The 70,377-nt window shown below is 47.1% G+C and overlaps 18 non-coding genes and 1 pseudogene across 18 annotated transcripts; 16 read left to right on the top strand and 3 right to left on the bottom strand.

Annotated features, from left to right (window-relative positions):
• The first annotated feature begins 30,958 nt into the window (after positions 1-30,958).
• On the top strand, positions 30,959-31,122 carry LOC134898782 (U1 spliceosomal RNA). Its single transcript, XR_010172472.1, has one exon. It is a non-coding gene; the product is annotated as a U1 spliceosomal RNA (small nuclear RNA).
• A 152-nt stretch (positions 31,123-31,274) lies between these two features.
• Positions 31,275-31,416, top strand: LOC134899554 (U1 spliceosomal RNA; annotated as a pseudogene).
• Positions 31,417-32,109: 693 nt separating this feature from the next.
• On the top strand, positions 32,110-32,273 carry LOC134898720 (U1 spliceosomal RNA). Its single transcript, XR_010172411.1, has one exon. It is a non-coding gene; the product is annotated as a U1 spliceosomal RNA (small nuclear RNA).
• Positions 32,274-32,425: 152 nt separating this feature from the next.
• Positions 32,426-32,588, top strand: LOC134899452 (U1 spliceosomal RNA). The gene has a single exon (XR_010173130.1). It is a non-coding gene; the product is annotated as a U1 spliceosomal RNA (small nuclear RNA).
• Positions 32,589-33,259: 671 nt separating this feature from the next.
• LOC134898719 (U1 spliceosomal RNA) lies at positions 33,260-33,423 on the top strand. The gene has a single exon (XR_010172410.1). It is a non-coding gene; the product is annotated as a U1 spliceosomal RNA (small nuclear RNA).
• Positions 33,424-33,575: 152 nt separating this feature from the next.
• Positions 33,576-33,738, top strand: LOC134899639 (U1 spliceosomal RNA). The gene has a single exon (XR_010173290.1). It is a non-coding gene; the product is annotated as a U1 spliceosomal RNA (small nuclear RNA).
• Positions 33,739-34,409: 671 nt separating this feature from the next.
• Positions 34,410-34,573, top strand: LOC134898717 (U1 spliceosomal RNA). The gene has a single exon (XR_010172408.1). It is a non-coding gene; the product is annotated as a U1 spliceosomal RNA (small nuclear RNA).
• Positions 34,574-34,725: 152 nt separating this feature from the next.
• Positions 34,726-34,888, top strand: LOC134899231 (U1 spliceosomal RNA). Its single transcript, XR_010172912.1, has one exon. It is a non-coding gene; the product is annotated as a U1 spliceosomal RNA (small nuclear RNA).
• Positions 34,889-35,559: 671 nt separating this feature from the next.
• On the top strand, positions 35,560-35,723 carry LOC134899061 (U1 spliceosomal RNA). The gene has a single exon (XR_010172747.1). It is a non-coding gene; the product is annotated as a U1 spliceosomal RNA (small nuclear RNA).
• A 152-nt stretch (positions 35,724-35,875) lies between these two features.
• On the top strand, positions 35,876-36,038 carry LOC134899494 (U1 spliceosomal RNA). Its single transcript, XR_010173166.1, has one exon. It is a non-coding gene; the product is annotated as a U1 spliceosomal RNA (small nuclear RNA).
• Positions 36,039-36,709: 671 nt separating this feature from the next.
• On the top strand, positions 36,710-36,873 carry LOC134898873 (U1 spliceosomal RNA). Its single transcript, XR_010172561.1, has one exon. It is a non-coding gene; the product is annotated as a U1 spliceosomal RNA (small nuclear RNA).
• A 152-nt stretch (positions 36,874-37,025) lies between these two features.
• Positions 37,026-37,188, top strand: LOC134899211 (U1 spliceosomal RNA). The gene has a single exon (XR_010172891.1). It is a non-coding gene; the product is annotated as a U1 spliceosomal RNA (small nuclear RNA).
• A 671-nt stretch (positions 37,189-37,859) lies between these two features.
• Positions 37,860-38,023, top strand: LOC134898997 (U1 spliceosomal RNA). The gene has a single exon (XR_010172685.1). It is a non-coding gene; the product is annotated as a U1 spliceosomal RNA (small nuclear RNA).
• Positions 38,024-38,175: 152 nt separating this feature from the next.
• Positions 38,176-38,338, top strand: LOC134899360 (U1 spliceosomal RNA). The gene has a single exon (XR_010173039.1). It is a non-coding gene; the product is annotated as a U1 spliceosomal RNA (small nuclear RNA).
• A 671-nt stretch (positions 38,339-39,009) lies between these two features.
• On the top strand, positions 39,010-39,173 carry LOC134898826 (U1 spliceosomal RNA). The gene has a single exon (XR_010172517.1). It is a non-coding gene; the product is annotated as a U1 spliceosomal RNA (small nuclear RNA).
• A 152-nt stretch (positions 39,174-39,325) lies between these two features.
• On the top strand, positions 39,326-39,488 carry LOC134899530 (U1 spliceosomal RNA). Its single transcript, XR_010173202.1, has one exon. It is a non-coding gene; the product is annotated as a U1 spliceosomal RNA (small nuclear RNA).
• Positions 39,489-62,272: 22,784 nt separating this feature from the next.
• Positions 62,273-62,435, bottom strand: LOC134899621 (U1 spliceosomal RNA). Its single transcript, XR_010173274.1, has one exon. It is a non-coding gene; the product is annotated as a U1 spliceosomal RNA (small nuclear RNA).
• Positions 62,436-62,587: 152 nt separating this feature from the next.
• Positions 62,588-62,751, bottom strand: LOC134899018 (U1 spliceosomal RNA). The gene has a single exon (XR_010172705.1). It is a non-coding gene; the product is annotated as a U1 spliceosomal RNA (small nuclear RNA).
• A 670-nt stretch (positions 62,752-63,421) lies between these two features.
• Positions 63,422-63,584, bottom strand: LOC134899474 (U1 spliceosomal RNA). The gene has a single exon (XR_010173147.1). It is a non-coding gene; the product is annotated as a U1 spliceosomal RNA (small nuclear RNA).
• Positions 63,585-70,377: the final 6,793 nt, after the last annotated feature.

Genomic DNA, 70,377 nt, shown 5'->3' with positions numbered 1-70,377 from the left:
ATGTAACCACGGGTACATTACTTAGACCTGCCATTACATGCGCATGGGTGAGTAGTAGTATTCAAGAATTGGTCGAATACCTTGTCATCCGATATAGATATCCTGGAGACATGGGATGCTCCTTACGTTGGATCATATCAAGGACACTGCAGCATACTTACGACTGCAAGGGATATAGGACTCTTGAGTTCACGGGCCAATTTCATGGCAGTCTCGGATAGGAGGGCATTGTGGATTCACCAAGGGAATGCTGATGCTGACTCCAAGAAGAAAGGGAGTCTCTTCCCTATGAAGGTGAAGCCTTGTTTGGCGACGGCCTAGTTAATTTGATCTCGGCAGCTCCCGCAGGTAAGTCAACCTTCTTGCCCTATGTTCCCTCTCAACGGATGAAGACGCATCATTATCTAACGCAGTCATTTTGGCCCAATAGATATGCAAGAAGTTAAGATTCCCCTTTCTTTGCAGGTAGAGGAAGGAGAAGAGGGAAGAGGTCTGTAGCCTCTTCAAGATCGCAGGAGCAGAGATCGTCCTCTGCTTCTGCCAAATCCACTGCATGACGCTGGGGCTCTCTTGCAGGAGCCCACACCAGTGGGGACACGTCTAAAACACTTCAGTCAGTTCTGGATTAATTTGGACCTGGACTCGTGGGTTTTACAAATAGTGTCCCAAGGGTACAAACTGGGGTTTCAAGACGTTCCCCCTCACCGATTGTTCAAATCGGCCTTAGTCAGCAGGGAGAAGGCTTTTATTCAAGCCTCTTCGTGGTCCCGAAGCCGGAAGGCTCAGTCAGACCAATCTGAAATCTGAAATCCCTCAATTTCTACCTAAAGAAATTAAATTTCAAGATGGAATCTCTCAGGGTAGGAATCTCCAGTCCGGAGGAAGGAGATTTCATGGTTTTGGTAGACATAAGGATGCCTACTTACATGTTCCGTTTAGCCACTGCATCAAGCTACCTGAGGTTTGCAATTCAGGATTGTCATTACCAATTTCAGACGTTGCCGTTTGGTCTGTCCACGGCTCCGAGGATTTTCACCAGGGTGATGGCGGAAATGATGGTTCTCCTTCGCAAGCAAGGAGTCACAATTATCCCGTACTTGGATGATCTCTTGATAAAGGCGAGATCCAGGGACCAGTTGGTGCAAAACATTGCACTCTCCCTGACAGTTCTTCAACAACATGGTTGGCTCCTAAACTTGCCAAAATCGCAGTTGGTCCCAATGACGCGGTTGTTGTTTTTGGGAGTGATACTGGACACAGAAGAGGTTTTCTTCCAGTGGAAAGGCTATGGAGATCCAGAGTCTGGTCAAACAAATTCTGAAACCAGCAAGAGTGTTAATCCATCAATGCATTCGGTTGCTGGGGAAGATGGTTGCGGCCTACGAGGCCATTCAGTTTGGCAGGTTCCATGCTAGAGTGTTCCAGTGGGACCTGTTGGACAAGTGGTCCGGATCCCACCTACACATGCACCGGAGGATAATCCTGTCTTCCAAGACCAGAATATCACTCCATTGGCGGCTGCACAGTTCTCACCTCCTAGAGGGGCGATGGTTCGGGATCCAGGACTGGATCCTAGGGACCACGGATGCAACCCTCCGAGGCTGGGGAGCAGTCACACAGGGGGAAAACATCCAAGGAAGATGGTCAAGTCGGGAAAGTTGTCTCCACATAAATGTTCTGGATTTAAGGGCCATTTAATAACTGCAGACACAGTACGCACTGGGACGGGTGCCCAGCATCCTCTACGGACTAAGAGAAAAGGATTTACCGGTAGGTATTAAAATCCTAGTTTCTCTAACGTCCTAGAGGATGCTGGGGACTCCGTAAGGACCATGGGGATAGACGGGCTCCGCAGGAGACATGGGCACTTTAAGAAAGACTTTAGTTCTGGGTGTGCAGTGGCTCCTCCCTCTATGCCCCTCCTCCATACCTCAGTTTGATACTGTGCCCAGTGGAAACTGTGTGCTTTTCAGGAGCTCTCCTGAGCTTTCTGACAGAAAGTATTTTGTTTGGTTTTTAATTTTCAGGGAGCACTGCTGGCAACAGACTCCCTGCATCGAGGGACTGAGGGGAGAGAAGCAGCCCTACTCTCTGAGTTGCAAGGTCCTGCTTCTTAGGTTACTGGACACCATTAGCTCCAGCGGGATTGGTACGCAGGATCTCACCCTCGCCGTCCGTCCCAGAGCCGCGCCGCCATCCCCCTCGCAGAGCCAGAAGATAGAAGCCGGGTGAGTATGAGAAAAGAGACTTCAGCGGTGGCAGAAGACTTCATGATCTTCACTGAAGTAACGCACAGCACTGCAGCTGTGCGCCATTGCTCCCATACACCTCACATACTCCGGTCACTGTAAGGGTGCAGGGCGCAGGGGGGGCACCCTGGGCAGCAATATAAACCTCTTTTTGGAAAAAATATAACATATATACAATACAGCTGGGCACTGTATATATGTATGAGCCCCCGCCAATTTTACAGTTTAAGCGGGACAGAAGCCCGCCGCCGAGGGGGCGGGGCTTCTCCCTCAGCACTCACCAGCGCCATTTTTTCTCCACAGCACCGCTGAGGCAGCTCCCCAGACTCTCCCCTGCTGAAACCACGGTAGACAAGAGGGTTGAAAAGAGGGGGGGGGGGGGGCACATAATTCGGCGCAAATTACATACAGCAGCACTACTGGGCAAACATTAAGTTACTGTGTTATTCCTGGGTTATATAGCGCTGGGGTGTGTGCTGGCATACTCTCTCTCTGTCTCTCCAAAGGGCCTTGTGGGGAAACTGTTTTCAGAAAAAGCATTCCCTGTGTGTGTGGTGTGTCGGTACATGTGTGTCGACATGTCTGAGGAAGAAGGCTATATTAGAGAGGAGCGGGAGCAAATTAATGTGGTGTCTCTGCGACAGCTGATTGGATGGATATGTGGAATGTTTTAAATGCTAGTGTAAACTCAGTGCACAAAAGATTAGACAAGGCTGAAGCTTCGGGACAGTCAGGGTCTGAACCCATGCCTGATCCTATGTCGCAGGGACTGTCAGGGTCTCATAAGCGCCCACTATCCCAGATTGTTGACACAGATACTGACACGGATTCTGACTCCAGTGTCGATTACGATGATGCAAAGTTACAGCCAAAATTGGCAAAATCCATTCGATATAGGATTATGGCAATAAAAGATGTTTTGCACATCACAGAGGAACCCCCTGTCCCTGACAAGAGGGTACATATGTACAAGGGAAAGAAGCCTGAGGTAACCTTTTCCCCTCACACGAGTTATGTGAAAAAGCCTGGGAATCTCCAGATAAAAGACTACAGATTTCCAAAAGGATTCTTATGGCGTATCCTTTCCCATCAATGGATAGGTTAAGATGGGAATCCTCCCCTAGGGTGGACAAAGCATTAACACGCTTATCCAAGAAGGTAGCCCTCCCGTCCCAGGATACGGCTACCCTCAAAGAGTCTGCTGACCGCAAACAGGAGATAACCCTGAAGTCCATTTATACACATTCGGCTACCTTACTCAGACCGGCAATTGCGTCGGCCTGGGTGTGTAGTGCTGTAGCAGCATGGACGGATACCTTATCTGAGGGGATGGATACCCTAGATAAGGATACTATTTTATTGACCCTGGGGCATATAAGAGATGCTGTCCTATATGTGTGTATGCAAAGTACAGGTGGTGCTGCAGGGCTCACACCCTTTTACTTGTCTTGTAGAGCAACTCTGGAGCTGTTATTGGATCCATCTGCTGCAGGCCTTCCCCCAGGAATGCTTGCACTAGTTGTTGCATTTGGTTTGTTGTTTGGGGGTGCTTCAGTATTAGGCAGCCTTCTGCCCTCCCACATTCATCTGAAAATGTGTTCTCCCTGCAGTTGTTGTCCCCAGATGAGAGTTCCCTTGTGCTTCCTCAGTTGAATCTCCTTAACTTGACGGGCGTGTGCCCGAGCAGCCGCCCTCCACAGCCAGGGCCGGATTAAGCCTTCAGGGGGCCTGGGGTACTTTAGATAGGGGGGCCCTCTTATCAGAACTACCCCCCTGGTAATGTCCATTATGTGTGTGCCTGCTCCTCCCACTACAGCAATTCGCTGTACCCACATCCAGAGCCAGATTTAGACCATCAGTGTAGGTCCCCCCTCCCTCGATTGAATGCAGTTTCACACACACACACACACACACACACACACACACACACACACACATACTGCCCCCATAGCTGAACACATACATACTGCCCCCATAGCTGCACACACACACTGCCTTACTGACATGGACACCTCTTACTGACAGATACCACTTACTGACATGTCACAGACGCATCTTACTGATACAAACACTGACACACATACACTTAATGACACAGACACCGCTTACTGACAGACACCCTTACTGACACAGACAAACACACCTTACTTACACACCACTTACTGGCATATGCATACTTAGAGCCACCCCTTAGTGATACAGATACAAGTTACTGATACAAACATTTACTGACAACCCTTACTGACACAAACACTTACTGAAACACACACTTATTGACACAGAGTCCACTTACTGACAGATATCCCCTACTGACACTATTTACTGACACATTATCATACATATCTACAGGCACACCTTACTGACAGAGAAAACTTACTAACACAGATACCCCTTACTGACACACACAACACACTTATTCACACAGATACGACTGACTGACTGACTGACTGTCTGACATAGACACCACTTATTGGCTGATACCTCTTACTGACACACAAACCTACTGACATGCACACACTAACACACTTACTGACACAAAAACACACACTGACACACTTACTGACATACACACTTCATGGCATACATTCAGTAGCGGATCTTGCCACGGGCAAGCAGGACTTTTGCCCGGGGCGCCGCCTTCCTCTGGGAAGGGAAACTAGACGCGTACGCGTCTAGTTTCCCTTCGTGGAGAGGTCCTTTACTGTGCGGTGCGCGATGATGTCATCGCGCACCGCGCATCATTCCAGTCTGTACAGGGGGCGTAAATGCACGCCCCCTGTATGAAGCCACACACCCCCAATGCCGCCCGGGGCGCCAGAAGCCCTGGAACCGGCCCTGCATACATTCACACAGAAGATGACACTGTGTGGGATTGGCACTCGCCTTTTCAAAATCCAGATTTCTTTACTTGTTTGACCTTTGCCACTTTTTATCAGCTGCAGTCAGAGGTCTGTTCATTCTCTGCTTCAATCCGCTTGGTCTGTCTCTCCTCAGAGAGACGCTGGGAGGAGGTGTGGTCTGCTACTGCTGTACACTGTACAGTAGCTGCGTAACCCTTCGTGCTGCCACTCAGCGATGCAGAATGACTTCAGTGTGCAAGACAGCAGGGGGCGGTTGTGTCAGAGGCAGGACAGCTCTAGCTGGGGCAGTGGCAAACGCAGGATTTTTGTTGGGGGTTTCCGTACATGTATGTACTGTAGGATATAGATATATATATATATATATATATATATATATATATATATAGTTACATACATATACAGATGCAGCAGTGCCCGGCACTCTCAACAATATTTACAATGGCCCATAAGGATTTAATAGCAGACATAGTGGAGGCGGCACTCAACGGACATCATGAGGCAAACAAAAATCACTGTACCAACCACATGTACAGCACTAACGTTTCGGAACATTAAGCCTTCATCAGTGAACTCTGATGAAGGAATAAAGTTCTAATACGTTAGTATTTGCGTTATGAAGTCCATTGAGTGCCGCCCCCACTATATGATAGATAGATTTTACTTTTTTTTCCCCCTGGTAAAAAAAAAGGCAGGGGCAATCAGATTTTATTTAAAAAAAAAAAAACTATATACAAGGTCACGGTATACCAATGTGTCGAAGCTACGGGCTCCTGACTTTTTAAACGAATGAAATGAAAAAAAAAAAAAAAAACATCTTTCAGCAGCGCTGATGATCGTCGGTCAGGGGGGCCCCCTAAGATTAGAGGGCCTGGGGTACTGACCCCCTGTGACCCCCCCTTAATCCGGCTCTGTCCACAGCCTTATCCCAACACATACTTATCTTGCATATGAGATCTCTTGATCATGAAGATAGTTCTCACAGGGTGAGGTTCATCCATTACATTTTAAAGTAGGAAGGTACAAATTACATATTCGAATTACATATATGTGCTGGATTCAAATGTTTTCCCCCCTTCCTTTCTCAATTGTGCCCATCAGCAGCTATTCTTATGTTGCTGCCAATGGTTGTGACACATTTTTTTCTTCTGTGGGGTACACTGGACTCCACAAGGATTCACATTGGGGTGTAGAGTAGGATCTTGATCTGAGGCACCAACAAGCTCAAAGCTTTTGACTGTTCCCAAGATACTCAGCGCCCCCTCCTCTATAACCTCGCTTCCATGAACAGGGAGCTCAGTTTGTAGTTGGTGCCTTCAGTAGCAGGCCACTTAACAGGGGGCTGCCTCAGGCATCCTATTCTTAGCTATTAATTTTGACAAGAAAAGAAGAACTTTTTTAATAAGAATCTACAAGGGCTGCAGCAGGCTAGGTCTAATAGACATATTTACTGCAGCTCCATCACTCCCAGCGGCACAGTATACTCCAGTGCCCCGGTTGCTGGGTCACTGCAGCGGAGGCTCCGGTTTCTTCCTAAGGTCAGTCACACACACACCGCCCTCCGGGATCACGAGGCCGCTGATGAAAGGGTGGTAAGGGGCTTCTGTGCCCACTTTATACCGTGATCCAGCGTGGCTGTAGGGGGCGGGCCGTGTGCGCACTGGCGTGGACACTGATTACTGGGCAGCTGCTCCACTAGCCACCAGGGACAGTTAAGGAGCACAGCTCTGGGGGTTTTTCTCCTATATTAACCCCATTTTGTACTACCCGCAGTGCATTGTGATAGGTAATAGGGCCTGATTCAGGTTGGACTGCAATCGCAATAAGCAATCCAACTGCAAAAATTGCTAAGAGCATACGCATCCGCCTGCAGATAATGCGATCGATTCTGCCTGTCAATCGGTGCAGGGGGGGGGGGGGGGTCAACAACACTCCATTTCCAAGTCGGAGATGGAGCGGTGCGGGGGCAGGGTTTCAATATTGGGTCGGCAATGGAGAAACAGGAGGCGTGGTCAGAGCGGCTGCATGACATCACATGGGCCGGACTCCGCCAGTGGAGCCCCAGCGTCATGCAGTAGATTTTGTAGAGGCCGGGGAGGACTTCTGTTCCTGGGAGCTAGCTGTGTTGTGCATCTTTTTTCCTCTGCCCCTACCTCTGGCAAGAAAGGACGCACCTCGCACTTTCTTGTTTCTTTGTGACCGAAAGGACTGCATTTGATAATGCAGAGCTTTCTTATGCTGTGAGGGAACATAAGGTAAAAAATTTGATTTTCCAGCTGTAGCTGTGCGTGTTAATGCTTTGTCCATCCTAGGGGAGGATTCCCATCGTAACCTATCCGTTGATGGGAAAGGATACGCCATAAGAATCCTTTTGGAAATCTGCAGTCTTTTATCTGGAGATTCCCAAGCTTTTTCACATAACTCGTTCAGCTCGTGTGAGGGGGGAAAGGTTACCTCAGGCTTCTTTCCCTTGTACATATGTACCCTCTTGTCAGGGACAGGGGGTTCCCCTGTGATGTGCAAAACATCTTTTATTGCCATAATCCTATATCGAATGGATTTTGCCAATTTTGGCTGTAACTTTGCATCAACGTAATCGACACTGGAGTCAGAATCCGTGTCGGTATCTGTGTCAACAATCTGGGATAGTGGGCACTTATGAGACCCTGACAGTCCCTGCGACATAGGATCAGGCATGGGTTGAGACCCTGACTGTCCCAAAGCTTCAGCCTTGTCTAATCTTTTGTGCAATGAGTTTACACTAGCATTTAAAACATTCCACATATCCATCCAATGAGGTGTCGGTGGAGACACCACATTCATTTGCTCCCGCTCCTCTCTAATATAGCCTTCTTCCTCAGACATGTCGACACACGTGTACCGACACACCACACACACAGGGAATGCTTTTTCTGAAGACAGTTTCCCCACAAGGCCCATTGGAGAGACAGAGAGAGAGAGTATGCCAGCACACACCCCAGCGCTATATAACCCAGGAATAACACAGTAACTTAATGTTTGTCCAGTAGCGCTGCTGTATGTCATTTGCGCCGAATTATGTGCCCCCCCTCTCTTTTCAACCCTCTTGTCTACCATGGTATAAGCAGGGGAGAGTCCGGGCAGCTTCCTCTCAGCGGTGCTGTGGAGAAAAAATGGCGCTGCTGAGTGCTGAGGGAGAAGCCCCGCCCCCTCGGCGGCGGGCTTCTGTCCCGCTTAAACTGTAAAATTGGCAGGGGCTCATACATATACAGTGCCCAGCTGTATATATGTTATATTTTTGCCAAAAAGAGGTTTATATTGCTGCCCAGGGCGCCCCCCCTGCGCCCTGCACCCTTACAGTGACCGGAGTATGTGAGGTGTATGGGAGCAATGGTGCACAGCTGCAGTGCTGTGCGTTACCTCAGTGAAGATCATGAACTCTTCTGCCGCCTCTGAAGTCTTCTTTTCTTCTCATACTCACCCGGCTTCTATCTTCTGAATCAGCGAGGGGAACGGCGGCGCGGCTCTGGGACGGACGGCGAGGGTGAGATCCTGCGTAGCAATCCCTCTGGAGCTAATGGTGTCCAGTAGCCTAAGAAGCAGGACCTTGCAACTCAGAGAGTAGGGCTGCTTCTCTCCCCTCGGTCCCTCGATGCAGGGAGTCTGTTGCCAGCAGTGCTCCCTGAAAATTAAAAACCTAACAAAATACTTTCTGTCAGAAAGCTCAGGAGAGCTCCTGAAAAGCACCCAGTCTCAACTGGGCACAGTATCAAACTGAGGTATGGAGGAGGGGCATAGAGGGAGGAGCCAGTGCACACCCAGAACTAAAGTCTTTCTTAAAGTGCCCATGTCTCCTGCGGAACCCGTCTATCCCCATGGTCCTTACGGAGTCCCCAGCATTCTCTAGGACATTAGAGAAACTAGAATTTTAATACCTACCGGTAAATCCTTTTTTTCTTAGTCCGTAGAGGATGCTGGGCACCCGTCCCAGTGTGTACTGTGTCTGCTGTTATTAAATGGCCCTTAACTCCAGAACATCTATGTGGAGACAACTTTCCCGACTTGACCATCTTCCTTGGACGTTTTCCCCCTGTGTGACTGCTCCCCACCTCGAAAGGGTTGCATCCGTGGTCCCTAGGATCCAGTCCTGGATCCCGAACCATCGCCCCTCTAGGAGGTGAGAACTGTGCAGCCACCAATGGAGTGAGATTCTGGTCTTGGAAGACAGGATTATCCTCCGGTGCATGTGTAAGTGGGATCCGGACCACTTGTCCAACAGGTCCCACTGGAACACTCTGGCATGAAACCTGCCAAACTGAATGGCCTCGTAGGCCAAAACCATTTTCCCCAGCAACCGAATGCATTGATGGATTAACACTCTTGCTGGTTTCAGAATTTGTTTGACCAGACTCTGGATCTCCATAGCCTTTCCACTGGAGGAAAACCTCTTCTGTGTCCAGTATCACTCCCAAAAACAACAACCGCGTCATTGGGACCAACTGCGATTTTGGCAAGTTTAGGAGCCAACCATGTTGTTGAAGAACTGTCAGGGAGAGTGCAATGTTTTGCACCAACTGGTCCCTGGATCTCGCCTTTATCAGGAGAACATCCAAGTACGGGATAATTGTGACTCCTTGCTTGCGAAGGAGAACCATCATTTCCGCCATCACCCTGGTGAAAATCCTCGGAGCCGTGGACAGACCAAATGGCAACGTCTGAAATTAGTAATGACAATCCTGAATTGCAAACCTCAGGTAGCTTGATGCAGTGGCTAAATGGGAACATGTAAGTAGGCATCCTTTAAGTTTACCAAAACCATGAAATCTCCTTCCTCCGGACTGGAGATCACTACCGTGAGAGATTCCATCTTGAAATTGAATTTCTTTAGGTAGAAATTGAGGGATTTCAGATTTCAGATTGGTCTGACTGAGCAGTCCGGCTTCGGGACCACGAAGCGGCTTGAATAAAAACCTTCTCCCTGCTGACTAAGGCTGATTTGAACAATCGGTGAGGGGGAACGTCTTGAAACCCCAGTTTGTACCCTTGGGACACTATTTATAAAACCCATGAGTCCAGGTCCGAATGAATCCAGAACTGACTGAAGAGTTTTAGACGTGCCCCCACTGGTGCGGGCTCCTGCAAGAAAGCCCTAGCGTCATGCAGTGGATTTGGCAGAAGCAGAGGACAATCTCTGCTCCTGCAATCTTGAAGAGGCTACAGACCTCTTCCCTCTTCTCCTTCCTCTACCTGCAAAGAAAGGGGAATCTTAACTTCTTGCATATCTATTGGGCCGAAATGACTGCATCAGATAATGATGCGTCTTTATCCGTTGAGAGGGAACATAGTGCAAGAAGGTTGACTTACCTGCGGGAGCTGCCGAGATCAAATTAACTAGGCCGTCGCCAAACAAGGCTTCACCTTCATAGGGAAGAGACTCCCTTTCTTCTTGGAGTCAGTATCAGCATTTCCTTGGTGAATCCAGATATACAGGGAATGGGGGGAAGGGGATGTGTTCTGCACCAGCTATTAAATTCTAAATATTTGTATGAAGAGGCCCCAATAAATGTCCATCAGTTATATTAAATATTAATTGTAGGACGTTCGGGGGTGCTACCAGAGACAAGTAATGTTATGCAGGAAAGGAGAAGAGAAAAGAATGTCTCTTTTGCTGGCGCACAAATGATGATTTAAAAATTAACTTTTAATAAATTTGTTAAAATTGTCTAAACACGAAATAAAGTACAATAAGTTTGTATAATGTAATTACCATATATAATAAATGGAAATACATTTATTAATATCAAGGTTCGCTACCTGTGTTGTGTCTTTATTATTGATCCAAATTGACTATATCAATTAGTCTGATATTGAATTACTGGACACTATGTAATATTAGTTGAATGTATATTAGTAATTCACTTGACAAATGTCAGAACCTGGCAATAGTTCTACATATCATACACTTACAGCACTCTTTCCACAATATTTTCCCTTTATTCCAGATCAAATGGTATAATCCCCCACAGTAATTATTCCTGTTGTAGTATAGTACAGTATGGTTGCTGGGGACGTCTTTAATGAAAAGAGAGGGAACATCTAATGTGTCTCCTTATGGGTAAAATACTTGCAAGCTAAGTGCTATGAATAGCATCAGCATGTAGATAAATGCTGAGTGTTAGGTGAGTAATGCAGATAAATAGGGATATCTAATAATTCTACAGAATAGTGGGTGAATTATTAGATATCCCTATTTATCTGCACCTCTAAGCACACTATTTGACTGTTCACACCCTGCTGTGCCTATTACCCATCTCCTCCACCACCCTCAACACTGACCCACACATCATTCACCCACAAAGATACAATAAAGGTAGTTTGGATAAATTAGCTAAATGAAATGGATTTAACCAATTTATCTAAATGACCATTTTTGGATGTTTTCCAGTGTTTGGGAGCAAATGGTCAATTGTCATTTGCTGCCACATATTAGCATAATTTTGTTTCAACTAGAAAAAAAAATTGGACAGATAATCTAAGTGTGGATCCAGTTTAATGCTGATTTCAGAGCCAACTATAGACTTGATTGAGGTACTGTGTCCCCGGTACCAAATACCAATTAAAATAATATTGTGAGGTGTGAGGTGTTCAAAAAAGACTGAAAATGAGTGGAAATTATGGTTATTGAGGTTAATAATACTATGGGATCAAAATTACCCCCAAATTCTATGATTTAAGCTGTTTTTTAGGGTTTTTTGAAAAAAACACCCGAATCCAAAACACACCCGAATCCGACAAAAAAATTTCGGTGAGGTTTTGCCAAAACGCGTCCGAACCCAAAACACGGCCGCGGAACCGAACCCAAAACCAAAACCCGAAAAATTTCCGGTGCACATCACTACTTAATTAGAACTTCGGTCAATGTGAATTAACCATTGGACTCAACCATGGTTATCCTTAAAACCCAGGGGTCTATTTAAGATCGATCTTAATCGATGTTGGGCTTCCAGGTTGAAAAAAACACACATTTACTAACATTTTAAAATTTATATAAAAAATCATCTGTTCGTAAATGCAGTGCACATGGTTTTGCCCAACTGCTAACAAAATTCCTGCTGCGATCAACTTGGAATTACCCCCATCGATTGATGTTTTCACACTGCTCGTTCCAACCCCAAAAACTATGAAGAGGATGGGGGCATATACGCAGGGTCCATCCTGTGCATGTGCCTACATTTTCTCCGGGTGCCCCGCAGAAAATGCGAATGCCTCTGCCTGTCAATCAGTAGAGGGCGTACCTTCGCAGGTATATCGCGATCATGAGCCATGTCTCCCATTTTTGTCATTATAGGTGCTCTGTGAGCTGCTGACCATGCCCCAGCCCCTCTGTCTCCCGTGAATAGACATTGGGGCTTATTCAGACCAGATCGCTTCAATTTATTTTCACCCAGCGGGCAATCAGGTCTGCACTGCACATGCGTATGCGCCACAATGCGTAGGTGCGACGGTCCGGAGATCACAAGAAGATTGACAAGAATAGGGTGTTTGTGTGGGTGGCAACTGAATGTTTCTAGGGAGTGTCCGGAATAACACTGGAGGGACCCGGCGTTTTGTGGGAGGATTTGTGACGTCACCTCAATGGCTGAGTAAGTGCTGAGCTGTGCAGCTCTTGTGCACATGTGATCACACACCTGCACAGCAAATTTTCCCTTCCGCTGTAGGCGGCAACCACCTGATCACAGGGATGCAAAAAACACACCCTAGCGATCAGGTCTGAATTACCCACAATGTGCAAGCTACAGGGAGCCTTCCACCCCCCCCCCCTTCCCCATGACTATGGGACACTGGGGGGGGGGGGGGGGGGTTGTTTGGGTTAGCTGGACATTCCCAAAAACAGTGACTGTCCTGCAAAAATTGGGTTAGTTGGGAGGTATGTGCAAATACATTTATTGTTTTGCATGCAGGGTAAATACTGGCTTCTTTGACATTTAGCCACAAATGCTGCACAGTTGAATTACAGTATTACACTGCAATTAACAGTTATGCTAGGACATTCCTTCTCCCAAAGTCTACCTCTCTCTGCATGTTACATCTGTCCCACAGTGGCGTGCGGTGAGGTCAGTGGCTAGTGAGGCACTACAGCCATAATGTCCGCCGAATCCTGCCGATGACCCTTAGCCAATGCCCGCTACTGCCTCTGAGCCGATACCCACTGCCACCGCCAATGGCTTACAAACTCTCCCACAATCAACTGACCCAGCCCTCCACCACTAATTTCTATCTCAGTCCGATGCCGCCAATGCCCGCTGCCTGCCTGCTCATGTGATATATTATAAATTTTTAAAGAAAAAAAATGAGTGTTTGGGACTGGGAAGGGTGAGGGAGGAGGACATGAATGCAATTTTGTTGTCCAGGGCTTCCATTAACTTAAAGGAGAAGGGTCTGAATGGGTTAAAAAAAATGTGTGAGGTCCCCCCTCCTTAGTATAACCAGCCTCTTTGAGCCGGTCCTGGTTATTTAAATACTGGGGGAAAAATTGGACAGAGGTTCCCCGTATTTAGACAACCAGCACCGGGCTCTTAGACGGGTCCTGGTTCCAAAAATACGTGGGACAAAAGATGTAGGGGTCCCCCATATTTTTAAAACCAGCACCGGGCTCCACTAGCCAGAGAGATAATGCCACAGCCAGGGGACACTTTTATGTAGGTCCCTGCGGCCCTGGCATTACCCCTCCAACTAGTCACCCCTGGCCGGGGTTCCCTGGAGGAGTGGGGACCCCTTAAATCAAGAGGTTCCTCCCCTCGAGGCACCCAAGGGCCAGGGGTGAAGCCCGAGGCTGTCCCCAGCACCCCTGGGTGGTGGGCGACGGGCTGATAGCCATATGTGTAAAAAAAGAATATTGTTTTTTTGTTGTGGAACTACAAGGCCCAGCAAGCCTCCCCCGCTTGCTGGTACTTGGAGAACCTCAAGTACCAGCAGGCGGGGAAATAACGGGCTCGCTGGTACCTGTAGTTCTACAACAACAAAAAATACCCAAATAAAAACACAAACACACACACCGTGACAGTAAAATTATTGAGACAGGCTGTAGCATGTGGATGCATGTAACCCTATAAAAGTGATGGATTGGGTGACTATTACAATACCCACTGTTGCTGTCTGAAAAATGATGGATTTATAGATTGCTCTGCCGAGATATGTTTTTTTTCTAAAATGCACCACAGGTATGGATGGATAGTATACTTGACGACACAGAGGTAGGTAGAGCAGTGGCCTACTGTACCGTACTGCTATATATTATATTATTTATTATTATTATCCTTTATTTATATGGCGCCACAAGGGTTCCGCAGCACCAAATTACAGAGTACATAAACAAATAATCAAACAGGAAAACAGCAACTTACAGTTGATGACAATATAGGTCAAGTACAGGGTAAATAAACATAGCTACATCAGCAGATGACACTGGAATAAGTATCAGGTGGCAGAAGACTGCTGGATTTGGTGCTGCTGAAGATTATTAAAGTAAGAAAAGAGTAAGCACATGAGGGAAGAGGGCCCTGCTCATGAGAGCTTACATTCTAAAGGGGAGGGGTAGAAAGACAGGGGTGAGACAGATGGGGTACATAGAGAGTGTGGAACAGAGGTTTAGGATGAGATTTGGCTGGGTTTGGTGAAGAAGTGGGTCTTGAGAGCCCATTTGAAGTTTTGTAGAGAGGTGGAGAGTCTGAGGGGGAGAGGTAGGGAATTCCAGAGAAGTGGTGCAGCGCATGAAAAATCTTGGAGGTAGGAGTGGGAGGAAGTAATCCGTAGGCAGGAGAGTCGGCGTGCATTAGCAGAGCGAAGAGGACGGGTGGGAGTGTAAAGCGAGATAAGATCAGAGATGTAGATGGGAGAGGAGTGGGTGAGGGTTTTGTAAGCAAGTGTGAGAAGCTTGAAATGGATTCTGAATGGGAAGGGGAGCCAGTGAAGGACTAGTAAGAGAGGAGAGGTGGACGTAGTGCATTTGGTGAGGAAAATGAGCCGGGCAGCAGCATTGAGGATAGATTGGAGTGGAGAGAGGTATTTGTCAGAAATGCCAGTCAGGAGGAGATTACAGTAGTCCAGTCTGGAGATGACCAGTGAGTGGATAAGAGTCTTAGTAGCATCCTGGGTCAGAAAGGGTCTGATCCTGGAAATATTTTTTAGATGAAAACGGCAGGTTTGTGAGAGGTGCTGAATGTGTGGTTTGAAGGAGAGGGAGGAGTCAAGGATTACTCCAAGACAGCGCACTTGGGGGGTAGAGGAGATAGTAGTGCCATCAATAGATAATGAGATTGTAGGAGGTGAGGTTATGCGGGAGGGAGGGAAGATGATCAGCTCGGTCTTAGACATGTTAAGTTTAAGAAAGCGCTGGGACATCCAGGAAGAGATAGCAGAGAGACAGTTGGAGATACGAGTGAGGAGAGTAGGGGAGAGGTCTGGAGAGGAAAGATAGATTTGAGTGTCATCAGCATAGAGATGATATTGGAAACCAAAAGAACTAATGAGCTTACCTAGTGAGGACGTATAGAGAGAGAAGAGGACCAAGGACAGAACCTTGGGGTACCCCTACAGTTAGTGGAAGTGAGGGGGAGGTGGAGTCATGAGAGGAGACAGAGAATGACGGTCAGAAAGGTAGGACGACAACCAAGAGAGGGCAGTGTTACGCAGACCAATGGAGTGAAGGATTTGCAGTAGGAGAGGATGGTCCACAGTGTCAAAAGCAGCAGAGAGATCAAGTAGAATAAGTAGAGAGTAGTGTCCCTTAGATTTAGCAGCATGGAGGTCATTGCATACTTTTGTAAGGGCAGTTTCAGTGGAGTGGAGAGGACGGAAGCCAGACTGGAATGGGTCAAGCAGTGAGTGTGAGGAAAGAAAGGAAGTAAGGCGGTTGTAGACAATACGCTCAAGGAGTTTGGAGGCAAAAGGGAGAAGAGAGATGGGTCGGTAGTTGGAGAGAGTGTTTGGATCAAGGTTAGGTTTTTTAAGAATAGGAGAGATGAGAGCGTGCTTGAAGGCAGAGGGGACAGTGCCTGATGAGAGGGAGAGATTGAGAAGGTGGGAAAGATGGGAACAAGCAGAAGAAGAGATGTGGCAGAGGAGGCGGGAGGGGATAGGGTCAAGTGGGGAGGTGGTGAGGGGACAGGAACGAATGAGGGCCATGACTTCCTCTCCAGATGCATGGGAGAAAGATGACAGAGTTGGTGCGAGGGATGGGGAGGGTTGGTAAGGGATGGGAGAAGGCTGGTTACTGATAGTCTGGTGTGATGTGATGTCCTGACGTATGGAGTCAATTTTGGATGTGAAGTAAGTGGCAAAGTCAAGAGCAGAGAGTGAGGAAGGGAGACGAGGTGGAGGTGGGCAGAGGAGTGAGTTGAGAGTGGCAAAGAGGCGCCGGGGGTTGGAAGACTGGGAGGAGATGAGGTTCTTGAAGTATGACTGTTTAGCAAGAGAAAGGGCAGCACTGAAGGATGAGAGCATAAGTTTGAAATGGAGGAAGTCTGCCTTAGAGCGTGATTTCCTCCAGTGTCGCTCAGCAGTACGTGAGCATTTTTGCAGATATCTGGTGCATTTGGTGTGCCAGGGTTGAGGTGTTAATTTGCGAGGGTGAACAGTGGTTGGTGGAGCAACAGAGTCAAGAGCAGAAGTAAGGGAAGCATTGTATGAGGAAGTGGCTTGTTCAGGGCATGAGAGAGAGAGAGAATAGGAGAGAGAAGTGAGTCAAACAGGGAGGAAAGGAATGTGGTGTCAATAGCTTCAATGTTACGCTTAGTGATGGTAGCCTTAGGAGGTTGAGATGGGGAAGTCGAGAGAGATAGGTTGAAGGAGAGCAGGTGGTGGTCAGAGAGGGGAAATGGGGAGTTGGAAAAATCAGAAATATCACAGCGGTGAGTGAAGACCAGATCCAGTGAGCTCCCATTCACATGGGAGGGTGAGGAGGTCCACTGGGAGAGACCAAGTGAAGAGGTGAGGTTAAGGAGTTTAGAGGCAGGGGATTGTGTGGGGATGTCAATAGGGATGTTGAAATCGCCTAGGATAATGGTGGGAATGTCAGAAGAGAGGAAGTGAGGAAGCCAGGAAGCAAAGTTGTCGATGAATTTGGAAGCAGTGCCAGGGGGGCGGTAAATGACAGCTACTCTAAGATGGACTGGTTGGAAGAGACATATGGAGTGGACCTCAAATGTAGATAATATAAGGGATGGTTCTGGTGGTATGAGTTGGTAGGAGTAACTAGAAGGTATAAGGACTCCAACACCACCCCCATGGCGACCCCCAGGTCGGGGGGTGTGTGTGTGAATGTAAGGCCCCCAGCAGAGAGAGCAGCAGCAGAAGTAGTGTCAGAGGGCGTAATCCAAGTTTCAGTAATGGCTAGTAGGTGTAGGGAGTTGGAAATGAAAAGGTCATGAGTGGGGACCAGTTTGTTACAAACGGATCTGGCATTCCAGAGGGCACAGGATAGGGGGTATGAGTTTGTGGGAGAGATGTGAATTAGATTTTCAGGGTTGCTGTAGCGATGAGGTGGGATTAACTTTGAGGGCAGGGATGAGAGAGTAGTGATGGTACGGGTGCCTGAGATAGGAGGGGAAACTGCAGGAGGTGGGCAGGGAGGGAGGTCAGTGTGATGTGGATGGGGGTGTGGGGAGGTGACAGGGAAGGGAGAGAGGGAGCAGGGCTGAGTTGTGGGGTAGCAGGACCATGGGGCAGAGGTGAATGAAAGTGGGGTAACAGGAAAGGTGGGGGAAGGAAACAGAGGGATGGAGGGGAGACAGAGGAGGAGGTGGAGGAGACTAGGGGGGAAGGATAAAGATACATTATTAGGTAGACACTGAGTGATGTGGGGAGTATAAGAAAGCATTGACATAGTGTTAAGTAGGTAAATAGGTTGAGGGAAAGTGGAAGTAGGAGAGGAGACTGTAAGGGAATCCGAGCAGAAGAATTGTAGAAATGCAGGTGAGAAAAGCAGTGTAGGCTCAAGGGGTGTAGATTTAGTATGAAATGAGTCAAAAGCGTAGATAAAGTGGGTGCAGAAATGTATTTGGAGTGTAAGAAATGAAAGGATTGTGTGAGGTTTAAGAAGCAATGGTAATTATGTTAGATGTTTTAAGTGTTTGCAGGTAAAATTGCATTGGTGCAGCTGTGCTTAAAAAACAAAATTACAATAATACAGATACAGGCATTTGTAGGTGAAATGGATGGTTTATGAAATGTCCAAGTAAGGTAGTTCTGTGCTATGTAATCAGATGCAACAATCAGGAGGTGAGTGATCTGAGGAGTAAGTGACTCACATTTGTTATTAGTTCTTCAGTTTTCTTTGTTTTGTTAGATTGGTGTGCTTCTGTTTTCCTTCTTTTTCACTTCGATTGAACGCTAATTGAACACTGCTGTTATGTGTCAATTTTATCACGCTTTTATAAAAATGCACGCTTAGATCAATAAATGCACAGCCAAATGGCTTTGCACAGCCTACACCATTGGACTTTAGTAGAAGACTATTACAAGTGAAACCAATAATTGAAATCTGTAACCACACCCCACCCCCTCAAATGCCAGGCAATAAATTACCTTAAAAACAACAACCAGGCATTCCACAAAGATTAAACTGGGTCTATATCATTCAAAACTTTAAAAAAGTACTTCAAAATCACATACTATGCAATAATGTTTCAATTTGCATTACCCAGCAGAATTAGCTTTGCATATATAGATATAGTGCAGCAGAATAGATTGGTGGTTGTAGTCAATTGTAATTACCCAGCAGAATTAGCTTTGCATATATAGATATAGTGCAGCAGAATAGATTGGTGGTTGTAGTCAATTGTAATTACCTGTAGGTGACAAGAAGAGAAGAAACGTCAATTCACAATCGATATCAGCTGAAGATAAGTTAACGCTGATTGAACGCTGCGTTATGTGTCAATTTTATCACGCTTTGATAAAAATGCATGCTTAGATCAATAAATGCACAGCCAAACAGCTTTGCACATCCTACACCATTGGACTTAAGTAGAAGTCTGGTGGTCAGCAAAATTTTGCACTGTCCTCCTACTATATATAGTGCGCACAACTACTAAAATACACCACAGGTATGGATGGATAGTATACTTGACGACACAGAGGTAGGTAGAGCAGTGGCCTACTGTACCGTATTGCTATATATTATATACTGGTGGTCAGCAAAATTCTGCCCTGTCCTCCTACTATATATACTGCGCACAACTACTAAAATACACCACAGGTATGGATGGATAGTATACTTGACGACACAGAGGTAGGTAGAGCAGTGGCCTACTGTACCGTACTGCTAATTATTATATACTGGTGGTCAGCAAAATTCTGCCCTGTCCTCATACTATATAATACAATGCAGCACAGATATGGAGCATTTTTCAGGCAGAGAACGTAGATATTTTCAGCACACTGAGCACAGATATTTGCAAGCACACTGAGCACAGATATTTGCAAGCACACTGAGCACAGATATTTGCAGCACACTGAACACAGAAACTGAGAAAACGCTGCACGTCCTCTCCCTATCATCTCCAATGCACAAGTGAAAATGGCGGCGACGCGTGGCTCCTTATATAGAATAGAATAGCTGCTGACGGGCACGATTGAGGGAGGAAAGGGACATTTGAATCCAGCCCATAGATGCAATGTGAATATGTAATTTGTACCTTCCTATCTTAAAATGTATATACAGTGTATATGTCACAACTGAGGGCCTGAGCTGACTGGAGGCAGCCTCAGTTGTAGGGGCTGAGGTGTAGTGGAACCTGGGAGGTTGTATCAGACCCCTGGACATGTAAGTTAAATGTAGAAGAATTGCCCGAAGGCGTGCCCACGACAACCAGGATAAAAGTCAATGATGTTTATTTTGACAAACTCCATGCATCACAGCAGTAATAAAAGAGAAACATAAAATCAGCAGAGAAATAATACAGTTCCTGGGTACTACAGGAGGGCAAGGACCACAGGGCTCTGGTAGTATGAGACAGTTCTTATTATCTTCTAGTTGGAAAGTCCTTACTAGGCCCGACTGTAGCAATGGAGATAGCCCAGGATCATACTAGCTGGTGTTCCAGGAAAAGCTGGGCTGCTGTGGATAAAATGGCTGCTGTGGGTACTGGCTGAAACCAGACTGATGTAAGCACGGAGTGGATTGCTGGATGGAACCAGCCAAATAATAAATGAAGCTTGAGAGCGATGAAATATGATTGATATATGGAGTTTGAGAGCGGTGAAATAATAGTGCCGGTGGTGAGTGGTAATCTGCGGAAATGATACCGGCACTTTAAGAAGAGCTGATCTCTGCTGGAAGCTAGGCTGGAAGCAGGTAAATCTGTAACTGGAAACAGATGAGTCCCAGAGGACTGGAGAGTCAGGCTGCACCGCAGGTGGTAGACTAGAGCGGGTCTCTTTAGTGGAGGTTTGGAGATGGTAACTGGAACCTGGAAAACAACCACGGGAGAGAGACAAACTGGAACTAGGTTTGACAACCAAATCACTGACGCCTTCCTTGCTCAGGCACAGAATACTTATACCTGCAGCAAGGAAGGGATTGGCTAGGCAATTATGCAGATTACAATGGAAACATCGGATAGGTGGAAATGAACAGGTGACAGAATCCAACATGGCTGCGCCCATGCAGACACTTGGAGGGAAGATTGGTTTGATAATCCATGTGGGAACTTTAACAGCAATGGCGGCGCCGGCCACAGTAAACAGGAGACGCCAGACTGATGAGTGCACATTTGAACCACGCGGGCAACAGCGGAGGCCGCGGCTGACATAAGCGCCACTCTGACATCCTGCATGCAGAAACTCAGGGACGGCGGCGGAGGCCGCGGGAGATGCCATTCAAGATGTAACATGGCGCCGCTGTGACAGCGTCTCAGAGTGACAGGAGAGGAGGCAGGAATGGGGACATCAGAATAACAGATGGGATCCGGTCCTGGAGCGCTGAGCCAGCCTTAGGAGGCATCTGAAAGGTAAGTTATGGCGTCCAGATACCCGGATCGTGACAGTATACACTAGAGGTCTTTCCGAACCCCCTAATCCTAACATTGTAATTTGCTTTAGGGCGCACCTCCAATTAGTCTAGTGTTTCTTGCTGCCTTTCCAATGAAGCAAGTTTAATTTAGTAATAGGTGAAAAACCATCCCTACAAAGGTGTTAATCAGAGACTTGGCTTTGTGGACACTTTTCAGAGAACAACTTTGTTAGCATAAAAGTAAAGCCAGAAAATGAAGAGCTGTTTAATCACTAGAGATGAGCGCCGGAAATTTTTCGGGTTTTGTGTTTTGGTTTTGGGTTCGGTTCCGCGGCCGTGTTTTGGGTTCGACCGCGTTTTGGCAAAACCTCACCGAATTTTTTTTGTCGGATTCGGGTGTGTTTTGGATTCGGGTGTTTTTTTCAAAAAACCCTACAAAACAGCTTAAATCATAGAATTTGGGGGTCATTTTGATCCCAAAGTATTATTAACCTCAAAAACCATAATTTCCACTCATTTTCAGTCTATTCTGAATACCTCACACCTCACAATATTATTTTTAGTCCTAAAATTTGCACCGAGGTCGCTGTGTGAGTAAGATAAGCGACCCTAGTGGCCGACACAAACACCGGGCCCATCTAGGAGTGGCACTGCAGTGTCACGCAGGATGTCCCTTCCAAAAAACCCTCCCCAAACAGCACATGACGCAAAGAAAAAAAGAGGCGCAATGAGGTAGCTGTGTGAGTAAGATAAGCGACCCTAGTGGCCGACACAAACACCGGGCCCATCTAGGAGTGTCACTGCAGTGTCACGCAGGATGTCCCTTCCAAAAAACCCTCCCCAAACAGCACATGACGCAAAGAAAAAAAGAGGCGCAATGAGGTAGCTGTGTGAGTAAGATAAGCGACCCTAGTGGCCGACACAAACACCGGGCCCATCTAGGAGTGGCACTGCAGTGTCACGCAGGATGTCCCTTCCAAAAAACCCTCCCCAAACAGCACATGACGCAAAGAAAAAAAGAGGCGCAATGAGGTAGCTGACTGTGTGAGTAAGATAAGCGACCCTAGTGGCCGACACAAACACCGGGCCCATCTAGGAGTGGCACTGCAGTGTCACGCAGGATGTTCCTTCCAAAAAACCCTCCCCAAACAGCACATGACGCAAAGAAAAAAAGAGGCGCAATGAGGTAGCTGACTGTGTGAGTAAGATAAGCGACCCTAGTGGCCGACACAAACACCGGGCCCATCTAGGAGTGGCACTGCAGTGTCACGCAGGATGTCCCTTCCAAAAAACCCTCCCCAAACAGCACATGACGCAAAGAAAAAAAGAGGCGCAATGAGGTAGCTGACTGTGTGAGTAAGATAAGCGACCCTAGTGGCCGACACAAACACCGGGCCAATCTAGGAGTGGCACTGCAGTGTCACGCAGGATGTCCCTTCCAAAAAACCCTCCCCAAACAGCACATGACGCAAAGAAAAAAAGAGGCGCAATGAGGTAGCTGACTGTGTGAGTAAGATAAGCGACCCTAGTGGCCGACACAAACACCGGGCCCATCTAGGAGTGGCACTGCAGTGTCACGCAGGATGTCCCTTCCAAAAAACCCTCCCCAAACAGCACATGACGCAAAGAAAAAAAGAGGCGCAATGAGGTAGCTGACTGTGTGAGTAAGATAAGCGACCCTAGTGGCCGACACAAACACCGGGCCCATCTAGGAGTGGCACTGCAGTGTCACGCAGGATGTCCCTTCCAAAAAACCCTCCCCAAACAGCACATGACGCAAAGAAAAATAAAAGAAAAAAGAGGTGCAAGATGGAATTGTCCTTGTGCCCTCCCACCCACCCTTATGTTGTATAAACAAAACAGGACATGCACACTTTAACCAACCCATCATTTCAGTGACAGGGTCTGCCACACGACTGTGACTGATATGACGGGTTGGTTTGGACCCCCCCCAAAAAAGAAGCAATTAATCTCTCCTTGCACAAACTGGCTCTACAGAGGCAAGATGTCCACCTCATCATCATCCTCCGATATATCACCGTGTACATCCCCCTCCTCACAGATTATCAATTCGTCCCCACTGGAATCCACCATCTCAGCTCCCTGTGTACTTTGTGGAGGCAATTGCTGCTGGTCAATGTCTCCCCGGAGGAATTGATTATAATTCATTTTAATGAACATCATCTTCTCCACATTTTCTGGATGTAACCTCGTACGCCGATTGCTGACAAGGTGAGCGGCGGCACTAAACACTCTTTCGGAGTACACACTTGTGGGAGGGCAACTTAGGTAGAATAAAGCCAGTTTGTGCAAGGGCCTCCAAATTGCCTCTTTTTCCTGCCAGTATAAGTACGGACTGTGTGACGTGCCTACTTGGATGCGGTCACTCATATAATCCTCCACCATTCTTTCAATGTTGAGAGAATCATATGCAGTGACAGTAGACAACATGTCCGTAATCGTTGTCAGGTCCTTCAGTCCGGACCAGATGTCAGCATCAGCAGTCGCTCCAGACTGCCCTGCATCACCGCCAGCGGGTGGGCTCGGAATTCTGAGCCTTTTCCTCGCACCCCCAGTTGCGGGAGAATGTGAAGGAGGAGATGTTGACAGGTCGCGTTCCGCTTGACTTGACAATTTTCTCACCAGCAGGTCTTTCAACCCCAGCAGACTTGTGTCTGCCGGAAAGAGAGATCCAAGGTAGGTTTTAAATCTAGGATCGAGCACGGTGGCCAAAATGTAGTGCTCTGATTTCAACAGATTGACCACCCGTGAATCCTTGTTAAGCGAATTAAGGGCTCCATCCACAAGTCCCACATGCCTAGCGGAATCGCTCCGTGTTAGCTCCTCCTTCAATGTCTCCAGCTTCTTCTGCAAAAGCCTGATGAGGGGAATGACCTGACTCAGGCTGGCAGTGTCTGAACTGACTTCACGTGTGGCAAGTTCAAAGGGCATCAGAACCTTGCACAACGTTGAAATCATTCTCCACTGCACTTGAGACAGGTGCATTCCACCTCCTATATCGTGCTCAATTGTATAGGCTTGAATGGCCTTTTGCTGCTCCTCCAACCTCTGAAGCATATAGAGGGTTGAATTCCACCTCGTTACCACTTCTTGCTTCAGATGATGGCAGGGCAGGTTCAGTAGTTTTTGGTGGTGCTCCAGTCTTCTGTACGTGGTGCCTGTACGCCGAAAGTGTCCCGCAATTCTTCTGGCCACCGACAGCATCTCTTGCACGCCCCTGTCGTTTTTTAAAAAATTCTGCACCACCAAATTCAAGGTATGTGCAAAACATGGGACGTGCTGGAATTTGCCCATATTTAATGCACACACAATATTGCTGGCGTTGTCCGATGCCACAAATCCACAGGAGAGTCCAATTGGGGTAAGCCATTCCGCGATGATCTTCCTCAGTTGCCGTAAGAGGTTTTCAGCTGTGTGCGTATTCTGGAAAGCGGTGATACAAAGCGTAGCCTGCCTAGGAAAGAGTTGGCGTTTGCGAGATGCTGCTACTGGTGCCGCCGCTGCTGTTCTTGCGGCGGGAGTCCATACATCTACCCAGTGGGCTGTCACAGTCATATAGTCCTGACCCTGCCCTGCTCCACTTGTCCACATGTCCGTGGTTAAGTGGACATTGGGTACAACTGCATTTTTTAGGACACTGGTGAGTCTTTTTCTGACGTCCGTGTACATTCTCGGTATCGCCTGCCTAGAGAAGTGGAACCTAGATGGTATTTGGTAACGGGGGCACACTGCCTCAATAAATTGTCTAGTTCCCTGTGAACTAACGGCGGATACCGGACGCACGTCTAACACCAACATAGTTGTCAAGGCCTCAGTTATCCGCTTTGCAGCAGGATGACTGCTGTGATATTTCATCTTCCTCGCAAAGAACTGTTGGACAGTCAATTGCTTACTGGAAGTAGTACAAGTGGGCTTACGACTTCCCCTCTGGGATGACCATCGACTCCCAGCAGCAACAACAGCAGCGCCAGCAGCAGTAGGCGTTACACGCAAGGATGCATCGGAGGAATCCCAGGCAGGAGAGGACTCGTCAGAATTGCCAGTGACATGGCCTGCAGGACTATTGGCATTCCTGGGGAAGGAGGAAATTGACACTGAGGGAGTTGGTGGGGTGGTTTGCGTGAGCTTGGTTACAAGAGGAAGGGATTTACTGGTCAGTGGACTGCTTCCGCTGTCGGCCAAAGTTTTTGAACTTGTCACTGACTTATTATGAATGCGCTGCAGGTGACGTATAAGGGAGGATGTTCCGAGGTGGTTAACGTCCTTACCCCTACTTATTACAGCTTGACAAAGGGAACACACGGCTTGACAAATGTTGTCCGCATTTCTGGTGAAATACTTCCACACCGAAGAGCTGATTTTTTGGGTATTTTCACCAGGCATGTCAACGGCCATATTCCTCCCACGGACAACAGGTGTCTCCCCGGGTGCCTGACTTAAACAAACCACCTCACCATCAGAATCCTCCTTGTCAATTTCCTCCCCAGCGCCAGCAACACCCATATCCTCCTCATCCTGGTGTACTTCAACACTGACATCTTCAATCTGACTATCAGGAACTGGACTGCGGGTGCTCCTTCCAGCACTTGCAGGGGGCGTGCAAATGGTGGAAGGCGCATGATCTTCACGTCCAGTGTTGGGAAGGTCAGGCATCGCAACCGACACAATTGGACTCTCCTTGTGGATTTGGGATTTCGAAGAACGCACAGTTCTTTGCGGTGCTTTTGCCAGCTTGAGTCTTTTCAGTTTTCTAGCGAGAGGCTGAGTGCTTCCATCCTCATGTGAAGCTGAACCACTAGCCATGAACATAGGCCAGGGCCTCAGCCGTTCCTTGCCACTCCGTGTGGTAAATGGCATATTGGCAAGTTTACGCTTCTCCTCCGACAATTTTATTTTAGGTTTTGGAGTCCTTTTTTTACTGATATTTGGTGTTTTGGATTTGACATGCTCTGTACTATGACATTGGGCATCGGCCTTGGCAGACGACGTTGCTGGCATTTCATCTTCTCGGCCATGACTAGTGGCAGCAGCTTCAGCACGAGGTGGAAGTGGATCTTGATCTTTCCCTAATTTTGGAACCTCAACATTTTTGTTCTCCATATTTTAATAGGCACAACTAAAAGGCACCTCAGGTAAACAATGGAGATGGATGGATACTAGTATACAATTATGGATGGACTGCCGAGTGCCGACACAGAGGTAGCTACAGCCGTGGACTACCGTACTGTACTGTGTCTGCTGCTAATATAGACTGGTTGATAATGAGATGTAGTATGTATAAAGAAGAAAGAAAAAAAAACCACGGGTAGGTGGTATACAATTATGGATGGACTGCCGAGTGCCGACACAGAGGTAGCTACAGCCGTGGACTACCGTACTGTACTGTGTCTGCTGCTAATATAGACTGGTTGATAATGAGATGTAGTATGTATAAAGAAGAAAGAAAAAAAAACCACGGGTAGGTGGTATACAATTATGGATGGACTGCCGAGTGCCGACACAGAGGTAGCTACAGCCGTGGACTACCGTACTGTACTGTGTCTGCTGCTAATATAGACTGGTTGATAATGAGATGTAGTATGTATAAAGAAGAAAGAAAAAAAAACCACGGGTAGGTGGTATACAATTATGGACGGACTGCCGAGTTCCGACACAGAGGTAGCTACAGCCGTGGACTACCGTACTGTACTGTGTCTGCTGCTAATATAGACTGGATGATAATGAGATGTAGTATGTATAAAGAAGAAAGAAAAAAAAACCACGGGTAGGTGGTATACAATTATGGACGGACTGCCGAGTGCCGACACAGAGGTAGCTACAGCCGTGGACTACCGTACTGTACTGTGTCTGCTGCTAATATAGACTGGTTGATAATGAGATGTAGTATGTATAAAGAAGAAAGAAAAAAAAACCACGGGTAGGTGGTATACAATTATGGATGGACTGCCGAGTGCCGACACAGAGGTAGCTACAGCCGTGGAATACCGTACTGTACTGTGTCTGCTGCTAATATAGACTGGATGATAATGAGATGTAGTATGTATAAAGAAGAAAAAAAAAAACCACGGGTAGGTGGTATACAATTATGGATGGACTGCCGAGTGCCGACACAGAGGTAGCTACAGCCGTGGACTACCGTACTGTACTGTGTCTGCTGCTAATATAGACTGGATGATAATGAGATGTAGTATGTATAAAGAAGAAAGAAAAAAAAACCATGGGTAGGTGGTATACAATTATGGATGGACTGCCGAGTGCCGACACAGAGGTAGCTACAGCCGTGGACTACCGTACTGTACTGTGTCTGCTGCTAATATAGACTGGTTGATAATGAGATGTAGTATGTATAAAGAAGAAAGAAAAAAAAACCACGGGTAGGTGGTATACAATTATGGATGGACTGCCGAGTGCCGACACAGAGGTAGCTACAGCCGTGGACTACCGTACTGTACTGTGTCTGCTGCTAATATAGACTGGTTGATAATGAGATGTAGTATGTATAAAGAAGAAAGAAAAAAAAACCACGGGTAGGTGGTATACAATTATGGACGGACTGCCGAGTGCCGACACAGAGGTAGCTACAGCCGTGGACTACCGTACTGTACTGTGTCTGCTGCTAATATAGACTGGATGATAATGAGATGTAGTATGTATAAAGAAGAAAGAAAAAAAAACCACGGGTAGGTGGTATACAATTATGGACGGACTGCCGAGTGCCGACACAGAGGTAGCTACAGCCGTGGACTACCGTACTGTACTGTGTCTGCTGCTAATAAAGACTGGTTGATAATGAGATGTAGTATGTATAAAGAAGAAAGAAAAAAAAACCACGGGTAGGTGGTATACAATTATGGATGGACTGCCGAGTGCCGACACAGAGGTAGCTACAGCCGTGGACTACCGTACTGTACTGTGTCTGCTGCTAATATAGACTGGATGATAATGAGATGTAGTATGTATAAAGAAGAAAAAAAAAAACACGGGTAGGTGGTATACAATTATGGATGGACTGCCGAGTGCCGACACAGAGGTAGCTACAGCCGTGAACTACCGTACTGTGTCTGCTGCGACTGGATGATAAATAATGATATAAAAAATATATATATATCACTACTGCAGCCGGACAGGTATATATTATATAATGACGGACCTGCTGGACACTGTCTGCCAGCAGAATGAGTTTTTTATAGAATAAAAAAACACCACACAAGTCACACGACGAGTGTTTAACTTTTTCAGGCAATCACAATATAGTATACTATACTGGTGGTCAGTGTGGTCAGGTCACTGGTCAGTCACACTGGCAGTGGCACTCCTGCCTGCAGCAAAAGTGTGCACTGTTTAATTTTAATAATATGTATGTACTCCTGGCTCCTGCTATAACCTATAACTGCTCCCCAGTCTCCCCCACAATTAAGCTGTGTGAGCACAGTCAGATATTATACATAGATGATGCAGCACACTGGGCTGAGCACAGATATGGTATGTGACTGAGTCACTGTGTATCGTTTTTTTTCAGGCAGAGAACGGATTATATTAAATAAAACTGCACTGGTGGTCACTGGTCAGTGGTCAGTCACTAGTAAACTCTGCACTCTCTAGTACTCCTAAGCTCCAGTAAATCAAGTGTCTCTGTCTCAATCTCACTCTCTCTCTTCTAATCTAAATGGAGAGGACGCCAGCCACGTCCTCTCCCTATCAATCTAAATGCACGTGTGAAAATGGCGGCGACGCGCGGCTCCTTATATAGAATCCGAGTCTCGCGATAGAATCCGAGCCTCGCGAGAATCCGACAGCGTCATGATGACGTTCGGGCGCGCTCGGGTTAACCGAGCAAGGCGGGAAGATCCGAGTCGCTCGGATCCGTGTAAAAAAAGCTGAAGTTCGGGCGGGTTCGGATTCCGAGGAACCGAACCCGCTCATCTCTATTAATCACTCAATTGGATTTTTTTGCCAGCATATTTCTTTTTCTCTGCAACCCACTGCTAAATTGTGCTTCCTAGCTGTTTTTATAAAATCACTGAATCAAATCTAACTCTGATTACATCAGAGAAGGCCAGGTACCCTACACCATAACAGGGGGTTTGAAATTTTGACTTGTCTACTTAAAGATCACCAAAATCTGATCAAAAGGTCAATTACGTCCCTGGGTGGGATTGAACCACCAACCTTTTGGTTAATAGCCGAACACACTAACCGATTGCGCCACAGAGACACTTTGCAAAAAGTACATACTGACAAAGGCTAATAAGCATTTATCTAGAACGTTTCCTAGAAAAACTTTAAAAAGTCAATAATCTGGAGAGTTTTTGTAAGATGTTTCTTCCACCAACCAACGAAGAAACACATTGGTACTTTTCCATGATGAGTGAGTGCTTCAGGTTCTCTTGCACTTACATGTGCAGCAGAGGACTGCAATGGAAGCATGCTGGGCCCATAACCCAGAGGTAGGCAGATTGAAACTATCCTTTGCTATATGCATTTTTTTTTTGTTAATTAAAGTAATCCAAAACTGGGATTGATATTTTGGTTCTTTTATTTTTACTTAAAGTACAATAACTTTTACCATTTTAATTTGTTTTAATAGTATATTGACAGTATTGTTTTCTTTCAAAAATCCACTTAATTTTCTTTACCCTATTATTAAAATGGTAATTGACAAAAACAAACTACATTGTCACCAGAAGAGCAATACAAAATGTACAAGTGATATATTAAAATCATCTTTTCAGCTTGAATTTCAATGATGCATTGGGGCAACGATTTTGTTAGCAACATCTTCACCCTTAAATAAAGATTTTCTTAATTCCTTACCTGTGTGCTAATTAGATATCACCTTGTTTTCACATTAAACAGACTTCCACATGAGAAAGCAGCAAGGATGCAGTGGCGTTAATGTTTCCTGGTGTCAACCCGTATTATTTCAGTCGACATTGAAATGAGGATGCATCTTGCTGCCTTTCCAATGAAGCAAGTTTAATTTAGTAATAGGTGAAAAAACATCCTTACAAAGGTGTTAATCAGAGACTTGGCTTTGTGGACACTTTTCAGGAGAACAAATTTGTTAGCATAAAAATAAAGCCAGAAAATGAAGAGCTGTTTAATCACTCAATTGGATTTTTTTGCCAGCATATTTCTTTTTCTCTGCAACCCACTGCTAAATTGTGCTTCCTAGCTGTTTTTATAAAATCACTGAATCAAATCTAACTCTGATTACATCAGAGAAGGCCAGGTACCCTACACCATAAGAGGGGGTTTGAAATTTTGACTTGTCTACTTAAAGATCACCAAAATCTGATAACAAGGTCAATTACGTTCCTGGGTGGGATTGAACTTGGTCGGCTCTCGTATAATTCAGATCTCTTTGTCTCAGGTCTCTCTCCAGCCTAGTTTGCTGTCTGTTTCCACTTCTCTTTTCTTGAGCCGCTCCCTTCTATGCCCTTGCGCACTATCCTGACTTCTCTCGTCTGCTTACTTTGTGCATTCCAACGCACAATGCAAAAGGCCGCCATGCCCTGCATACCCCTTTTCTCTTTTCATGTGCAGATGAGGGTTCCAGCCAACTTTGGCCCACTGCTTGGATGACATCACCATATGCAAATCCATCTGCTGCAGGCCTTCCCCCAGGAATGCTTGTACTAGTTGTTGCATTTGGTTTGTTGTTTGGGGGTGCTTCAGTATTAGGCAGCCTTCTGCCCTCCCATGTTCATCTGAAAATATGTGTTCTCCCTGCAGTTGTTGTCCCCAGATGAGAGTTCCCTTGTGCTGCCTCAGTTGAATCTCCTTTACTTGACAGAGATGTGCCTGAGCAGCGGCCCTCCCCAGCCCTATCCCAAATCATACTTATTTTGCATAGGAGATACCATGGTCATGAAGATTGTTCTCCCAGGGTGAGGTTCATTCATTGCATTCTGGGTATGCTGACCCCTGTGATTTCCCCAAATGTGGGAAACTCGACTGCATTATTTGTGGTAGTGGGGGACTGTGTTTGTGCTTTTCTCTGGTCAGCTCTGGTAAAAGTCAGATTTCTTTGCCTCAGATCTTCCTCTAGCCTTGTTCTTCTTTTGAGAGTTCTCTTGTGCTGTCTCAGTTGGATCTCCTTCACTTGACAGGGGGGTGCCCGAGCAGCGACCCTCCCCAGCTCTAGCCCAACTCCTACTTACCTGCCAAGTGAGATACTATGATCATGAAGGTGCTTCTCCCAGGGCAAGGCTTACCCATTGCACTCTGGGTGTGTTGCTCCTGCGATTTCCCCAAATGTGGGACACTTGACTGCATAATTTGTGTTTCCCCTGGTCGGCTCTGAGATAATTCAGATCTCTTTGTCTCAGGTCTCTCTCCAGCCTAGTTTGCTGTCTGTTTCCACTTCTCTTTTCTTGAGCCGCTCCCTTCTATGCCCTTGCGCACTATCCTGACTTCTCCCGTCTGCTTACTTTGTGCATTCCAACGCACAATGCGAACTACAGGTAGTGCTGCAGGGCCCACACCCTTTTACTTGCCTTACAGAGGAGCTCTGGAGCTGTTACAGTGCCCAAGCTGCTGCAAGAAATCAGCTTGAATGCTTAAGGGGCTGGGGCATAGCACTCATGAGCCCCACACCGAAGGAGGGTGGAGGTGTTTAATGCGAACTAGGGGTCATCCAAGCGCCGCAAAAGGCCGCCATGCCCTGCACACCCCTTTTCTCTTTTCATATGCAGACGAGGGTTGAAGCCAACTTTGACCCACTGCTTGGATGACATCACCATATGCAAATCCATCTGCTGCAGGCCTTCCCCCAGGAATGCTTGTACTAGTTGTTGCATTTGGTTTGTTGTTTGGGGGTGCTTCAGTATTAGGCAGCCTTCTGCCCTCCCATGTTCATCTGAAAATATGTGTTCTCCCTGCAGTTGTTGTCCCCAGATGAGAGTTCCCTTGTGCTGCCTCAGTTGAATCTCCTTTACTTGACAGAGATGTTCCTGAGCAGCGGCCCTCCCCAGCCCTATCCCAAATCATACTTATTTTGCATAGGAGATACCATGGTCATGAAGATTGTTCTCCCAGGGTGAGGTTCATTCATTGCATTCTGGGTATGCTGACCCCTGTGATTTCCCCAAATGTGGGAAACTCGACTGCATTATTTGTGGTAGTGGGGGACTGTGTTTGTGCTTTCCTCTGGTCAGCTCTGGTAAAAGTCAGATTTCTTTGTCTCAGATCTTCCTCTAGCCTTGTTCTTCTTTCGAGAGTTCCCTTGCGCTGCCTCAGTTGGATCTCCTTCACTTGACATGGGGGTGCCCGAGCAGCGACCCTCCCCAGCTCTAGCCCAACTCCTACTTACATGCCAGGTGAGATACTATGATCATGAAGGTGCTTCTCCCAGGGCAAGGCTCACCCATTGCACTCTGGGTGTGCTGCTCCTGCGATTTCCCCAAATGTGGGAAACATGACTGCATAATTTTTGTTTCCCTTGGTCGACTCTTGTATAATTCAGATCTCTTTGTCTCAGGTCTCTCTCCAGCCTAGTTTGCTGTCTGTTTCCACTTCTCTTTTCTTGAGCCGCTCCCTTCTATGCCCTTGCGCATTATCCTGACTTTTCCCGTCTGCTTACTTTGTGCCTTCCAATGCACAATGCAAACTACAGGTAGTGCTGCAGGGCCCACACCCTTTTACTTGCCTTACAAAGCAGCTCTGGAGCTGTTACAGTGCCCAGCTGCTGCAAGAAATCAGCTTGAATGCTTAAGGGGCTGGGGCATAGCCAACATGAGCCCCACACCGAAGGAGGGTGGGGGTGTTTAATGCGAACTAAGGGTCATCCAAGCGCCGCAAAAGGCCGCCATGCCCTGCATACCCCTTTTCTCTTTTCATATGCAGATGAGGGTTCCAGCCAACTTTGGCCCACTGCTTGGATGACATCACTGTATGCAAATGCGTCTTCTGCAGACCTTCCCCCAGGAATGCTTGTACTAGTTGTTGCATTTGGTTTGTTGTTTGGGGGTGCTTCAGTATTAGGCAGCCTTCTGCCCTCCCATGTTCATCTGAAAATATGTGTTCTCCCTGCAGTTGTTGTCCCCAGATGAGAGTTCCCTTGTGCTGCCTCAGTTGAATCTCCTTTACTTGACAGAGATGTGCCTGAGCAGCGGCCCTCCCCAGCCCTATCCCAAATCATACTTATTTTGCATAGGAGATACCATGGTCATGAAGATTGTTCTCCCAGGGTGAGGTTCATTCATTGCATTCTGGGTATGCTGACCCCTGTGATTTCCCCAAATGTGGGAAACTCGACTGCATTATTTGTGGTAGTGGGGGACTGTGTTTGTGCTTTCCTCTGGTCAGCTCTGGTAAAAGTCAGATTTCTTTGTCTCAGATATTCCTCTAGCCTTGTTCTTCTTTTGAGAGTTCTCTTGTGCTGTCTCAGTTGGATCTCCTTCACTTGACAGGGGGGTGCCCGAGCAGCGACCCTCCCCAGTTCTAGCCCAACTCCTACTTACCTGCCAGGTTAAATACTATGATCATGAAGGTGCTTCTCCCAGGGCAAGGCTCACCCATTGCTCTCTGGGTGTGTTGCTCCTGCGATTTCCCCAAATGTGGGACACTTGACTGCATAATTTGTGTTTCCCCTGGTCGGCTCTCGTATAATTCAGATCTCTTTGTCTCAGGTCTCTCTCCAGCCTAGTTTGCTGTCTGTTTCCACTTCTCTTTTCTTGAGCCGCTCCCTTCTATGCCCTTGCGCACTATCCTGACTTCTCCCGTCTGCTTACTTTGTGCATTCCAACGCACAATGCGAACTACAGGTAGTGCTGCAGGGCCCACACCCTTTTACTTGCCTTACAGAGCAGCTCTGGAGCTGTTACAGTGCCCAGCTGCTGCAAGAAATCAGCTTGAATGCTTAAGGGGCTGGGGCATAGCCAACATGAGCCCCACACCGAAGGAGGGTGGAGGTGTTTAATGCGAACTAGGGGTCATCCAAGCGCCGCAAAAGGCCGCCATGCCCTGCACGCCCCTTTTCTCTTTTCATATGCAGACGAGGGTTGAAGCCAACTTTGACCCACTGCTTGGATGACAGAACCATATGCAAATCCATCTGCTGCAGGCCTTCCCCCAGGAATGCTTGCACTAGTTGTTGCATTTGGTTTGTTGTTTGGGGGTGCTTCAGTATTAGGCAGCCTTCTGCCCTCCCATGTTCATCTGAAAATATGTGTTCTCCCTGCAGTTGTTGTCCCCAGATGAGAGTTCCCTTGTGCTGCCTCAGTTGAATCTCCTTTACTTGACAGAGATGTGCCTGAGCAGCGGCCCTCCCCAGCCCTATCCCAAATCATACTTATTTTGCATAGGAGATACCATGGTCATGAAGATTGTTCTCCCAGGGTGAGGTTCATTCATTGCATTCTGGGTATGCTGACCCCTGTGATTTCCCCAAATGTGGGAAACTCGACTGCATTATTTGTGGTAGTGGGGGACTGTGTTTGTGCTTTCCTCTGGTCAGCTCTGGTAAAAGTCAGATTTCTTTGTCTCAGATCTTCCTCTAGCCTTGTTCTTCTTTCGAGAGTTCCCTTGCGCTGCCTCAGTTGGATCTCCTTCACTTGACAGGGGGGTGCCCGAGCAGTGACCCTCCCCAGCTCTAGCCCAACTCCTACTTACCTGCCAGGTGAGATACTATGATCATGAAGGTGCTTCTCCCAGGGCAAAGCTCACCCATTGCACTCTGGGTGTGCTGCTCCTGCGATTTCCCCAAATGTGGGAAACTTGACTGCATAATTTTTGTTTCCCTTGGTCGGCTCTCGTATAATTCAGATCTCTTTGTCTCAGGTCTCTCTCCAGCCTAGTTTGCTGTCTGTTTCCACTTCTCTTTTCTTGAGCCGCTCCCTTCTATGCCCTTGCGCACTATCCTGACGTCTCCCGTCTGCTTACTTTGTGCCTTCCAATGCACAATGCAAACTACAGGTAGTGCTGCAGGGCCCACACCCTTTTACTTGCCTTACAAAGCAGCTCTGGAGCTGTTACAGTGCCCAGCTGCTGCAAGAAATCAGCTTGAATGCTTAAGGGGCTGGGGCATAGCCAACATGAGCCCCACACCGAAGGAGGGTGGAGGTGTTTAATGTGAACTAGGGGTCATCCAAGCGCCGCAAAAGGCCGCCATGCCCTGCACGCCCCTTTTCTCTTTTCATATGCAGACGAGGGTTGAAGCCAACTTTGACCCACTGCTTGGATGACATCACCATATGCAAATCCATCTGCTGCAGGCCCTCCCCCAGGAATGCTTGCACTAGTTGTTGCATTTGGTTTGTTGTTTGGGGGTGCTTCAGTATTACGCAGCCTTCTGCCCTCCCATGTTCATCTGAAAATATGTGTTCTCCCTGCAGTTGTTGTCCCCAGATGAGAGTTCCCTTGTGCTGCCTCAGTTGAATCTCCTTTACTTGACAGAGATATGCCTGAGCAGCGGCCCTCCCCAGCCCTATCCCAAATCATACTTATTTTGCATAATAGATACCATGGTCATGAAGATTGTTCTCCCAGGGTGAGGTTCATTCATTGCATTCTGGGTATGCTGACCCCTGTGATTTCCCCAAATGTGGGAAACTCGACTGCATTATTTGTGGTAGTGGGGGACTGTGTTTGTGCTTTTCTCTGGTCAGCTCTGGTAAAAGTCAGATTTCTTTGCCTCAGATCTTCCTCTAGCCTTGTTCTTCTTTTGAGAGTTCTCTTGTGCTGTCTCAGTTGGATCTCCTTCACTTGACAGGGGGGTGCCCGAGCAGCGACCCTCCCCAGCTCTAGCCCAACTCCTACTTACCTGCCAAGTGAGATACTATGATCATGAAGGTGCTTCTCCCAGGGCAAGGCTTACCCATTGCACTCTGGGTGTGTTGCTCCTGCGATTTCCCCAAATGTGGGACACTTGACTGCATAATTTGTGTTTCCCCTGGTCGGCTCTCGTATAATTCAGATCTCTTTGTCTCAGGTCTCTCTCCAGCCTAGTTTGCTGTCTGTTTCCACTTCTCTTTTCTTGAGCCGCTCCCTTCTATGCCCTTGCGCACTATCCTGACTTTTCCCGTCTGCTTACTTTGTGCATTCCAACGCACAATGCGAACTACAGGTAGTGCTGCAGGGCCCACACCCTTTTACTTGCCTTACAGAGGAGCTCTGGAGCTGTTACAGTGCCCAGCTGCTGCAAGAAATCAGCTTGAATGCTTAAGGGGCTGGGGCATAGCACTCATGAGCCCCACACCGAAGGAGGGTGGAGGTGTTTAATGCGAACTAGGGGTCATCCAAGCGCCGCAAAAGGCCGCCATGCCCTGCACACCCCTTTTCTCTTTTCATATGCAGACGAGGGTTGAAGCCAACTTTGACCCACTGCTTGGATGACATCACCATATGCAAATCCATCTGCTGCAGGCCTTCCCCCAGGAATGCTTGTACTAGTTGTTGCATTTGGTTTGTTGTTTGGGGGTGCTTCAGTATTAGGCAGCCTTCTGCCCTCCCATGTTCATCTGAAAATATGTGTTCTCCCTGCAGTTGTTGTCCCCAGATGAGAGTTCCCTTGTGCTGCCTCAGTTGAATCTCCTTTACTTGACAGAGATGTGCCTGAGCAGCGGCCCTCCCCAGCCCTATCCCAAATCATACTTATTTTGCATAGGAGATACCATGGTCATGAAGATTGTTCTCCCAGGGTGAGGTTCATTCATTGCATTCTATGTATGCTGACCCCTGTGATTTCCCCAAATGTGGGAAACTCGACTGCATTATTTGTGGTAGTGGGGGACTGTGTTTGTGCTTTCCTCTGGTCAGCTCTGGTAAAAGTCAGATTTCTTTGTCTCAGATCTTCCTCTAGCCTTGTTCTTCTTTCGAGCGTTCCCTTGCGCTGCCTCAGTTGGATCTCCTTCACTTGACAGGGGGGTGCCCGAGCAGCGACCCTCCCCAGCACTAGCCCAACTCCTACTTACCTGCCAGGTGAGATACTATGATCATGAAGGTGCTTCTCCCAGGGCAAGGCTCACCCATTGCACTCTGGGTGTGCTGCTCCTGCGATTTACCCAAATGTGGGAAACTTGACTGCATAATTTTTGTTTCCCTTGGTCGGCTCTCGTATAATTCAGATCTCTTTGTCTCAGGTCTCTCACCAGCCTAGTTTGCTGTCTGTTTCCACTTCTCTTTTCTTGAGCCGCTCCCTTCTATGCCCTTGCGCACTATCCTGACTTCTCCCGTCTGCTTACTTTGTGCCTTCCAATGCACAATGCAAACTACAGGTAGTCCTGCAGGGCCCACACCCTTTTACTTGCCTTACAAAGCAGCTCTGGAGCTGTTACAGTGCCCAGCTGCTGCAAGAAATCAGCTTGAATGCTTAAGGGGCTGGGGCATAGCCAACATGAGCCCCACACCGAAGTAGGGTGGAGGTGTTTAATACGAACTAGGGGTCATCCAAGCGCCGCAAAAGGCCGCCATGCCCTGCACGCCCCTTTTCTCTTTTCATATGCAGACGAGGGTTGAAGCCAACTTTGACCCACTGCTTGGATGACATAACCATATGCAAATCAATCTGCTGCAGGCCTTCCCCCAGGAATGCTTGCACTAGTTGTTGCATTTGGTTTGTTGTTTGGGGGTGCTTCAGTATTAGGCAGCCTTCTGCCCTCCCATGTTCATCTGAAAATATGTGTTCTCCCTGCAGTTGTTGTCCCCAGATGAGAGTTCCCTTGTGCTGCCTCAGTTGAATCTCCTTTACTTGACAGAGATGTGCCTGAGCAGCGGCCCTCCCCAGCCCTATCCCAAATCATACTTATTTTGCATAGGAGATACCATGGTCATGAAGATTGTTCTCCCAGGGTGAGGTTCATTCATTGCATTCTAGGTATGCTGACCCCTGTGATTTCCCCAAATGTGGGAAACTTGACTGCATTATTTGTGGTAGTGGGGAACTGTGTTTGTGCTTTCCTCTGGTCAGCTCTGGTAAAAGTCAGATTTCTTTGTCTCATTTCTTCCTCTAGCCTTATTCTTCTTTCGAGAGTTCCTTTGTGCTGCCTCAGTTGGATCTCCTTCACTTGACAGGGGGGTGCTTGAGCAGCGACCCTCCCCAGCTCTAGCCCAACTCCTACTTACCTGCCAGGTGAGATACTATGATCATGAATGTGCTTCTCCCAGGGCAAGGCTCACCCATTGCACTCTGGGTGTGCTGCTCCTGCGATTTCCCCAAATGTGGGACACTTGACTGCATAATTTGTGTTTCCCCTGGTCGGCTCTCGTATAATTCAGATCTCTTTTTCTCAGGTTTCTCTCCAGCCTAGTTTGCTGTCTGTTTCCACTTCTCTTTTCTTGAGCCGCTCCCTTCTATGCCCTTGCGCACTATCCTGACTTCTCCCGTCTGCTTACTTTGTGCCTTCCAACACACAATGCGAACTACAGGTAGTGCTGCAGGGCCCACACCCTTTTACTTGCCTTACAGAGCAGCTCTGGAGCTGTTACAGTGCCAAGCTGCTGCAAGAAATCAGCTTGAATGCTTCAGGGGCAGGGGCATTGCCAACATGAGCCCCACACCAAAGGAGGGTGGGGGTATTTAATGCGAACTAAGGGTCATCCAAGCGCCGCAAAAGGCCGCCATGCCCTGCATACCCCTTTTCTCTTTTCATATGCAGATGAGGGTTCCAGCCAACTTTGTCCCACTGCTTGGATGACATCACTGTATGCAAATGCGTCTTCTGCAAACCTTCCCCCAGGAATGCTTGTACTAGTTGTTGCATTTGGTTTGTTGTTTGGGGGTGCTTTAGTATTAGGCAGCCTTCTGCCCTCCCATGTTCATCTGAAAATATGTGTTCTCCCAGCAGTTGTTGTCCCCAGATGAGAGTTCCCTTGTGCTGCCTCAGTTGAATCTCCTTTACTTGACAGAGATATGCCTGAGCAGCGGCCCTCCCCAGCCCTATCCCAAATCATACTTATTTTGCATAGGAGATACCATGGTCATGAAGATTCTTCTCCCAGGGTGAGGTTCATTCATTGCATTCTGGGTATGCTGACCCCTGTGATTTCCCCAAATGTGGGAAACTCGACTGCATTATTTGTGGTAGTGGGGGACTGTGTTTGTGCTTTCCTCTGGTCAGCTCTGGTAAAAGTCAGATTTCTTTGTCTCAGATCTTCCTCTAGCCTTGTTCTTCTTTCGAGAGTTCCCTTGTGCTGCCTCAGTTGGATCTCCTTCACTTGACAGGGGGGTGCCCGAGCAGCGACCCTCCCCAGCTCTAGCCCAACTCCTACTTACCTGCCAGGTGAGATACTATGATCAGGAAGGTGCTTCTCCCAGGGCAAGGCTCACCCATTGCACTCTGGGTGTGCTGCTACTGCGATTTCCCCAAATGTGGGACACTTGACTGCATAATTTGTTTTTCCACTGGTCGGCTTTCATATAATTCAGATCTCTTTGTCTCAGGTCTCTCTCCAGCCTAGTTTGCTGTCTGTTTCCACTTCTTTTTTTTTGAGCCCCTCCCTTCTATACCCTTGTGCACTATCCTGACTTCTCCTCCTGTCTGCTTACTTTGTGCCTTCCAACGCACAATGCGAACTACAGGTAGTGCTGCAGGGCCCACACCCTTTTACTTGCCTTACAGAGCAGCTCTGGAGCTGTTACAGTGCCAAGCTGCTGCAAGAAATCAGCTTGAATGCTTCAGGGGCTGGGGCATTGCCAACATGAGCCCCACACCGAAGGAGGGTGGGGGTGTTTAATGTGAACTAGGGGTCATCCAAGCGCCGCAAAAGGCCGCCATGCCCTGCACGCCCCTTTTCTCTTTTCATATGCAGACGAGGGTTGAAGCCAACTTTGACCCACTACTTGGATGACACAACCATATGCAAATCCATCTGCTGCAGGCCTTCCCCCAGGAATGCTTGCACTAGTTGTTGCATTTGGTTTGTTGTTTGGGGGTGCTTCAGTATTAGGCAGCCTTCTGCCCTCCCATGTTCATCTGAAAATATGTGTTCTCCCTGCAGTTGTTGTCCCCAGATGTGAGTTCCCTTGTGCTGCCTCAGTTGAATCTCCTTTACTTGACAGAGATGTGCCTGAGCAGCGGCCCTCCCCAGCCCTATCCCAAATCATACTTATTTTGCATAGGAGATACCATGGTCATGAAGATTGTTCTCCCAGGGTGAGGTTCTATTCAAAATCGCAGTTGGTCCCAATGACGCGGTTGTTGTTTTTGGGAGTCATACTGGACACAGAAGAGGCTTTCTTCCAGTGGAAAGGCTATGGAGATCCAGAGTCTGGTCAAACAAATTCTAAAACCAGCAAGAGTGTTAATCCATCAATGCATTCTGTTGCTTGGAAAGATGGTTGCGGCCTACGAGGCCATTCAGTTTGGCAGGTTCCATGCCAGAGTGTTCCAGTGGGACCTGTTGGACAAGTGGTCCGGATCCCACCTACACATGCACCGGAGGATAATCCTGTCTTCCAAGACCAGAATCTCACTCCATTGGTGGCTGCACAGTTCTCACCTCCTAGAGGGGCGATGGTTCGGGATCCAGGACTGGATCCTAGGGACCACGGATGCAACCCTCCGAGGCTGGGGAGCAGTCACACAGGGGAAAACATCCAAGGAAGATGGTCAAGTCAGGAAAGTTGTCTCCACATAAATATTCTGGAGTTAAGGGCCATTTAATAACTGCAGACACAGTACGCACTGGGACGGGTGCCCAGCATCCTCTACGGACTAAGAGAAAAGGATTTACCGGTAGGTATTAAAATCCTATTTTCTCTAACGTCCTAGAGGATGCTGGGGACTCCGTAAGGACCATGGGGATAGACAGGCTCCGCAGGAGACATGGGTACTTTAAGAAAGACTTTAGTTCTTGGTGTACACTGGCTCCTCCCTCTATGCCCCTCCTCCAGACCTCAGTTTGATACTGTGCCCAGTGGAGACTGGATGCTTTCAGGAGCTCTCCTGAGCTTTCTGACAGAAAGTATTTTGTTAGGTTTTTAATTTTCAGGGAGCACTGCTGGCAACAGATTCCCTCATCGAGGGACTGAGGGGAGAGAAGCAGCCCTACTCTGAGTTGCAAGGTCCTGCTTCTTAGGCTACTGGACACCATTAGCTCCAGAGGGATTGGTACGCAGGATCTCACCATCGCCGTCCGTCCCAGAGCCGCGCCTCCGTCCCCCTTGCAGAGCCGGAGGATAGAAGCCGGGTGAGTATGAGAAGAAAAGAAGACTTCAGAGGTGGCAGAAGACTTCATGATCTTCACTGAAGTAACGCACAGCACTGCAGCTGTGCGCCATTGCTCCCATACAGCTCACACACTCCAGTCACTGCAGGGTGCAGGGCGCAGGGGGGGGGGGGGGGCACCTGGGCAGCAATATAACCTCTTTTTGGCAAAAATATAACACATATACAGCTGGGCACTATATATATGTATGAGCCCCCACCAATTTTACAGTTTAAGCGGGACAGAAGCCCGCCGCCGAGGGTGCGGGGCTTCTCCCTCAGCACTCACCAGCGCCATTTTTTCTTCACAGCACCGCTGAGAGGAAGCTCCCCGGACTCTCCCCTGCTTATACCATAGTAGACAAGAGAGTTGAAAAGAGGGGGGGGGGGCACATAATTCGGCGCAAATTACATACAGCAGTACTACTGGGCAAACATTAAGTTACTGTGTATTCCTGGGTTATATAGCGCTGGGGTGTGTGCTGGCATACTCTCTCTCTGTCTCTCCAAAGGGCCTTGTGGGGAAACTGTCTTCAGAAAAAGCATTCCCTGTGTGTGTGGTGTGTCGGTACACGTGTGTCGACATGTCTGAGGAAGAAGGCTATATTAGAGAGGAGCAGGAGCAAATGAATGTGGTGTCTCCACCGACAGCTGATTGGATGGATATGTGGAATGTTTTAAATGCTAGTGTAAACTCATTGCACAAAAGATTAGACAAGGCTGAAGCTTTGGGACAGTCAGGGTCTCAACCCATGCCTGATCCTATGTTGCAGGGACTGTCAGGGTCTCATAAGCGCCCACTATCCCAGATTGTTGACACAGATACCGACACGGATTCTGACTCCAGTGTCGATTACGATGATGCAAAGTTACAGCCAAAATTGGCAAAATCCATTCGATATGTGATTATGGCAATAAAAGATGTTTTGCACATCAGAGAGGAATCCCCTGTCCCTGACAAGAGGGTACATATGTACAAGGGAAAAAAGCCTGAGGTAACCTTTGAGGGGGTCACACGAGCTGAACGAGTTATGTGAAAAAGCTTGGGAATCTCCAGATAAAAGACTGCAGATTTCCAAAAGGATTCTTATGGCGTATCCTTTCCTATCAATGGATAGGTTACGATGGGAATCCTCCCCTAGGGTGGACAAAGCATTAACACGCTTATCCAAGAAGGTAGCCCTCCCGTCCCAGTATACGGCTACCCTCAAAGAGTCTGCTGACCGCAAACAGGAGATTACCCTGAAGTCCATTTATACACATTCAGGTACCTTACTCAGACCGGCAATTGCGTCGGCCTGGGTGTGTAGTGCTGTAGCGGCATGGACGGATACCTTATCTGAGGGGATGGATACCCTAGATAAGGATACTATTTTATTGACCCTGGGGCATATAAGAGATGCTGTCCTATATATGTGTGTATGCAAACTACAGGTGGTGCTTCAGGGCTCACACCCTTTTACTTGTCTTGTAGAGCAACTCTGGAGCTGTTACTGGGTCCAGCTGCTGCAAGAAATCAGCTTGAATGCTTCAGGGGCTGGGGCATGGCCAACATGAGCCCACACTGATGGGGGGTGGGGGTGTATAAAGCGATTTAGGCGTCATCCAAGCGCAACCCCACAAAGGCCGCCATGCCCTGCGTGACCCTTTTCTCTTTTCATATGCAGACGAGGGTTGCAGCCAACTATGCCCACTGCTTGGATGACATCACCATATTCAAATCCATCTGCTGCAGGCCTTCCCCCAGGAATGCTTGCACTAGTTGCTGCATTTGGTTTGTTGTTTGGGGGTGCTTCAGTATTAGGCAGCCTTCTGCCCTCCCACATTCGTCTGAAAATGTGTTCTCCCTGCAGTTGTTGTCCCCAGATGAGAGTTCCCTTGTGCTGCCTCTGTTGAATCTCCTTAACTTGACAGGGGTGTGCCCGAGCAGCCGCCCTCCACAGCCCTATCCCAACACATACTTATCTTGCATATGAGGTCTCTTGATCATGAAGATAGTTCTCACAGGGTGAGGTTCATCCATTACATTTTAAAGTAGGAAGGTACAAATTACATATTCAAATTACATATATGTGCTGGATTCAAATGTTTTCCCCCCTTCCTTTCTCAATTGTGCCCATCAGCAGCTATTCTAATGTTGCTGCCAATGGGTGTGACACATTAATTTCTTCTGTGGGGTACACTGGACTCCACAAGGATTCACATTGGGGTGTAGAGTAGGATCTTGATCTGAGGCACCAACAGGCTCAAAGCTTTTGACTGTTCCCAAGATGCTCAGCGCCCCCTCCTCTATAACCTCGCTTCCATGAACAGGGAGCTCAGTTTGTAGTTGGTGCCTTCAGTAGCAGGCCACTTAACAGGGGGATGCCTCAGGCAGCCTATTCTTAGCTATTAATTTTGGCAAGAAAAGAAGAACTTTTTTTATAAGAATCTACAAGGGCTGCAGCAGGCTAGGTCTAATAGACTTCTTTACTGCAGCTCCATCACTCCCAATGGCGCAGTATACTCCCGTGCCCCGGTTGCTGGGTCACTGCAGCGGAGGCTCCGGTTTCTTCCTAAGGTCAGTCACACACACACACCGCCCTCCGGGATCACGAGGCCGCTGATGGGGGCGGGCCGTGTGCGCACTGGCGTGGACACTGATTACTGGGCAGCCGCTCCACTAGCCACCAGGGACAGTTAAGGTTGGGGTTTTTTCTCCTATATTAACCCCATTTTGTACTACCCGCAGTGCATTGTGATAGGTAATGGGGCCTGATTCAGGTTGGATCGCAATCCAACTGCAAAAACTGCTAAGAGCATACGCATCCGCCTGCATTTTCTGCGACACCCCGCAGATAATGCGATCGCCTCTGTCTGTGAATCGGTGAAGGGGGGGGTGGGAGGGGGGTCAACAACACTCCATTTCCAAGTCGGAGATGGAGCGGTGCGGGGGCATGGTTTCAAAATGGGGTCGGCAACGGAGAAACAGGAGGTGTGGTCAGAGCAGCTGCATGACATCACATGGGCCGGACTCTGCCAGTGGAGCCCCAGCGTCATGAGGTAGATTTTGTAGAGGCCGGGGAGGACTTCTGTTCCTGGAAACTAGCTGTGTTGTGCAGCTTTATTCCTCTGCCCCTACCTCTGGCAAGAAAGGACGCACCTCGCACTTTCTTGTTTCTTTGTGACCGAAAGGACTGCATTTGATAATGCGGAGCTTTCTTATGCTTTGAGGGAACATAAGGTAAAAAATTTGATTTTCCAACTGTAGCTGTGCGTGTTAATGCTTTGTCCATCCTAGGGGAGGATTTCCATCGTAACCTATCCGTTGATGGAAAAGGATACGCCATAAGAATCCTTTTGGAAATCTGCAGTCTTTTATCTGGAGATTCCCAAGCTTTTTCACATAACTCGTTCAGCTCGTGTGACCCCCTCAAAGGTTACCTCAGGCTTCTTTCCCTTGTACATATGTACCCTCTTGTCAGGGACAGGGGGTTCCTCTGTGATGTGCAAAACATCTTTTATTGCCATAATCATATATCGAATGGATTTTGCCAATTTTGGCTGTAACTTTGCATCATCGTAATCGACACTGGAGTCAGAATCCATGTCGGTATCTGTGTCAACAATCTGGGATAGTGGGCGCTTATGAGACCCTGACAGTCCCTGCAACATAGGATCAGGCATGGGTTGAGACCCTGACTGTCCCAAAGCTTCAGCCTTGTCTAATCTTTTGTACAATGAGTTTACACTAGCATTTAAAGCATTCCACATATCCATCCAATCAGGTGTCAGCGGAGACACCACATTCATTTGCTCCCGCTCCTCTCTAATATAGCCTTCTTCCTCAGACATGTCGATACACGTGTACCGACACACCACACACACAGGGAATGCTTTTTCTGAAGACAGTTTCCCCACAAGGCCCTTTGGAGAGACAGAGAGAGAGTATGCCAGCACACACCCCAGCGCTATATAACCCAGGAATAACACAATAACTTAATATTTGCCCAGTAGCGCTGCTGTATGTAATTTGCGCCGAATTTTGTGCCCCCCCCTCTTTTCAACCCTCTTCTCTACCGTGGTATAAGCAGGGGAGAGTCCGGGGAGCTTCCTCTCAGCGGTGCTCTGGAGAAAAAATGGCTCTGGTGAGTGCTGAGGGAGAAGCCCCGCCCCCTCGGCGGCGGGCTTCTGTCCCGCTTAAACTGTAAAATTGGCGGGGGCTCATACATATATACAGTGCCCAGCTGTATATATGTTATATTTTTGCCAAAAAGAGGTTTATATTGCTGCCCAGGGTGCCCCCCCTGCGCCCTGCACCCTTACAGTGACCGGAGTATGTGAGGTGTATGGGAGCAATGGCGCACAGCTGCAGTGCTGTGCGTTACCTCAGTGAAGATCATGAACTCTGCGGAGCCCGTCTATCCCCATGGTCCTTACGGAGTCCCCAGCATCCTCTAGGACGTTAGAGAAACTAGGATTTTAATACCTACCGGTAAATCCTTTTCTCTTAGTCTGTAGAGGATGCTGGGCACCCGTCCCAGTGCGTACTGTGTCTGCAGTTATTAAATGGCCCTTAACTCCAGAACATTTATGTGGAGACAACTTTCCTGACTTGACCATCTTCCTTGGACGTTTTCCCCCTGTGTGACTGCTCCCCAGCCTCGGAGGGTTGCATCTGTGGTCCGTAGGATCCAGTGCTGGATCCCGAACCATCGCCCCTCTAGGAGGTGAGAACTGTGCAGCCACCAATGGAGTGAGATTCTGGTCTTGGAAGACAGGATTATCCTCCGGTGCATGTGTAGGTGGGATCCGGACCACTTGTCCAACAGGTCCCACTGGAACACTCTAGCATGGAACCTGCCAAACTGAATGGCCTCGTAGGCCACAACCATCTTCCCCAGCAACCGAATGCATTGATGGATTAACACTCTTGCTGGTTTCAGAATTTGTTTGACCAGACTCTGGATCTCCATAGCCTTTCCCCTGGAAGAAAACCTCTTCTGTGTCCAGTATGACTCCCAAAAACAACTACCGCGTCATTGGGACCAACTGCGATTTTGGCAAGTGTAGGAGCCAACCATGTTGTTGAAGAACTGTCAGGGAGAGTGCAATGTTTTGCACCAACTGGTCCCTGGATCTCACCTTTATCAGGAGATCATCCAAGTACGGGATAATTGTGACTCCTTGCTTGCGAAGGAGAACCATCATTTCCGCCATCACCCTGGTGAAAATCCTCGGAGCCGTGGACAGACCAAACGGCAATGTCTGAAATTGGTAATGACAATCCTGAATTGCAAACCTTAGGTAGCTTGATGCAGTGGCTAAATGGGAACATGTAAGTAGGCATCCTTTATGTCTACCAAAACCATGAAATCTCTTTCCTCCGGACTGGAGATCACTACCCTGAGAGATTCCATCTTGAAATTGAATTTCTTTAGGAAGAAATTGAGGGATTTCAGAATTTAGATTGGTCTGACTGAGCCGTCCGGCTTCGGGACCACGAAGAGGCTTGAATAAAAACCTTCTCCCTGCTGACTAAGGCCGATTTGAACAATCGGTGAGGGGGAACGTCTTGAAACCCCAGTTTGTACCCTTGGGACACTATTTGTAAAACCCACGAGTCCAGGTCCGAATGAATCCAGAACTGACTGAAGAGTTTTAGACGTGCCCCCACTGGTGTGGGCTCCTGCAAGAAAGCCCCAGCGTCACGCAGTGGATTTGGCAGAAGCAGAGGACAATCTCTGCTCCTGCGATCTTGAAGAGGCTACAGACCTCTTCCTTCTCCTTCCTCTACCTGCAAAGAAAGGGGAATCTTAACTTCTTGCATATCTATTGGGCCAAAATGACTGCGGTAGATAATGATGCGTCTTCATCCGTTGAGAGGGAACATAGGGCAAGAAGGTTGGCTTACCTGCGGGAGCTGCCGAGATCAAATTAACTAGGCCGTCGCCAAACAAGGCTTCACCTTCATAGGGAAGAGACTCCCTTTCTTCTTGGAGTCAGCATCAGCATTCCCTTGGTGAATCCACAATGCCCTCCTATCCGAGACTGCCATGAAATTGGCCCGTGAACTCAAGAGTCCTATATCCCTTGCAGTCGTAAGTATGCTGCAGTGTCAACAGGCCAACTAAACCCTCCCCCCTCCTTTTACCCCATCACTTTGTCCAGTCCCTGTTGTCCATACTGTATTGCCATTATTATGCATGTTGCTGTGCTGGCCCTTTTCTGAATGTCCCTGCCACCGCCACCGAAGAGCTGGATAGCCCAGTATGAAAACCACCTGCCGGCCTCACTGACGGTCCGAGTCAAAGGCTCCATTTTTTTTTTAAAGATCCCTCTGCCAAGTTAAGGGGGGCTTAAGGGGGCCCCAGAGATATCAGTGTACTGGGGCCCAAGATTTCTGTTGCTGGCCCTGACCCTCAGGGGCGTATCTACCCCTTGGCCAGGATGTCACTTGCCAGGAGCACCATCCAGGTTTCAGTTGTGGGATTAGAGTTCATACAGTAATTAAATGTTTTCATATTGAGAACTACATCTCCCAGCATATACAGTGTGCTGGGGATGCTAACAAGCTTTATTTAAAAGTTTAAAAAAACATTGCTTTTATAATTGCAATGGTTAAAAAGGGAGAGCTATAAATCAATTTATCAGTGAATGATCGCAGTTTGAGCCGTTACATTTTACTGAACCACCTATCCCTCCACACTCACTACCTGTCCTCAGGATACATTTACCATCCCGGCAGATGGTATACCGGCGGTCATTTGACCGATGTTGGAATCCTGACACCACTTGGGAGACTGGTGCCGGCACACAGACAGCCAACATCCCGAAGGTGAGTATTGGAGGGAGGGTTAGGAGTCGGACCAGGGGAGGTGGTGTAAGGGAAGGCACTAGGAGGGGGGGGTAGCCCTAGCTGCCACCCCCTGAGGGTTAGCCCTATCCGCCACCCCCCCAGAGGGTTAGTATTAGGATTGGGGATCATGTGACCTCTGGAATCCCGAGCGCCGGATGCCATACCCAACCCCCTTTACTTTTTCAGGCATTTCTATCTCTCCTCTCTCTATGGTGTTCCAATTGCCCACTTTCCCTTGTGCTTTACTCTCTCTCTCTCAATCTCTCTCCTTTGTTTAGAGCATCAGTTTCTGTAGTCCACTTATACCCTTATTTTTTCCAGTGTTTCACTAACTCTCTGATGTAATGAGGATGTATGGTCTAGAGGGATCAGTAATGCATTGTACTGTATAGAGGCGTCAGGGATGTAGCGTAGGGAATAGAGGCGTCAGGGATGTAGCGTAGGGAATAGAGGCGTCAGGGATGTGGCGTAGGGAATAGAGGCGTCAGGGATGTGGCGTAGGGAATAGAGGCGTCATGGATGTGGCGTAGGGAATAGAGGCGTCAGGGATGTAGCGTAGGAAATAGAGGCGTCAGGGATGTGGCGTAGGGAATAGAGGCGTCAGGGATGTGGCGTAGGGAATAGAGGCGTCAGGGATGTGGCGTAGGGAATAGAGGCATCAGGGATGTGGCGTAGGGAATAGAGGTGTCAGGGATGTAGCGTAGGGAATATAGGCATCAGGGATGTACTAGCAGGTATATAGAGGTCAGTGTACTGTAAAGAGGGGTCAGTAATGCAGTGATGGTTATAGAAAGGTCAGTGATGTAGTGTAGGGTATAGAGGGGTCAGTTATGTAGTGTGGGGTAAAGAGGGGTCAGTAAAGATACTAAGCTGAAGTACTTAGAACACTTCTTGAATTAAGACACAACCTGCAAGAAAAAGTATGCAATATGGGTGAAAAGGCAAATGTCAGAGGTCTGATACAAGTGACCAGCTCCATACCTTGCACCACATAGCGTTATGTTAAACTGGGATATGTTCTTTTTTGGTGTGTGTGTGTGTGTGTGTGTGTGTGCCAAAGGCTGCCTGCCTTATTGCTCCTCCCCCATCCGGCTCCCAAGCACCTCTGCTGCCCAGTGATCCAGGAGCCTGCTGCTAGGAAGAAGTGGCCGAGCTTCAGCAAGCGAGTCTGGAAACTGGCGGAGGAAGTCATGATAACCAGATAATGGGGAGTGGAGAGCCAGTTCCAAGGTAATACTTTATACAGCTGGTTGAGATCCTGGTCGGTGGATATGGATTCCAAGAAAACCCTGGAGGTGCTTCCTATCAAGGGAGACACTCTCTTTGGAGAAGACCTCAATAAGATTGTAGCTGATCTGGCTACTGCTAAAACAACTTGCCTACCTAGTATGACTCCTACCACGTAGAAGGCTAAAAGTACTTTTCCTTGGCCCTTTCATCCTCCAGGTAAAGCGTACCCATGGTCAGGCATACCCAAAGCAAGCTCATGCTTCCAGACCTGCCAAGCCCAGACTGAAGCAAGCCTGGGCTGCCCGTCAGCCTGCTTCCAAAACGGACAAGCCTGCCGCATGACGGGGCGGGCCTCCCTCTGGGGGATCCCAGGGTGGGGGGCCCGACTTCTAAGTTTGGCATAGAAAGGTATAATTCTAAGATAGAGAATTCTATTTGGAGCTCACCTTGTACTTTGTGAAGAAATAATCAGCATTGTGGCTGAGCAGATACATGTAGTGTGTGGCTGCAAACTGCATGGATCTGCTGCGTTGCAATGCTGATACTTTTTTTTTCAAAGTACCAATAGCTTCATATAATGTTCACAATTTTTATGCAGGATCAAATAGCTCAATGGGTAGGGTGTTTGATTAGAATTCAACAGGTTATAGGTTTGAATCCTTGGTATTGTAGTTTGAGATGTCGGCATCCTATCACCTGGGATATCATACTAAATAAATGGAGTTGATCAATTTTTTTTTTTTTTATTAAACTAGGGACAATTTCCAGATACTTTTATTTATAACTGAGATTGCCCCCTGGAACTTCACATCAGTTGACAACTATGCATGAGTGGGCAGTGCTTGCCCTGGATCTGCCCACCCATTTGTGTGCCATCATAAAAGAAAGCATAACTGACAGTTATCCTGGGCGTACACTACACAATTATCTGTCAGGCTATCTATCCAGTCTGGATGGATGGAATAAAAATCTGGTAATGTATAGGAGCAAATGTCAATTAACCATTTGCTCCCAAACACTAGAAAAGTGGTCAAAAATGGTCATTACACAAATTGGTTAAACCCAAAATTTAACCAATTTGTTTAGGGGACCATTTTTGTCCATTTTCTAGTGTTTGAGAGTAAATCGTTGATGGTCATTTGCTCACATAGATAACCGGATTTCTATTCCAATCAGCCAGTGTTGGAGAGATGGTCTGCCAGATTACATAATGCATACCAGAGCCATAACTAGACTTTTTAGTGCCCTGTGACAGAGAATTATATGCCCCCCCCCCCCCACTATTTTTGCAATATGGACAAAAGGCGCATGCCTCGTGGGGAAGGGGCATAACAAGATTGGTCTCAGAGAAAGCACATGAGATATGAAGATATATCTAGTATACTTGACACTCAATGGTTTGTGGTATTGCCGGGGGGCCCTCCTTAAATGCATATACAGTCACACATGGCTTGCTTGTGCAAATGGCATATCAGCAGTCAGCACTAACTGGTGACATGCCATTTGTACAAGTAAGCCATGTGTGACTAATATATAAACACACTTTATTAAATAACACCTCAAACTACCATACCCAGGATTCAAACCTATAACCTGTTGAATTCTAATCAAACACCCTACCCATTGAGCTACTTGATCCTGCATAAAAATTGTGAACATTATATGAAGCTATTGGTACTTTGCAAAAAAAAATTATTAGCATTGCAACTCAGCAGATCAATGCAGTGTGCAGCCACACACTCCATATATCTGCTCAGCCACAATGCTGATTATTTCTTCACAAAGTACAAGGTGAGCTCCAAATAGAATTCTCTAGCTTAGATTATACCTTTCTATGCAAGGGTAAATAGCTCAATTGTTTGACTGCAATGCCACAGGAAATGGTTTGGATCCAAGACAGTGTGACTGAATAATAAAGAAACCTTAAGATGAGTTCATGAATGTTGTATAAGTATTAGTGAGAGAAGGGGTCAGGAGCATGCTAGGCTGCAAAAAATAAGGTAGGCTGCAAGTGAAAGTAATGATCTCCTATATATTTTCCCAGATCTGTCACTCTGTGTGGCTAACTCTGGGGGAAGTCACAGCAATGGGCGGAGACGGCATCTGCAGGACGATACACCAGTGCCAGCAGCAGACCGTAACAAAGTGACAGATTTGGGAGAATATATAGGAGGTAGGGAGGTGGCCATGGTACATGGCTGACCAAGGGACACTAGCTCATGTACCCCTTTACCACTGAGGCTAGCCACCAAGGATGGACCTGTCACCAGTGCACATGCAATAACCTCTTCTGCTGCCCTCTTTGCAACTCAGATTGCCCAGTGCTCCCCTTCGCTAACAGTCCACAAAGTTTCCCCATCTCACGATCTGCCTCCTCACCGCCACTTTCATCTCTACAGCACACGCGCATATCATACAAGATCCCATCATGCGTACGTAGGTCTGAAATGCCAGAGGGAGGTTGGGGGGAGATTGACATGCGCCAGCAACACCACACAGCTCACTGTGACCACAGTGGAGAGGCGCTGCAACAGGACAATACACCAACCTCGGAGCAAGGAACTGCGTCGGTCAGGAGGAGAACTATTTCAATAGCATAAAAAGGTTAGTGCGTCCCACCCTATGGACACCAGACTCATCAATTCACTGTTGCCAGAGTCTCATACAATGACTCTGAACCTCTAAGCACACTATTTGACTGTCCACACCCTGCTGTGCCTATTACCCATCTCCTCCACCACCCTCAACACTGACCCACACATCATTCACCCACAAAGATACAATAAAGGTAGTTTGGATAAATTAGCTAAATGAAATGGATTTAACCAATTTATCTAAATGACCATTTTTGGATGTTTTCCAGTGTTTGTGAGCAAATGGTCAATTGTCATTTGCTGCCACATATTAGCATAATTTTGTTTCAACTAGAAAAAAAAAATGGACAGATAATCTAAGTGTGGATCCAGTTTAAAGGTCCGTATTCACGGACCGATTTTGGGGAGAGATGTGTGCTGAGCGAACTGCTCAGCACACATCTCTCCCCCCGCTCAGCACAGCGTGATGTGTGCTGAGCGTACGGGGGGTGGGGGGGCGCTCATTTCACCCCCTGTGTAGGGCATTCTGTGTGTATCCAGCTTAACAGGTGTGAGCATCATACAACTACTGACTTGCGAGTAACTATACAGCAGCTCCATACCTTGTGACTTGAAGAAACACCAGTTAACCCCGGGAATGCTGCAGTCAAAGCAACAATTCCTCTTCTTACATTCCGCTGCACTTATTGTGGGGTAGCCGCAATCCCTTCTGCTGTACGGTTCCACATTACATTGTTTCTTGTCACTTCCTGTTGATGCAGTAAGGAAACATCCAGGAATTACAGCAGCTTAGTTTTTTTTTTTTTTTAACTGGTGCAATTTAGCTAGATCACAGGGCAATTTAGCTCCTTTGGTCCTTTTTTAGGACCAGTTAATCAGACAGTTGAGCAAACTGAAAAACAGCTAACAGGAAATTTCCACTTAAATGGTATTTTCTAATCTTATCTGACCATGACTAAGAATAAAGGATACACAAGATAAACTCTTATAGCTATTGACCTTATCCATGTTTAAGCTCCATCAAATCTGTAATCAATAGCACTACATGCTCCCACTCTACCACTGTACTGTATACTCTACCTGTGTTTTTAAGGTAAAAACACCATTTAACCCCAGTGACACTTGAATTAAAGCAGCAGCCTCTATAATAGCATTCTTTAGCATTAATCCCAGGAAATCTGCAATCTTCACGCTCTTTGATAGCCACGCTACATTGCTGTTTACTTGGATGGAGCAGAGAGCACAACATCAGGACATAGGAAATATTACAATGCATGATAAGAAAGGTGTGAGTTCTACAGCAAGGCTCTAACCCTTTGCCAGTGCCAAATACATAGGGCTTAACTCAGATCTGATCACAGCAGCAAATTTATTAGCTAAAACCATGTACACTGCAGGGGGGGGGGGTGTATAATATGTGCAGAGAGAGTTAGATTTTGGTGCGGTGTGTTCAAACTGAAATCTACATTGCAGTGTAAAAACAAAACAGCCAGTATTTACCCTGCACACAAACAATATAACCCACCTAAATCTCTCTGCAAATGTTATATCTGCCCCCCCCCTCCCCCCCCATCCCTGCAGTGCACATGGTTTTGCCCACTAGCTAACAAATTTGCTGCATCTGGGAATTACAGCATCTTAATATTTCTTTTTACAGAGGGTTCAGCAAATTAAATTATTTAGTGAAATACTGTAATCATAACAGTTACAGGGATATTGTAGGTAGATTTATTGTCAGTGGATAAATGAAAAATTAAACCCTTAGGCATAGTTCCCAAATGCTGTCATTGCAATCCAGATTTTAAGGATATCATGCTTGAGCACGGGTGACTTAATTAGAACTTCGGTCAATGTGAATTAACCATTGGACTCAACCATGGTTATCCTTAAAACCCAGGGGTCTATTTAAGATCGATCTTAATCGATGTTGGGCTTCCAGGTTGAAAAAAAAACACACATTTACTAACATTTTAAAATTTATATAAAAAATCATCTGTTCGTAAATGCAGTGCACATGGTTTTGCCCAACTGCTAACAAAAATCCTGCTGCGATCAACTCAGAATTACCCCCCATGGCCCTCATTCCGAGTTGTTCGCTCGCAAGCTGCTTTTAGCAGCATTGCACACGCTAAGCCGCCGCCTACTGGGAGTGAATCTTAGCATCTTAAAATTGCGAACGAAAGATTTGCACTATTGCGATAAGACATCTCTGTGCAGTTTCTGAGTAGCTCGAGACTTACTCTGCCAGTGCGATCAGTTCAGTGCTTGTCGTTCCTGGTTTGACGTCACAAACACACCCAGCGTTCGCCCAGACACTCCTCCGTTTCTCCAGCCATTACCGCGTTTTTCCCAGAAACGGTAGCATTTTTTCCCACACGCCCCTAAAACGGTCTGTTTCCGCCCAGAAACACCCACTTCCTGTCAATCACATTACGATCACCAGAACGATGAAAAAACGGTGAGTAATATTCCTAACTGCATAGCAAATTTACTTGGCGCAGTCGCAGTGCGAACATTGCGCATGCGCATTAAGCGGAAAATCGCTGCGATGCGAAGAAAATTACCGAGCGAACAACTCGGAATGACCACCTATGTGCACTGCAGGGAAGGCAGATTTAACATGTGCAGAGAGAGTTAGATTTGGGTGTGGTGTGTTCAATCTGCAATCTAATTTGCAGTGTAAAAATAAAGCAGTCAGTATTTACCCTGCACAGAAACAAAATAACTCACCCAAATCTAACTCTTTCTGCACATGTTATATCTGCCTCCCCTGCAGTACACATGGTTTTGCCCAACTGCTAACAAAATTCCTGCTGCGATCAACTTGGAATTACCCCCATCGAATTACCCCCATTTTCACACTGCTCGTGTATATAAGACATAGGGCCTAATTCAGTTTGGATCGTAATACGCGTTCCAACCGCAAAAACTATGAAGAGGATTGGGGCATATACGCAGGGTCCATCCTGTGCGCGTGCCTACATTTTCTCCGGGTGCCCCGCAGAAAATGCGAATGCCTCTGCCTGTCAATCAGTAGAGGGCGTACCTTCGCAGGTATATCGCGATCATGAGCCATGTCTCCCATTTTTGTCATTATAGGTGCTCTGTGAGCTGCTGGCCATGCCCCAGCCCCTCTGTCTCCCGTGAATAGACATTGAGGCTTATTCAGACCAGATCGCTTCAATTTATTTTCACCCAACGGGCAATCAGGTCTGCACTGCACAAGCGTATGCGCCACAATGCGTAAGTGCGACGGTCCGGAGATCACAAGAAGATTGACAAGAAGAGGGTGTTTGTGTGGGTTGCAACTGAATGTTTCTAGGGAGTGTCCGGAAAAACACTGGAGGGACCCGGCGTTTTGTGGGAGGATTTGTGACGTCACCTCAATGGCTGAGTAAGTGCTGAGCTGTGCAGCTCTTGTGCACATGTGATCACACACCTGCACAGCAAATTTTCCCTTCCGCTGTAGGCGGCAACTACCTGATTACAGGGATGCAAAAAACACACCCTAGCGATCAGGTCTGAATTACCCACAATGTGCATATTTGCAGAGCAACAAGCTACAGGGAGCCTTCCACCCCCCCCCTTCCCCATGACTATGGGACACTGCGGCCCCCACAGGGGGGGGGGGTTGTTAGCTGGACATTCCCAAAAAAAGTGACTGTCCTGCAAAAATTGGTATAGTTGGGAGGTATGTTCAAATACATTTATTGTTTTGCATGCGGGGTAAATACTGGCTTCTTTGACATTTAGCCACAAATGCTGCACAGCTGAATTACAGTATTACACTGCAATTAACAGTTATGCTAGGACATTCCCCCTCCCAAATCTACCTCTCTCTGCATGTTACATCTGTCCCACAGTGGCGTGCGGTGAGGTCAGTGGCTAGTGAGGCACTACAGCCATAATTTCCGCCGAATCCTGCCGATGACCCTTAGCCAATGCCCGCTACTGCCTCTGAGCCGATACCCGCTGCCACCGTCAATGGCTTACAAACTCTCCCACAATCAACTGACCCAGCCCTCCACCACTAATTTCTATCTCAGTCCGATGCCGCCAATGCCCGCTGCCTGCCTGCTCATTGTTCTTGTTATATATTATACATTTTTAAAGAAAAAAAAATGAGTGTTTGGGACTGGGAAGGGTGAGGGAGGAGGACATGAATGCACTTTTGTTGTCCAGGGCTTCCATTAACTTAAAGGAGAAGGGTCTGAATGGGTTAAAAAAAATGCGTGAGGTCCCCCCTCCTTAGTATAACCAGCCTCGGGCTCTTTGAGCTGGTCCTGGTTATTTAAATACTGGGGGGAAAATTGGACAGGGGTTCCCCGTATTTAGACAACCAGCACCGGGCTCTTAGAACGGTCCAGGTTCCAAAAATACGTGGGACAAAAGATGTAGGGGTCCCCCATATTTTTAAAACCAGCACCGGGCTCCACTAGCCAGAGAGATAATGCCACAGACGGGGGACACTTTTATGTAGGTCCCTGCGGCCCTGGCATTACCCCTCCAACTAGTCACCCCTGGCCGGGGTTCCCTGGAGGAGTGGGGACCCCTTAAATCAAGAGGTTCCTCCCCTCGAGGCACCCAAGGGCCAGAGGTGAAGCCCGAGGCTGTCCCCAGCACCCCTGGGTGGTGGGTGCCGGGCTGATAGCCATGTGTGTAAAAAAAGAATATTGTTTTTGTTGTTGTGGAACTACAAGGCCCAGCAAGCCTCCCCCGCTTGCTGGTACTTGGAGAACCTCAAGTACCAGCAGGCGGGGAAATAACGGGCTTGCTGGTACCTGTAGTTCTACAACAACAAAAAATACCCAAATAAAAACACAAACACACACACCGTGACAGTAAAATTATTGAGACAGGCTGTAGCATGTGGGTGCATGTAACCCTATAAAAGTGATGGATTGGGTGACTATTACAATACCCACTGTTGCTGTCTGAAAAATTATGGATTTATAGATTGCTCTGCCGAGACATGTTTTTTTCTAAAATGCACCACAGGTATGGATGGATAGTATACTTGACGACACAGAGGTAGGTAGAGCAGTGGCCTACTGTACCGTACTGCTATATATTATATTATTTATTATTATTATTATTATCCTTTATTTATATGGCGCCACAAGGGTTCCGCAGTGCCCAATTACAGAGTACATAAACAAATAATCAAACAGGAAAACAGCAATTTACAGTTGACAACAATATAGGACAAGTACAGGGTAAATAAACATAGCTACATCAGCAGATGACACTGGAATAAGTATCAGGTGGCAGAAGACTGCTGGATTTGGTGCAGCTGAAGATTATTAAAGTAAGAAAAGAGTAAGCACATGAGGGAAGAGGGCCCTGCTCGTGAGAGCTTACATTCTAAAAGGGAGGGGTAGACAGACAGGGGTGAGACAGATGGGGTACATAGAGAGCGTGGAACAGAGGTTTAGGATGAGATTTGGCTGGGTTTGGTGAAGAAGTGGGTCTTGAGAGCCCGTTTGAAGTTTTGTAGAGAGGTGGAGAGTCTGAGGGGGAGAGATAGGGAATTCCAGAGAAGTGGTGCAGCACGTGAAAAATCTTGGAGGTAGGAGTGGGAGGAAGTAATCCGTAGGCAGGAGTCGGTGTGCATTAGCAGAGCGAAGAGGGCGGGTGGGAGTGTAAAGCGAGATAAGATCAGAGATGTAGATGGGAGAGGAGTGGGTGAGGGCTTTGTAAGCAAGTGTGAGAAGCTTGAAATGGATTCTGAAAGGGAAGGGGAGCCAGTGAAGAACTAGTAAGAGAGGAGAGGTGGACGTAGTGCGTTTGGTGAGGAAAATGAGCCGGGAAGCAGCATTGAGGATAGATTGGAGTGGAGAGAGGTATTTGTCAGGAATGCCAGTCAGGAAGAGATTACAGCAGTCCAGTCTGGAGATGACCAGTGAGTGGATAAGAGTCTTAGTAGCATCCTGGGTCAGAAAGGGTCTGATCCTGGAAATATTTTTTAGATGAAAACGGCAGGTTTGTGAGAGGTGCTGAATGTGTGGTTTGAAGGAGAGGGAGGAGTCAAGGATTACTCCAAGACAGCGCACTTGGGGGGTAGAGGAGATAGTAGTGCCATCAATAGATAATGAGATTGTAGGAGGTGAGGTTATGCGGGAGGGAGGTAGGATGATCAGCTCGGTCTTAGACATGTTAAGTTTAAGAAAGCGCTGGGACATCCAGGAAGAGATAGCAGAGAGACAGTTGGAGATACGAGTGAGGAGAGTAGGGGAGAGGTCTGGAGAGGAAAGATAGATTTGAGTGTCATCAGCATAGAGATGATATTGGAAACCAAAAGAACTAATGAGCTTACCTAGTGAGGACGTATAGAGAGAGAAGAGAAGAGGACCAAGGACAGAACCTTGGGGTACCCCTACAGTTAGTGGAAGTGAGGGGGAGGTGGAGTCATGAGAGGAGACAGAGAATGAACGGTCAGAAAGTTAGGACGACAACCAAGAGAGGGCTGTGTTACGCAGACCAATGGAGTGAAGGATTTGCAGTAGGAGAGGATGGTCCACAGTGTCAAAAGCAGCAGAGAGATCAAGTAGAATAAGTAGAGAGTAGTGTCCCTTAGATTTAGCAGCATGGAGGTCATTGCATACTTTTGTAAGGGCAGTTTCAGTGGAGTGGAGAGGACGGAAGCCAGACTGGAATGGGTCAAGCAGTGAGTGTGAGGAAAGAAAGGAAGTAAGGCGGTTGTAGACAATACGCTCAAGGAGTTTGGAGGCAAAAGGGAGGAGAGAGATGGGTCGGTAGTTGGAGAGAGTGTTTGGATCAAGGGTAGGTTTTTTAAGAATAGGAGAGATGAGAGCGTGCTTGAAGGCAGAGGGGACAGTGCCTGATGAGAGGGAGAGATTGAGAAGGTGGGAAAGATGGGAAAAAGCAGAAGAAGAGAGGTGGCAAAGGAGGCGGGAGGGGATTGGGTCAAGTGGGGAGGTGGTGAGGGGACAGGAACGAATGAGGGCCATGACTTCCTCTCCAGATGCATGGGAGAAAGATGACAGAGTTGGTGCGAGGGATGGGGAGGGTTGGTAAGGGTTGGGAGAAGGCTGGTTACTGATAGTCTGGTGTGATGTGATGTCCTGACGTATGGAGTCAATTTTGGATGTGAAGTAAGTGGCAAAGTCAAGAGCAGAGAGTGAGGAAGGGAGACGAGGTGGAGGTGGGCAGAGGAGTGAGTTGAGAGTGGCAAAGAGGCGCCGGGGGTTGGAAGACTGGGAGGAGATGAGGTTCTTGAAGTATGACTGTTTAGCAAGAGAAAGGGCAGCACTGAAGGATGAGAGCATAAGTTTGAAATGGAGGAAGTCTGCCTTAGAGCGTGATTTCCTCCAGTGTCGCTCAGCCGTACGTGAGCATTTTTGCAGATATCTGGTGCATTTGGTGTGCCAGGGTTGAGGTGTTAATTTGTGAGGGTGAATAGTGGTTGGTGGAGCAACAGAGTCAAGAGCAGAAGTAAGGGAAGCATTGTATGTGGAAGTGGCTTGTTCAGGGCATGAGAGAGAGAGAATAGGAGAGAGAAGTGAGTCAAACAGGGAGGAAAGGAATGTGGTGTCAATAGCTTCAATGTTACGCTTAGTGATGGTAGCCTTAGGAGGTAGAGATGGGGAAGTCGAGAGAGATAGGTTGAAGGAGAGCAGGTGGTGGTCAGAGAGGGGAAATGGGGAGTTGGAAAAATCAGAAATATCACAGCGGTGAGTGAAGACCAGATCCAGTGAGCTCCCATTCACATGGGAGGGTGAGGAGGTCCACTGGGAGAGACCAAGTGAAGAGGTGAGGTTAAGGAGTTTAGAGGCAGGGGATTGTGTGGGGATGTCAATAGGGATGTTGAAATCGCCTAGGATAATGGTGGGAATGTCAGAAGAGAGGAAGTGAGGAAGCCAGGAAGCAAAGTTGTCGATTAATTTGGAAGCAGTGCCAGGGGGGCGGTAAATGACAGCTACTCTAAGATAAACTGGTTGGAAGAGGCATATGGCGTGGACCTCAAATGTAAAGAATATAAGGGATGGTTCTGGTGGTATGAGTTGGTAGGAGTAACTAGAAGGTAAAAGGACCCCAACACCACCCCCATGGCGACCCCCAGGTCGGGGTGTGTGTGTGAATGTAAGGCCCCCAGCAGAGAGAGCAGCAGCAGAAGTAGTGTCAGAGGGCGTAATCCAAGTTTCAGTAATGGCTAGTAGGTGTAGGGAGTTGGAAATGAAAAGGTCATGAGTGGGGACCAGTTTGTTATAAACAGATCTGGCATTCCAGAGGGCACAGGATAGGGGGTATGAGTTTGTGGGAGAGATGTGAATTAGATTTTCAGGGTTGCTGTAGCGATGAGGTGGGATTAACTTTGAGGGCAGGGATGATGAGAGAGTAGTGATGGTACGGGTGCCTGAGCTAGGAGGGGAAACTGCAGGAGGTGGGCAGGGAGGGAGGTCAGTGTGATGTGGATGGGGGTGTGGGGAGGTGACAGGGAAGGGAGAGAGGGAGCAGGGCTGAGTTGTGGGGTAGCAGGACCATGGGGCAGAGGTGAATGAAAGTGGGGTAACAGGAAAGGTGGGGGAAGGAAACAGAGGGATGGAGGGGAGACAGAGGAGGGGAGAGAGGAGGAGGTGGAGGAGACTAGGGGGGAAGGCTAAAGATACATTATTAGGTAGACACTTAGTGATGTGGGGAGTATAAGAAAACCTTGACATAGTGTTAAGTAGGTAAATAGGTTGAGGGAAAGTGGAAGTAGGAGAGGAGACTGTAAGGCAATCCGAGCAGAAGAATTGCAGAAATGCAGGTGAGAAAAGCTGTGTAGGCTCAAGGGGTGTAGATTTAGTATGAAATGAGTCAAAAGCGTAGATAAAGTGGGTGCAGAAAAGTATTTGGAGTGTAAGAAATGAAAGGATTGTGAGAGGTTTAAGAAGCAATGGTAATTATGTTAGATGTTTTAAGTGTTTGCAGGTAAAATTGCATTGGTGCAGCTGTGCTTAAAAAACAAAATTACAATAATACAGATACAGGCATTTGTAGGTGAAATGGATGGTTTATGAAATGTCCAAGTAAGGTAGTTCTGTGCTATGTAATCAGATGCAACAATCAGGAGGTGAGTGATCTGAGGAGTAAGTGACTCACATTTGTTATTAGTTCTTCAGTTTTCTTTGTTTTGTTAGATTGGTGTGCTTCTGTTTTCCTTCTTTTTCACTTCGATTGAACGCTGATTGAACACTGCTGTTATGTGTCAATTTTATCACGGTTTGATAAAAATGCACGCTTAGATCAATAAATGCACAGCCAAATGGCTTTGCACAGCCTACACCATTGGACTTAAGTAGAAGACTATTACAAGTGAAACCAATAATTGAAATCTGTAACCACACCCCACCCCCTCAAATGCCAGGCAATAAATTACCTTAAAAACAACAACCAGGCATTCCACAAAGACTAAACTGGGTCTATATCATTCAAAACTTTAAAAAAGTACTTCAAAATCACATACTATGCAATAATGTTTCAATTTGCATTACCCAGCAGAATTAGCTTTGCATATATAGATATAGTGCAGCAGAATATATTGGTGGTTGTAGTCAATTGTAATTACCTGTAGGTGACAAGAAGAGAAGAAACGTCAATTCACAATCGATATCAGCTGAAGATAAATTAATGCTGATTGAACACTGCTGTTATGTGTCAATTTTATCACGCTTTGATAAAAATGCATGCTTAGATCAATAAATGCACAGCCAAACGGCTTTGCACAGCCTACACCATTGGACTTAAGTAGAAGACTATTACAAGTGAAACCAATAATTGAAATCTGTAACCACACCCCACCCCCTCAAATGCCAGGCAATAAATTACCTTAAAAACAACAACCAGGCATTCCACAAAGATTAAACTGGGTCTATATCATTCAAAACTTTAAAAAAGTACTTCAAAATCACATACTATGCAATAATGTTTCAATTTGCATTACCCAGCAGAATTAGCTTTGCATATATAGATATAGTGCAGCAGAATATATTGGTGGTTGTAGTCAATTGTAATTACTCAGCAGAATTAGCTTTGCATATATAGATATAGTGCAGCAGAATATATTGGTGGTTGTAGTCAATTGTAATTACCCAGCAGAATTAGCTTTGCAAATATAGATATAGTGCAGCAGAATATATTGGTGGTTTTAGTCAGTTGTAATTACCCAGCAGAATTAGCTTTGCATATATATAGTGCAGCAGAATATATTGGTGGTTGTAGTCAAATTAAGCAGACGGGAGAAGTCAGGATAGTGCGCAAGGGCATAGAAGGGAGCGGCTCAAGAAAAGAGAAGTGGAAACAGACAGCAAACTAGGCTGGAGAGAGACCTGAGACAAAGAGATCTGAATTATACGAGAGCCGACCAGGGGAAAAACAAATTATGCAGTCAAGTTTCCCACATTTGGAAAAATCACAGGAGCAGCACACCCAGAGTGCAATGAGTGAGCCTTGCCCTGGGAGAAGCACCTTCATGATCATAGTATATCACCTGGCAGGTAAGTAGGAGTTGGGCTAGAGCTGGGGAGGGTCGCTGCTCGGGCACCCCCCTGTCAAGTGAAGGAGATCCAACTGAGGCAGCACAAGGAATCTCTCGAAAGAAGAACAAGGCTAGAGGAAGATCTGAGACAAATAAATCTGACTTTTACCAGAGCTGACCAGAGGAAAGAACAAACACAGTCCCCCACTACCACAAATAATGCAGTCGAGTTTCCCACATTTGGGGAAATCATACGGGTCAGCATACCCAGAATACAATGAATGAACCTCACCCTGGGAGAACAATCTTCATGACCATGGTATCTCCTATGCAAAATAAGTATGATTTGGGATAGGGCTTGGGAGGGCCGCTGCTCAGGCACATCTCTGTCAAGTAAAGGAGATTCAACTGAGGCAGCACAAGGGAACTCTCATCTGGGGACAACAACTGCAGGGAGAACACATATTTTCAGATGAACATGGGAGGGCAGAAGGCTACCTAATACTGAAGCACCCCCAAACAACAAACCAAATGCAACAACTAGTGCAAGCATTCCTGGGGGAAGGCCTGCAGCAGATGGATTTGCATATGGTGATGTCATCCAAGCAGTGGGTCAAAGTTGGCTTCAACCCTCGTCTGCATATGAAAAGAGAAAAGGGGCGTGCAGGGCATGGCAGCATTTTTCGGCGCTTGGATGACCCCTAGTTCGCATTAAACACCTCCACCCTCCTTCGGTGTGGGGCTCATGTTGGCTATGCCCCAGCCCCGAAGCATTCAAGCTGATTTCTTGCAGCAGCTGGGCACTGTAACAGCTCCAGAGCTGCTCTGTAAGGCAAATAAAAGGGTGTGGGACCTGCAGCACTACCTGTAGTTCGCATTGTGCGTTGGAAGGCACAAAGTAAGCAGACGGGAGAAGTCAGGATAGTGCGCAAGGGCATAGAAGGGAGCAGCTCAAGAAAAGAGAAGTGGAAACAGACAGCAAACTAGGCTGGAGAGAGACCTGAGACAAAGAGATCTGAATTATACGAGAGCCGACCAGGGGAAACACAAATTATGCAGGCAAGTTTCCCACATTTGGGGAAATCGCAGGAGCAGCACACCCAGAGTGCAATGGGTGAGCCTTGCCCTGGGAGAAGCACCTTCGTGATTATAGTATCTCACCTGGCAGGTTAGTAGGAGTTGGGCTAGAGCTGGGGAGGGTCGCTGCTCGGGCACCCCCCTGTCAAGTGAAGGAGATCCAACTGAGGCAGCACAAGGGAACTCTCGAAATAAGAACAAGGCTAGAGGAAGATCTGAGACAAAGAAATCTGACTTTTACCAGAGCTGACATCACATCACACCAGACTATCAGTAACCAGCCTTCTCCCATCCCTTACCAACCCTCCCCATCCCTCGCACCAACTCTGTCATCTTTCTCCCATGCATCTGGAGAGGAAGTCATGGCCCTCATTCGTTCCTGTCCCCTCACCACCTCCCCACTTGACCCTATCCCCTCCCGCCTCCTCTGCCACATCTCTTCTTCTGCTTGTTCCCATCTTTCCCACCTTCTCAATCTCTCCCTCTCATCAGGCACTGTCCCCTCTGCCTTCAACCACGCTCTCATCTCTCCTATTCTTAAAAAACCTACCCTTGATCCAAACACTCTCTCCAACTACCGACCCATCTCTCTTCTCCCTTTTGCCTCCAAACTCCTTGAGCGTATTGTCTACAACCGCCTTACTTCCTTTCTTTCCTCACACTCACTGCTTGACCCATTCCAGTCTGGCTTCCGTCCTCTCCACTCCACTGAAACTGCCCTTACAAAAGTATGCAATGACCTCCATGCTGCTAAATCTAAGGGACACTACTCTCTACTTATTCTACTTGATCTCTCTGCTGCTTTTGACACTGTGGACCATCCTCTCCTACTGCAAATCCTTCACTCCATTGGTCTGCGTAACACTGCCCTCTCTTGGTTGTCGTCCTACCTTTCTGACCGTTCATTCTCTGTCTCCTCTCATGACTCCACCTCCCCCTCACTTCCACTAACTGTAGGGGTACCCCAAGGTTCTGTCCTTGGTCCTCTTCTCTCTCTATACGTCCTCACTAGGTAAGCTCATTAGTTCTTTTGGTTTCCAATATCATCTCTATGCTGATGACACTCAAATCTATCTTTCCTCTCCAGACCTCTCCCCTACTCTCCTCACTCGTATCTCCAACTGTCTCTCTGCTATCTCTTCCTGGATGTCCCAGCGCTTTCTTAAACTTAACATGTCTAAGATCGAGCTGATCATCTTCCCTCCCTCCCGCATAACCTCACCTCCTACAATCTCATTATCTATTGATGGCACTACTATCTCCTCTACCCCCCAAGTGCGCTGTCTTGGAGTAATCCTTGACTCCTCCCTCTCCTTCAAACCACACATTCAGCACCTCTTACAAACCTGCCGTTTTCATCTAAAAAATATTTCCAGGATCAGACCCTTTCTGACCCAGGATGCTACTAAGACTCTTATCCACTCACTGGTCATCTCCAGACTGGACTACTGTAATCTCCTCCTGACTGGCATTCCTGACAAATACCTCTCTCCACTCCAATATATCGTCAATGCTGCTGCCCGGCTCATTTTCCTCACCAAATGCACTACGTCCACCTCTCCTCTCTTACTAGTCCTTCCCTGGCTCCCCTTCCCTTTCAGAATCCATTTCAAGCTTCTCACACTTGCTTACAAAGCCCCTAACCACTCCTCTCCCATCTACATCTCTGATCTTATCTCGCTTTACACTCCCACCCGTCCTCTTCGCTCTGCTAATGCACGCCGACTCTCCTGCCTACGGATTACTTCCTCCCACTCCTACCTCCAAGATTTTTCACGTGCTGCACCACTTCTCTGGAATTCCCTACCTCTCCCCCTCAGACTCTCCACCTCTCTACAAAACTTCAAATGGGCTCTCAAGACCCACTTCTTCACCAAACCCAGCCAAATCTCATCCTAAACCTCTGTTCCACGCTCTCTATGTACCCCATCTGTCTCACCCCTGTCTGTCTACCCCTCCCCTTTAGAATGTAAGCTCTCACGAGCAGGGCCCTCTTCCCTCATGTGCTTACTCTTTTCTTACTTTAATAATCTTCAGCTGCACCAAATCCAGCAGTCTTCTGCCACCTGATACTTATTCCAGTGTCATCTGCTGATGTAGCTATGTTTATTTACCCTGTACTTGTCCTATATTGTCATCAACTGTAAGTTGCTGTTTTCCTGTTTGATTATTTGTTTATGTACTCTGTAATTGGGTGCTGCGGAACCCTTGTGGCGCCATATAAATAAAGGATAATAATAATAATAAATAATATAATATATAGCAGTACGGTACAGTAGGCCACTGCTCTACCTACCTCTGTGTCATCAAGTATACTATCCATCCATACCTGTGGTGCATTTTAGAAAAAAAACATATCTCGGCAGAGCAATCTATAAATCCATCATTTTTCAGACAGCAACAGTGGGTATTGTAATAGTCACCCAATCCATCACTTTTATAGGGTTACATGCATCCACATGCTACAGCCTGTCTCAATAATTTTACTGTCACGGTGTGTGTGTTTGTGTTTTTATTTGGGTATTTTTTTGTTGTTGTAGAACTACAGGTACCAGCGAGCCCGTTATTTCCCCGCCTGCTGGTACTTGAGGTTCTCCAAGTACCAGCAAGTGGGGGAGGCTTGCTGGGCCTTGTACTTCCACAACAAAAAAACAATGTTCTTTTTTTACACTTATGGCTATCAGCCCGGCACCCACCACCCAGGGGTGCTGGGGACAGCCTCGGGCTTCACCCCTGGCCCTTGGGTGCCTCGAGGGGAGGAACCTCTTGATTTAAGGGGTCCCCACTCCTCCAGGGAACCCCGGCCAGGGGTGACTAGTTGGAGGGGTAATGCCAGGGCCGCAGGGACCTACATAAAAGTGTCCCCCGTCTGTGGCATTATCTCTCTGGCTAGTGGAGCCCGGTGCTGGTTTTAAAAATATGGGGGACCCCTACATCTTTTGTCCCACGTATTTTTGGAACCAGGACCCGTCTAAGAGCCCGGTGCTGGTTGTCTAAATACGGGGAACCTCTGTCCATTTTTCCCCCCAGTATTTAAATAACCAGGACCGGCTCAAAGAGGCTGGTTATACTAAGGAGGGGGGACCTCACACATTTTTTTTTAACCCATTCAGACCCTTCTCCTTTAAGTTAATGGAAGCCCTGGACAACAAAAGTGCATTCATGTCCTCCTCCCTCACCCTTCCCAGTCCCAAACACTCATTTTTTTTTTCTTTAAAAATTTACAATATATCACGAGAACAATGAGCAGGGCATTGGCGGCATCGGACTGAGATAGAAATTAGTGGTGGAGGGCTGGGTCAGTTGATTGTGGGAGAGTTTGTAAGCCATTGGCGGTGGCAGTGGGTATCGGCTCAGAGGCAGTAGCGGGCATTGGCTAAGGGTCATCGGCAGAATTCAGCGGACATTATGGCTGTAGTGCCTCACTAGCCACTGACCTCACCGCACGCCACTGTGGGACAGATGTAACATGCAGAGAGAGGTAGATTTTGGGAGAAGGAATGTCCTAGCATAACTGTTAATTGCAGTGTAATACTGTAATTCAACTGTGCAGCATTTGTGGCTAAATGTCAAAGAAGCCAGTATTTACCCTGCATGCAAAACAATAAATGTATTTGCACATACCTCCCAACTAACCCAATTTTTGCAGGACAGTCACTTTTTTGGGAATGTCCAGCTAACCCAAACAACCCCCCCCCCCCCCAGTGTCCCATAGTCATGGGGAAGGGGGGGGTGGAAGGCTCCCTGTAGCTTGTTGCTCTGCAAATATGCACATTGTGGGTAATTCAGACCTGATCGCTAGGGTGTGTTTTTTGCATCCCTGTGCTCAGGTAGTTGACGCCTACAGCGGAAGGGAAAATTTGCTGTGCAGGTGTGTGATCACATGTGCACAAGAGCTGCACAGCTCAGCACTTACTCAGCCATTGAGGTGACGTCACAAATCCTCCCACAAAACGCCGGGTCCCTCCAGTGTTTTTCCGGACACTCCCTAGAAACATTCAGTTGCCACCCACACAAACACCCTCTTCTTCTCAATCTTCTTGTGATCTCCGGACCGTCGCACCTACGCATTGTGGCGCATACGCATGTGCAGTGCAGACCTGATTGCCCGCTGGGTGAAAATAAATTGAAGCGATCTGGTCTGAATAAGCCACAATGTCTATTCACGGGAGACAGAGGGGCTGGGGCATGGTCAGCAGCTCACAGAGCACCTATAATGACAAAAATGGGAGACATGGCTCATGATCGCGATATACCTGCGAAGGTACGCCCTCTACTGATTGACAGGCAGAGGCATTCGCATTTTCTGCGGGGCACCCGGAGAAAATGTAGGCACATGCACAGGATGGACCCTGCGTATATGCCCCCATCCTCTTCATAGTTTTTGCGGTTGGAACGAGCAGTGTGAAAACATCAATCGATGGGGGTAATTCCAAGTTGATCGCAGCAGGAATTTTGTTAGCAGTTGGGCAAAACCATGTGTACTGCAGGGGAGGCAGATATAACATGTGCTGAAAGAGTTAGATTTGGGTGAGTTAATTTGTTTCTGTGCATGGTAAATACTGACTGCTTTATTTTTACACTGCAAATCAGATTGCAGATTGAACACACCACACCCAAATCTAACTCTGGTGGTCATTCCGAGTTGTTCGCTCGGTAATTTTCTTCGCATCGCAGCGATTTTCCGATTATTGCGCATGCGCAATGTTCGCACTGTGACTGCGCCAAGTAAATTTGCTATACAGTTAGGAATTTTACTCACGGCATTACGAGGTTTTTTCTTCGTTCTGGTGATCGGAGTGTGATTGACAGGAAGTGGGTGTTTCTGGGCGGAAACTGGTCATTTTATGGGCGTGTGGGAAAAAACGCTACCGTTTCTGGGAAAAACGCGGGAGTGGCTGGAGAAACGGAGGAGTGTCTGGGCGAACGCTGGGTGTGTTTGTGACGTCAAACCAGGAACGACAAGCACTGAACTGATCGCACTGGCAGAGTAAGTCTCGAGCTATTCAGAAACTGCACAGAGATGTCTTTTCGCAATATTGCGAATCTTTCTTTCGCAATTTTAAGATGCTAAGATTCACTCCCAGTAGGCGGCGGCTTAGCGTGTGCAATGATGCTAAAAGCAGCTTGCGAGCGATCAACTCGGAATGAGGGCCTCTCTCTGCACATGTTAAATCTGCCTTCCCTGCAGTGCACATGGGGGGTAATTCTGAGTTGATCGCAGCAGGATTTTTGTTAGCAGTTGGGCAAAACCATGTGCACTGCATTTACGAACAGATGATTTTTTATATAAATTTTAAAATGTTAGTAAATGTGTGTTTTTTTCAACCTGGAAGCCCAACATCGATTAAGATCGATCTTAAATAGACCCCTGGGTTTTAAGGATAACCATGGTTGAGTCCAATGGTTAATTCACATTGACCGAAGTTCTAATTAAGTAGTGATGTGCACCGGAAATTTTTCGGGTTTTGTGTTTTGGTTTTGGGTTCGGTTCCGCGGCCGTGTTTTGGGTTCGGACGCGTTTTGGCAAAACCTCACCGAAATTTTTTTGTCGGATTCGGGTGTGTTTTGGATTCGGGTGTTTTTTTCAAAAAACCCTAAAAAACAGCTTAAATCATAGAATTTGGGGGTCATTTTGATCCCATAGTATTATTAACCTCAATAACCATAATTTCCACTCATTTTCAGTCTTTTTTGAACACCTCACACCTCACAATATTATTTTAATTGGTATTTGGTACCGAGGACACAGTACCTCAATCAAGTCTATAGTTGGCTCTGAAATCAGCATTAAACTGGATCCACACTTAGATTATCTGTCCATTTATTTTTTCTAGTTGAAACAAAATTATGCTAATATGTGGCAGCAAATGACAATTGACCATTTGCTCCCAAACACTGGAAAACATCCAAAAATGGTCATTTAGATAAATTGGTTAAATCCATTTCATTTAGCTAATTTATCCAAACTACCTTTATTGTATCTTTGTGGGTGAATGATGTGTGGGTCAGTGTTGAGGGTGGTGGAGGAGATGGGTAATAGGCACAGCAGGGTGTGGACAGTCAAATAGTGTGCTTAGAGGTGCAGATAAATAGGGATATCTAATAATTCACCCACTATTCTATAGAATTATTAGATATCCCTATTTATCTGCATTACTCACCTAACACTCAGCATTTATCTACATGCTGATGCTATTCATAGCACTTAGCTTGCAAGTATTTTACCCATAAGGAGACACATTAGATGTTCCCTCTCTTTTCATTAAAGACGTCCCCAGCAACCATACTGTACTATACTATAACAGGAATAATTACTGTGGGGGATTATACCATTTGATCTGGAATAAAGGGAAAATATTGTGGAAAGAGTGCTGTAAGTGTATGATATGTAGAACTATTGCCAAGTTCTGACATTTGTCAAGTGAATTACTAATATACATTCAACTAATATTACATAGTGTCCAGTAATTCAGTATCAGACTAATTGATATAGTCAATTTGGATCAATAATAAAGACACAACACAGGTAGCGAACCTTGATATTAATAAATGTATTTCCATTTATTATATATGATAATTACATTATACAAACTTATTGTACTTTATTTCGTGTTTAGACAATTTTAACAAATTTATTAAAAGTTAATTTTTAAATCATCATTTGTGCGCCAGCAAAAGAGACATTCTTTTCTCTTCTCCTTTCCTGCATAACATTACTTGTCTCTGGTAGCACCCCCGAACGTCCTACAATTAATATTTAATATAACTGATGGACATTTATTGGGGCCTCTTCATACAAATATTTAGAATTTAATAGCTGGTGCAGAACACATCCCCTTCCCCCCATTACCTGTATATCTGGATTCACCAAGGAAATGCTGATGCTGAC

The sequence above is a fragment of the Pseudophryne corroboree genome, chromosome 3, assembly GCF_028390025.1.
Source record: "Pseudophryne corroboree isolate aPseCor3 chromosome 3, aPseCor3.hap2, whole genome shotgun sequence".
In the NCBI taxonomy this organism is placed as follows: Eukaryota; Metazoa; Chordata; class Amphibia; order Anura; family Myobatrachidae; genus Pseudophryne; species Pseudophryne corroboree.
Note: the sequence above shows the minus strand (reverse complement) of the source record. Positions and strands in the feature narration are given on the sequence as shown.